At 47.5% G+C, this 70,231-nt stretch overlaps 3 protein-coding genes and 1 pseudogene across 3 annotated transcripts; all 4 read left to right on the top strand.

Moving 5' to 3' along the window:
• Positions 1 to 7,923: 7,923 nt before the first annotated feature.
• Positions 7,924 to 9,974, top strand: HOXB3 (homeobox B3). Its single transcript, XM_063110666.1, has 2 exons — positions 7,924 to 8,371; positions 9,154 to 9,974. Exons 1-2 carry the CDS (start codon positions 7,924 to 7,926, stop codon positions 9,972 to 9,974), a joined length of 1,269 nt encoding a protein of 422 aa, XP_062966736.1.
• A 5,355-nt stretch (positions 9,975 to 15,329) lies between these two features.
• Positions 15,330 to 17,145, top strand: HOXB2 (homeobox B2). The gene is made up of 2 exons (XM_063111398.1): positions 15,330 to 15,714; positions 16,439 to 17,145. Exons 1-2 carry the CDS (start codon positions 15,330 to 15,332, stop codon positions 17,116 to 17,118), a joined length of 1,065 nt encoding a protein of 354 aa, XP_062967468.1. The 3' UTR covers positions 17,119 to 17,145.
• A 9,646-nt stretch (positions 17,146 to 26,791) lies between these two features.
• HOXB1 (homeobox B1) lies at positions 26,792 to 28,161 on the top strand. The gene is made up of 2 exons (XM_063112411.1): positions 26,792 to 27,374; positions 27,833 to 28,161. Exons 1-2 carry the CDS (start codon positions 26,792 to 26,794, stop codon positions 28,159 to 28,161), a joined length of 912 nt encoding a protein of 303 aa, XP_062968481.1.
• Positions 28,162 to 64,984: 36,823 nt separating this feature from the next.
• LOC134389336 (ubiquitin-fold modifier 1-like) lies at positions 64,985 to 65,248 on the top strand (annotated as a pseudogene).
• The last annotated feature ends 4,983 nt before the right edge of the window (positions 65,249 to 70,231 follow it).

Raw genomic sequence — 70,231 nt, 5'->3', positions numbered from 1 at the left:
CTAGAAAGCTCCATCTCTGGCTAGATAATCCACTTCCTAAAGCCTCTCCCCAAACCATATTTTGGGAGAGAGCAAACCCAAAGGTCTGACAGGCCTAGATTCTTATGGCCCTGTCCCATTCAGATTTTGGAGTTTTATATTTGGAGGCAATTCGGAAGGCTTTTCGCTGATTGGTCATTAATCCAGTGAGTTATTGTCTGCTAAACAGAGGTCACTGGGAGGGACACATTCAATCTGTCAGAGAGACCCGCACAGCCGCTCACAGCGGACTGGGCCCCTGTTTCTCTCTCGCCTGCCTCTCCCTCTCTTCCCCAGCACCCCCCTCCCCAAGCTGCCCAAGATTTGAAGCCTCTCCCCCTCTGCCGTTTCCATTCAGCCCACCTTTGTGTGGACTCTTCCTGGGGGTGGGGTTTGCCAGGACAGGATTTTGCTTCCAGATGAGGCAGGACCCCTGATTCAGAACGGGAACATTCCCCACCAAGGAGCCCGCCTGCCCGTGGCTCCCGACTGAGCTCGCAGCACCAACCACCTCATGAGCCTGTTCAGGTGGCCTCCGTGGTCACCGAGTAGACTTTGCAGAACCTCGTGGCTGCCCCGTTTTTTCCTGCCTCTCCCTTGCAAGCTCGGCTGAGGAAAGGGCAGCGCCCCCACGCCTGAGGTGGGGGAAAAGTTCAGCTTGGATTTTTCTTCTCCCACCATGGCAGCCTTTTTTTCCCTTTTGATCCCTGCTACTGCTGAGCCAGGTCTATGCGGGCATCTGTGGAGGTGCCGAGATCTTCCCTGTGCCCCTTTGTTATCTCCCGCTCCGGCGAATTAGACAGCTGAGAACTGGGGGTCCAAATGCCAAATGCCATCTTCATCAGCAAGTCCCATTTTACAACCCCCGGTTTTGAAATCTTTATTAATGTTAAAGAGGAGATGGAGATTTGGGTGAGTGTGTGAATTTTACACCTCTCTGTGGCCGCCACAAAGCTGGGCGACAAAGCTGCAAAAGAGTGGAAAATAGTGTGGTAACCTGGACGGGGCCAGAAAGAAACCAATCGCCAACCCCCTGGCCCCAGGCTTCCAGGTCCCATGTCCCCAGCGAGCCAGGCGAATTTTGTGCTATTTGAGCTGGGGGCAGGATCCCTGGCCATCCCAAGGCTGAGATCAGAATTTGATTTTAAAGGAGCCAGCCAGCGTGCCCTTATTGAGAAATTTTTCGTTTGCTCTTTGAAATGGATTTTTTGGAGGGGGAAACAGACGTGATTCCACCAGGGTCCAGAAGGGTGGGCGGCCAGTGATTGTTTGAGGGGGTTTGAAGTGCCCCTTGTCTCCTGGTGCTGGTAAAGTGCCCCTAAGTAGGAACAGGGAAGGAGCGGGCCAGGGACAGCGCTCTGGCTCTTCAGAAACGAATGGAAGAGGAAAGGATGTCTTTGAAGGCGGAGGTTTTCTCTAATCTTTACCTTTATTATTAAGTTTTTGCCTTTATTAGTTTACACTAGTGTCTCTGTCTCTTAATCTTCGTCTCAATTTTTCTTTTGCAATTTCTCCCCCTTCCCCAAAGTTGCCCAAGTTTCCTTCCCTGAATCCAGAAAGAAATTGTTTCCTCTTCTTCTCTACCTCCAACCCTTCTCCCCACTCTTTTCTGAGACCCTAAAGTCTTTCCTCAGACCCCGTGGGCGTCCTCTGACACAGGTTCCCCGCCTAAGCTCCTCAGTGTTCCGCCTTTGTCCCCTAAAGTTTGAGAAGTTCCTACTGCAGCAGCACCTCAAACGAAATGGGCACCCTCGGAGCTGCCCGCTCTACCATCCACCCTCCAGCCTCCCAGCCCCAGTCAGGGGCAGTCAGCCTGCTAGCCAGAAACCTCTGAGAAAGAAAGAAAAAAAGGCAAGAAAGAAACCAAACTGGGATCTAATTACCTCCCAGCATTCCAAATGGATTCTGTTCTTCAGAATTAAGAAGCCCCACTCCATCTCCTGCCGCATCTGGGGGTGCGTGTCCTCTGAAATTTTCTCCAGGTTCGTTTTTCTTGCTCCCCAGTCTTCCTTTTTGCTTTCACCCCACTATGCCCCACTGCCTTCTGTAGCCAGAAAGGACCACAAGGGGTTGAGGAGGGAAGGGGTCCGCTGCTGTCTCTGGAACACTCCACCCCCAGCTCAGCTCCAGGCCCACTCCTCCCGCAGCCCATCTCCTCCATCTCCTCGCAGCCCGCAGCTGGCTGCCCTCGTTTTATTCCTTGAGGCAAAGCTGTGCGGTCTCACAAGCGAAATGGTCCTCCTCTTCTCTCAGTTTCACAATGATCTTCTCTCAGTGACAATAACAGCTAGGAGAGCCTGAGGGTCTGATGTACATTGCTGGTATTTTTATTTTGGGGAGGGAACAGATGCAAAGGTGCTGGTATCCTCAAGCCTCTGGAAACCTCCCTGTCCCAAGTCTCTGACCCACCAGGCCCTGTAGGTCTCTAACTACGATCTAGAGATCTCAGGACAGATTCCTTACAGCCACATCAGGCAGCCTTAACGGTCTCTTTGAGGGCCTGGCTTGAGCCCTAATACAGGGCCTGGCTTGGGCATTTTCTTTTCTTGATACTATCAATAAACACAGAAAAAATGGCTCCCACCCTCCATCCTCATCTTTTCTCCCCTTCCTCCAGCCACCAACTCTCTAGGCAGGAGGTAGGATCCTCAGGACATCACAGCCAGGAGACTCTGTATGTGGCTCCTGTTGCTAGAGGGTAGGGAGGCCACAGACGCCCCCTTCAGCGGGGTCCCAGGGAACCGGCTGCTCCAGCCCACCTGGCCTGACTTAGCAGGCCTGGAAGAAGTGCGGGCCTCTCCCTTTCTCATCCCAAATCAGATCCTGTGAGTGGGGAGTGAGAGGGTGTGAGGAAAGCTTTGCCAGACACAGCCACCCTCTCCTGAAGTGGGACAATAGCTGGAAATAATCTCTCACCTTTGTTTCCCCAGTCCCATTGCTTCTCCTGCTGCATCCAGATGGGAGAAGGCAAAAGCCAAGTAGTCTAACCAGGAAATCACAGGGTTGTGGCTGGCTCTGTGTACACGAAGTTAAGGGAACCAGTTTTCCAAGCTGCCTTTGTAGAAAATAGACTGTCTGCCTTCTGTTTTATCCCCTAAGCCCCGAGTCAGCAGTTAGGCAGAGTTGCAAACACTCCTGCTTTGGGAAATGTCCTGGCGCTCTTTTTGTCTTTCTCCCCCACTGGGAATGGCTCTTGCCACCCCCCCCCCGCCCCAAATCTGCAGACACCTACATTCTTGGCTCCTGTCTTCCTCCTACAGGCCTTCTCCTCGCCTTCCTGCTCTGCTCACCCACCCCCTAAGAAAACTTTAGCTTTTGTAGCCTTCCTCACTTGTGCCAAGAGTCATAAATCTTGCAGAGCATAGAGAAACAAACAGGTTTGTTCTGAGTAATAATAATAATAACCCTCCTCCTTCTCTTCTACCAGTGCGTTGAAAATTAAGACATTCTGCCAGTTCTCGCTTTCTTAGAAGTACAAATGTCCCTATCACCTCTTAGCCCCTTCTGCCTATCTGGAGGTGAGAATCTCAACAGAAACTTCTCCGTGAAGTTCTTACAGCCCCTCTACTGCCAGCCCTGTCTGAAGCTCAAGCTAAACACAGGGTCCTCCTTTTGTCACCCTCTTCTCAACCCCCTCCCCCTGCAAGATGTTCTGGGTTTTTTAAATCATCACTCACCGCTTGTTGTCTGTTCTCAAAAAAAAAAAAAAAAAAGAGGGGTTGTTAAAAAAAAAAAAAAAAAATCTGGCCTGTCCAGCTCCCTCTCTTAGAGACTGAGCCTGGAAATTGGGGTGGAGGGGGGAGGGAGAAAGAATAGAGAGCGCATGGAGGAGAGAAGCTGCAGAGACTGGGAGACTCAGAAGGAGGGAGCCAGAGCCCAGCCACCAGTCCTGGAAGAGTGAAACTACTTAAAAAAAAAAAAAAAAAGTCCTGGTGTTCCAACTGCGAATGAACAGAGGCACCCACACCCCCACCCCCAGGCGAGGCCAAGCCTTTGACTAGGCCTCCCAGTGCTCTCTCATATTAGCATAATGGGTCACTAGTGGGCTGTGGGGGGAGCTGTGAACTCCACCCATTTTCCTTGCCTTTGCTGTCCTCTTTCTCCCTGTCCCCCAATCTCAATTTAAAAAATTACCTGTTCTTTAAAAAAACAAAAACAAAAACAGAATGAAACAAAAAACCACCTACCTTCTTTCCTCCTCATTCTTTTTTTTTTGGGGGGGGCATATTTAAAAATGTCCCCCCTCCCCCATCACTACCGTCACCTTTCCTTCTTATCAGGCATCTAAGCTTGCTAGAGGGGGAGAGGTGGGGGGGTGTGGGCTTGTGTGTGAGTGAGTGAGTGTGTGTGTGTGTCTGTGTGGTTTTTTTCCCTGTGCAAAAGCAGAGGCCATTGTTACGGAGAGTAGGGCGTACCAGTCTTATAGGGCAAGCACACTGTGGCGGCCTGGCCGCGCCGGAGCCCGGAGCTGGATTCTCGGCCAGCTGAGCCGCCCCGGCACCTTTCGGTCTTCTTCTATTTTTTTCCCGCTCCCCCACCCCCTCCCTCCTGCGCACCCCCGCTCCTAAGCCGAGTGAATTGAAGCGGACGCCGCGCGGCTCCTCTGGCCGGTCTGCCCCTCGGGGTCCCCAGCCGGGGTGGCTTTGGAGGTGGGGGGGCGACGCAGCTTTAAACAGTGGTCTTTTTTTCCTTTGCCTTCAAGGAGGGGAGATTTCTCGCCTGCCGCTCGCGCTGGGGCTCGATGTGAATATATATTATGTCTGCCTGTTCTCCCCTCGTCGGTGGCTAAGGTAAGCTGGACTGAAATAGGCTATCAGTTTGTGAATGGCGGAGAGTGTGTCTCAATGATTTATGGCCCATATGACTCCAATCTCGGTTCAAGAAGAGTTCACAAGCTTTAAGCTGCCTTCCACGCAGCGGCTCTCCCTCCCTCCCGCCCTCTCCCTCTCGCTCTCTCCCCCTCTCTCTTCCTGCTTCTCTCCTTTTCTCCTCTCTTTTCTTGCAGCAGTCAGAGCCAGGCAGGGCTCAATTTCCCCCCCGGCTGCGGAGAAGAACCTCACCTTTCTCTCTCTTCCTTTCGTGTTCTTCTATTTTTCTTCCTTCCATTAATTTTTTTTACGTCCTGGAAGGTGCTCTATCTCCTCTCCTGGAGCTTCTCCAGCTATTGTTACCTTCTTCAACCCTCCCTGGCGTGCGCCTGGCAAGGTGGGGTTCTTGAGTGGGGGCCCACTTCCCTTCTGCAGCGAGACCCCGGGGGGAAGCCGGGAGCCATCGGCTCCCTCCCTCCCTCCCTCCGAGAAACCATATGGAGCCTGAATTTTTCCAACATGGAGGCAAGGGAAATAGACATGTTTGGCTTTAGTAGAGCTGCTCCCCACCCCCTCTTCTCCTGGATCCCAGATCTCGGATCCCTTCTGCACCTTTACCTCTTTCCACTGTCCCTTCAGCCAGGCCTTGGGGGCCCTCCAGTCCGGAGCCCGGCCAGGCAAAAAGTCCCGAAGTGGAGTTGCTAAGGCGCTTTTTTAATTCGGTTACCTCCAGCGCCCAAACTTGCTGCTGCCCGCGGGGCTCGGCCCTCGGCCGGTCCGGTCTGCTGGAAACCTGCTGCCGATAACCGTTTTCGTATCCCGATCGCTTTCTCTTCGCCTCCTTGGGCCAGCGTAGGCGGCTGGCAGCTCGTCGCCAGCCATCGCGGCAGCCGGCAGCATCGGGTGAGACAGCCCAGCGGCGGCCGGGGGCTACCCCCGTGCACAAACCTTCCTAGCCCTGTCTCACCGCCGGCGGAATCTCCATTCTTTCCTATCACGTATCTGGCTCCTTCACTTCTCACACTCACCTGGCCTTAGTCCTGCGATGGTTTGGGGTTTATTCAGGGGGAGCGACAGGAATTTCGGCTCCAGGCATCTAGTCAAATTATTGTTTTATTATTTTTATCATCATCATCATCATCATCATCATCATCATCATCATCATCATCATCATCACCATCATTGCTGTAAGAATTATTTAGACTAAATAAATCCAGGGCCCAGCCAGCCAACCCTCTCCAACGCTTTTATTTCATTCTCTTCTCTATTAATAACAAACTTAACTGATGCTTGTTAATTAATTCCCCCTTCAGCCAGGGCTGCTCAGAAGCTAATTTTGGTTAAATCATCAGAGGCTAATGGTAATAATAATAAAGGGATTGGGTCAGCCTGGTCAATTGAACTCCCGTTCTCCCTGGAAGGACCTGCTGCTTTGCAGACCCATGTGTATTTCCAGAAACAAATTCTTCCCAGAAACCAATCGGAACTCAGGGCTACACCAGCTCCCTTTGAGTACAAATCTGTGCCATTAAGAAGGGGATTTATGTGTGGGAGGGACTTCCTTCACCTGCACTCCTTTTATTTCCTTATTTTTAGTTTCTTTGGAGTTGACCAGCTAGGCTGAATGAGATTTTAGTTTTACAAACACATTTGTCAGAAGAGAGGGTCAGTCTGGAGGCCTTCTGAAAAGTGTTGAGGGGTTGGGGAAGATGAAAAAAAAAATGCAGTCAGAAGTTTCAGAATAAATACACAAAATTCTACAACAGCTTGAATCTTTATTTTTCTGCTACACTTTTAAAAGGCTATGTTAAAATAGTGATTGCATATATGTATGTATTTTTTGCCTCAGGGAACCTCAGTAAACAGGGAGTACTCTCTGTTTCCAACCCAGAGAATAATATTGTTCAAGTTGCTTTGTTGATTTTTTTCCTCTGGAATAATTTTCTCTTTTAGGAAGTACTTTTTCCGTCCCTGTAGAAAAGTCCAGCAGTTATACAATTTCTTTTTTACTTTTTACTTTTGGAGAAATCAAATAAAACCGATTGTCAAGGAAAGGGTGGGAAAATATCAGTGAAAAAAAAGAAAGAGGTGGGGGGAGAGACCTGAGCCAAATGGTCACAGCACCAACAGGCTGGGTCTGGGAAATCAAAACAATCCTGCTCCATTTGGGGGCCCAACAGGGGCCGCTGGTGGCCAGGTCCCGGGCTTGGCTGAGCAAAGACAGGAACTGGAGGTGGTGGTACCTGCAGCAGGGCCACAGATGGAGGGGGACTGGTTCCACTGGCTCTGGAGGTTAAAAATCTTCAAGAAGTTTCTAGGTCAGGCTGTTGTCTTCATGGGGGTGGTGGGAAGAGAGGATACCTCACAGGGGAAGGTTTCCTGCTGAACTTGCTTCTCCTTCCTGTTTCTTTCAAAGATCTTCTGGTGTTCATCCAGGCTATACTTTGGTTGGGTGAAAGAGCTCTACACAGACCTGAAGGGAAAGAAAGGAATGAGTCAGAGAGGCTTCTCAGCTCGGACGAGGGTGTTGATGATGCTTTTATTTTGGAGTCTCCTAGTGCCCCCTCCCTTGAGCCACCCTATCCCAGAGTTGTGGGGGAGGAGGTAAGGAGAAGGAGTAGGAGAGATCATGGGCTAATGCACAGGCAGGAGGAAAGCAATGACCCTTGTAGTAGTAGGCTTCTACACCTAGGCAGTCCCCAAAGGAGTGCAGTCCTTATTTTTTAAGTGGAAATGAAAACTAGTGGGCTTTTTTCTTTAAAATTAAAGCGTTGAGATAAGAAACATCCATTTCAGGTCAGGGACACAGCCTCAGCATCTGTTCTGGAAATGTTGGGGAGGGGAGAAGAAAAAACACTATTGATGTCAGTTCCCTTTTCAGTTCCTAAGATGGATTTGAGCCCCAGTCCTCTTCTCCCCCTTGTGTCTCTTCTCTCGCCCCGCAGGTCAGCCGCTCGGAACAGATCCGGGAGGAGGGGGGCAGAAAGGGGAGGGGGGGGGTCCGGCCTGTCACGTGACCCCCAGGGGTGCCAATGTCCGGTCGTGAGGGTACCAGGCCCTTGCAAGTTGCCACCCACTGCCCGGGCCTCGCCCAGCGATGCAGAAAGCCACCTACTACGACAACGCCACGGCTGCGCTCTTCGGAGGCTACTCCTCGTACCCTGGCAGCAATGGCTTTGGCTACGACGGCACCCCCCAACCCCCCTTTCAGGCCGCCACGCACCTGGAGGGCGACTACCAGCGTTCAGCGTGCTCGCTGCAGTCCCTGGGCAACGCCGCCCCGCATGCCAAGAGCAAGGAGCTCAACGGCAGCTGCATGAGGCCCGGCCTGGCCCCCGAGCCCCTGCCCGCCCCGCCCGGCTCGCCCCCGCCCAGCGCCGCACCTACCAGTTCCACTAGCAACAGCAATAACGGGGGCGGACCCAGCAAAAGCGGCCCCCCCAAGTGCGGGCCCGGCTCCAACTCCACCCTCACCAAACAGATATTCCCCTGGATGAAAGAGTCGAGGCAAACATCCAAGCTGAAAAACAGCTCCCCCGGCACAGGTACCAGCTCCCTTTTTCGTCGTCAGCTTTTGTGCAGGCCTGGAATGTCACTGTTATTCTAGCACCCAGCCCCTAGGCGCCCACGAGGCGGCCCAGGAACAATATTAGGTAGAGGCGGCACATTTTCGGTATCCCCCACCACCCGATGACCCCTGACCCTGCCAACACTCTTTCCCTCTAGCCACCCTCCACCTGAGCTTCTGAGAGCTCCAGAATATTGGGCGCTGCCGGGAGGACCCAGAGTCATCAACCACTGATTATTATTAAGTGTGATTACTGTGGGTATTAATCACAATCTCTCGGGTCATCTGGAGTCCCGGCCTCCAGCACGGCAGCCTCCTCGTGCCACATTTTGGGGTCCTGCCCATGAGTGTCCAAATTGCCCCCAAGGGTTCTCCTCAGTCATCCACCCTATCCACAGGACAGGGGTAGGGGGAATATCTTCCCAGACCTGGAAGTGGGATAAGGAGGAGAAAGCGCGCCCACAAATCCAGCCCTAAATAAATGGCCATGCTGCTCTGTCTGCGTGACATGATCAAATTTTCATAAGCTGGGGCAGCGAGAGGAGAACAGGTCTCTTAATAAATGCCACTATTATAGAGTGTCCGCTAATGCGACGGGCGGGGGGGGGGGGGAGGAGGCGGGGACACGAGGGGGAGGGCGGCGGGGGCTCAGAGTCCAGGCCTGGATTTATTAAGAAACGATGCATTCAATTTCGGCGTGTTCAGTAATTATCTTTTATTTCATTTTCTCCCCTTCCCACTCCTCCCCCTCGGATCCAGCAGAGGGCTGCGGCGGCGGCGGCGGCGGAGGAGGAGGCGGCGGCGGCGGCGGGGGAGGGGACAAGAGCCCCCCGGGGTCGGCAGCGTCCAAGCGGGCGCGGACGGCTTACACGAGCGCGCAGCTGGTGGAGCTGGAGAAGGAGTTCCACTTCAACCGCTACCTGTGCCGGCCGCGCCGCGTGGAGATGGCCAACCTGCTGAACCTCAGCGAGCGGCAGATCAAGATCTGGTTCCAGAACCGGCGCATGAAGTACAAGAAAGACCAGAAGGCCAAGGGGCTGGCCTCGTCGTCTGGAGGCCCCTCTCCCGCCGGCAGTCCCCCGCAGCCCATGCAGTCCACGGCCGGCTTCATGAACGCCTTACACTCCATGACCCCCAGCTACGAGAGCCCGTCCCCGCCCGCCTTTGGCAAAAGCCACCAGAATGCCTATGCGCTGCCCTCCAACTACCAGCCCCCTCTCAAAGGCTGCGGTGCTCCGCAGAAGTACCCCCCGACCCCGGCGCCCGATTACGAGCCCCACGTTCTCCAAGCCAACGGGGGCGCCTACGGGACGCCCACCATGCAGGGCAGCCCGGTGTACGTGGGCGGGGGCGGCTACGCGGATCCACTGCCGCCCCCTGCCGGCCCCTCCCTCTATGGCCTCAACCACCTCTCCCACCACCCCTCGGGGAACCTGGACTACAACGGGGCGCCCCCTATGGCCCCCAGCCAGCACCACGGACCCTGCGACCCACACCCCACCTACACAGACCTCTCCTCTCACCACGCGCCTCCTCCTCAGGGTAGAATCCAAGAAGCGCCCAAATTAACACACCTGTGATGGGAGAGGAAGGACGGAGGGGCGAGGTCAAGGGCGAGGGGTGGGAAGTGGGAGGCTGTGGAGCCCTGCGAGCATCCTGGGGGTCTGAAAGAGGGGGTAGGGAGGGTCGCCAGGCTTCCAGGACAGAAGAGGCCTGGAGCTCCTTCCCCTCCCCTCCCCTCCCCTCCCTCTTGCCTGAGAGGTTGCTTTTGAGTCCTCCACCCCTTGTTCCATCTGCTTGCCAACCCATCGGAAAGGAATCCACAGCAGATTGGAGATGACCCCATCAACCCGAGGGCTGCAGCACTACCAAGTTGGAATTCCACGCTGGGGAGTACGGTAGAGAAAGACAAGATAGGAAAGCAAGGCAGAGAAGCACATCAAAAAACAAACAAACAAACAAACAAAAAAACAACAGAAGAGATGGCTAGGCCATCAATAACCAACCAACCAACTTACCTTCCATCTCTGTGGGTAATTCCCCCACATCTTGATTTTTTTCCCCTTCAATTCTCCTTAAAACAAGAAGAAAACACATTTCAAATTCAAGGGCACAAAGCACCACCACTTCCCACTTCCTTGAAGCCTCAAATTTGCTCCCATCTATTTGAGGTTTATTAGGGCACCTCCTTCATTGCTAGCCCTATGTATTTTTGCACCACCCCCATCAATTACAGTTTTCAGAGGGCTCAGGAATAATAAGAGATCCTGAAAGAGCTACTTATATTATAAATATATATTTTTTTCTTTTAAGGAAAAGTTAGGAGGCTAGGGCAGGCAAGTTATCAGGACTGAAGATTGGCCCATTTTGTTGCTTCCCCTCTCAGCTCCATGTCCATCCCCTTCATTCCACAGAAATCAGTCGGTGACACGAGGTTCTACACTTTTCTTTTCTTCTGTTGCTCTCTTGACTTAACGTGAAAACAGGGTATATTTGAACAAACTGTCTGTCCCAGGCAGGGGCTGCAGCTGGGCCTGTATGCCTTGCTCAGCCTCCTGACAGGACACTTTTGTTGCACTTAGAGTTTACATTTTAATGGATATGAAAACAACTGTGAGAGATGCCTGGGCCTGCAGGAGTCCAGCATCGCTCAAAAAGCGTGTGTTCTAGTGAACATTTTCATATATATTTATTGGTTATAGCCTGTTAAAATATTTTCTTTTTTGTATTATTTATCCCCCTACATTATGTATTTATATGAGGGAAAAAAGAAAAAAAAATTGTACTTTTTTTGTATTTACTTGTTATAAAGGACATTGTGTTTCCTGTCATGTAAAACCAGCTATTTTAGTTATTATCGTACTCTAGAAAAGAGCTGTAGAGTTATGTTAAACTCGTACTTATGAGCAATTGTAATTAGTTCTAAAAGGCATGAACTCAGCTCCTAATCGTCACTGTATAGTCCTGAATTTGTAGAATTAGAATTAATTCCCTCTTGGAACTTTCTTTGTTCTTCTGTAGTTACTTTTTTTCCTTACTTAAAAGGGGTTGTCTGTCAAACAATTCTTGAATAAACTTTCTGTTATCCATTTTATCTTGTCCTGGTGGTCCAATTTAGATAGCAGAGCAACGCTGCTGACTGTCAAATTTCCCCCAAGGGAAAAAGAACATTGAAGACCCTTTCCTGGCCTTTTTGTCCACACTGTTCAGGCCCCTATTTCCCCCTCGATGTGTCTCAGGTTTAAATACAGTTTTTGTCACTCACAGGAGCCTGGGACATTCTGCCAACTTCTTTAGCCAAGGTTTAAGTAACAAGTTGCGGAGAGTGGGACTCTTGGGTGCTCTCCATACGTCTTTCTGTTTTGGTCTCTTTGCCTCTCAGTTTTTCTCATTCATTGACCTTTTGTCTGCTGGCTCCTTTGGACACAACCTCCGCGAACCTACGCCCCCCCCCCACCCCCCAACAACAACAAAATCTGGCCGATTACTGCTTCTTCCAAGCAGCCTAAACTTCACAGTCCTCTTCCGGAGCTACAAAGAAGTCGTCACGTGACCCGATGCCCAACCACCATTGGGCCTAAAATGAAAACAAAGGAAAATGATTAATCCGGTAAAAAAAAAAAAAAAAAAAAAAGGGCCTAGACTTCTCAGGTCAAACCTTAAAATTGCAGTGAAATTAAATCACTAAATAAAACTGGGGCGGAGGGAGAAGAGGCGCATTGATTTCCCCTGCCAGGGGAAGGGGAGAGGAAGGTGGGAGAAGCCGCCGGATCCAAGCGTAAATAAAATGGTCCCCAGGCTAATGTGTGGCTGTTTCCACGATCCTTGGGAAAACTTCATTTCTTAGTCGTGGTTCCATAAAAGTTTTATCACATTGGAGCGAGGATAGAGAGGGTCTGTCAAAGATGAAATGTCACCGCCGCGTCGCTGGAGCCGATAAGAGCGAGGAGACAGGGCGGCTGAAATATGGAGCTAATTCGTTGAAAGAGAAGCGATGGCTGCTTGCTGAAGAGTTGCATAATTCTAATTGTAAGCGATGCGCCCGCATTGCTTAATTAGGAGCATATATTTGGTGGGAGTGATGGGGGGTGGGGACTGAGAATCGTTCCAGGCCCTCGGCCTTAAAGCGAGGGCTGATTTTCATTTTTATGTTGCATCCTGGCAGTCCAAGGTTAGTAATTATCGTCTTTATGCAACAATAAATAACAATAAAAAAGCAACCTGAATTCTACACCGACACCCCCGCCCCCCACCAAGTGGGGTTTTAACTGGACTCGGCTCATCCAAGCAGCAAGCAATCTAGCATTGGGTCAGGCTATAATTTAAAGGCATAAGAGCGTGCAAAGTTTGATTGGGATCAAACAACGCTCAAGGGTCTTTATTTCTTTCTCTCTTCCTCTTCCCTGAATAACATTTTATGAATGATGTAACTAGATGAAGCGCCGAGTTTGGCTCTGGGGGTGGATGGATTGCTTATTTACGTAGAAGGAACGAGGCAGGCCAAGAGAGAAAATTTAGGTCGAATTTGAAAAACAGCTTTCGCTTGAAGCTGGAATTGTAAACAAGAAAAATAAAGGACAAGTTGATTTGGTGTTCTCTACCTTTCTCTCTGTGAGATTCCAGGCGCTCAGCTAAAGTAGCCAACAGACATGGGTAAAATATTTGCTGGAAGATTCGCAGCAGGACAAGGGGGGCGGGGGAGGGATGTCTCTGGGAAGGAGGGCTCTCTTGGTCCCTTTTAACACCTAAGTTTTCCGCTGTTCACTAATCTGGCCATAAAATCTGTCAGCGAGTTAGAGAGAGCTGTATTTCCTGCAGGGACATTCTCGGCCCGAGTGGTCGAGAGAAGTGCTCCATTCTGCAGTCAGCTGGAGAAGCTGTTACAAAACTTCCAGAGAGAACCCTCTCTCAGGCCTCACCGTGCAATTTCCAGACAGTTACTATTTGGATTCTTGCGCGTGCACCCCCCCACGCACATCTCCAAATGGCGAACATTGTTTTCTTTGGAGCCGCCTCTCGCACAGCCATCTCCGGCCAGTTTGCCCAGTTCGGAGCAGCAGTCTCGGTCCTGAGCCCTTCAGAGTCCACCACCCCCGCTCCGCGCTCCTCCGCCCCCACCCTTTCACTCAGACTTCTCTGCCCTTCTTTTTAAATACTCACCACCACCCACGCGGATGTTACATTGACAGAAAGTTTCTAGTTGCAGCTCGCGGCTGAGTTGCCATTTCTCTGCTAACCTTCCTCCTCCTCCTGGCTGGGCGGCAGAGACGAGGAGGGGGAGGGGAGGCCAGAGCCGTGGGAGTTCTCCAGGCAAACTTTCCACCCAACTTAGCGTCTTCCCTCTGTCCCCATTTCCCATCTGTTTCCCAGCTCTCCCAGAATCACCTTTCTCTTCTGCCACCCGCCCCCCCCCCTCTTTTTTAAGGGATGTGGAATTTCGGCTGTTCCCTCTGCTTTCCCAAAGAGCCAAATTCTTTGATGCAATCGGAGGGAGCTGTCAGGGGGCTAAGATTGATCGCCTCATCTCCTCTCTGTCCCTCTGACCCACTTATTTAAAAATCTCCCCCTCCCCATCGACTTTTCATTTTCTGCTTTGAGGCCTAGTTTCTCACCAATTGCCTGGGGCTCTGAGTCTTGTGCCCCCTCCCTCTAGGAAATCACAGCACTCCCTAAAGTTCAGACTATATCTTGGTCCCTTCAAAATAAAATAAATTTAAAAACAATTTTCCCCAGGGGCAGAAAGGGCATATCATCTCTGTGGTTGTTACTTCCACCCCCTCCATCTTCAGGGAATTCTTTATTTCCAGGGATTTTTTTTTTTTTTGACTAGCACAATGGCAAAAATGGGAGGAAGAGTCTCTTTGTCCTAAAGGGAAACTCTCCCGCTTCCTACCCCACAGTGAGCTGAGCTTCGGGAGCGCTCTAAGTTAAATCAGTGGCTACCTTGGTTCTCATCCTTGTCCCTGGATATAGACATAGATACAGGCTTGAGGCGGAAGTGGGTACCTATGTTTCTTGGACCCTGCCTCTTGGAGGAGGAGTGTCATGGAAGAGGATAGATGCCCTTAAGTGAGGAAAGCAGGCGGACATAAGGGGCAGGGGCAGTGCAAACACTGGGCAGGGAAGGAAACCCAGGCCACGTGGCTATGGAGGCCACAGGCCCCAAGCGCCCCTCACCACCTGCCTCACTCCTCTGTGCCAGCGTGGGAGTGCTGCCATTTTCCAAGATTTAGCTGTTGCTTTTGAAGGGTGGGATGGGGATAGTGGTGCTGATGATTGCAAGTCTCTTTTCCTTATTTGCACCTTAACACTGACCTTTCTTCCTCCCACATTTAGATCCTCACCCGTCTTTCTTCGGCGGGGAGAGGGGAAGAGAATGCTGGTGGCCGTGTAAAGAAAAGCATTAATTTACTCTAATAAATAAATTTGGGAAAGAGGAAGTTGTCTCCCTTGGATTTTCTGTTTCCCGGGCTCCCATAACCTCCCATCCTCTGAAGGGATTGAGGAAGAGGTTGCTCTAGGTTTTCTGGAGAAAGGGAGGCACTGGGGAGAAAGAATGTGAGGCACGGGTGTAGGAGTGGGGGGCTCATGGTGTCCAGGTCGTGGTCCTCTGGAGTTTTTGAATCAATTAAAGCAAATAATGCTCTCTGTTTTCCACCAGGCCCAGACGAGTGATTGGCCAAGGCCGGTCCCGTGACCACGAATTCCCTGCAATTTCGCCGGAGTCCTGGGTTTAATAGAGAGAGTCCCCATACGGTTGTATTTATCAGCAATATACAATTATAAAAGCCCAAAATTTAAAAAAAAGAGAGAGCGAAACCCCCTCCCAAAATCGCTCCATCACATAAACCTGGGGGGGGCAGGAGGGGGGGTCCCTTCCGATCCTCCCTCCTGACGCCCCCCCCAGCAGGCCCCCTCCCCCACCATTGAAAGCCATGAATTTTGAATTTGAGAGGGAGATTGGGTTTATAAACAGCCAGCCATCGCTCGCCGAGTGTCTGACTTCCTTCCCCGCTGTCTTGGAGACATTTCAAACTTCATCAATCAAGGAGTCGACATTAATTCCTCCTCCTCCTCCTTTCGAGCAAACCTTCCCCAGCCTGCAGCTCGGCGCCTCCACCCTTCAGAGACCCGGGAGCCAAGAGCAAGCCGAACATGGGCCTGCCCTGCAGCCGCTGCCGCCGCTCCCCGCCGCCCCCCCAGCCCCCGAGTTCCCCTGGATGAAAGAGAAGAAGCCGGCCAAGAAACCCAGCCAATCCGCCACGTCTCCTTCCCCGGCCGCCTCCTCCGTCGCGGCCTCCGGGGTCGGATCGCCTGCAGGTCGGTAAGCGCGGTGGGGGTGGGGTGAGGGGCCGCTGAAAGAGAGGGGGAGAGAGAGCCATAGGGGAGGTAAGAGGGTGGCGAGCCTGTCGGGATTCCTTGCCCCGTCCATTCTCGGCATGGGGAACCAGAATAGCCCGCTGGGCGTCAGGCCTGGCCGCTGCCAGCATTTTTTTTTTTTTTTTTCTACAACAGATTTTGGAAGCTGGCTGGGGAGCATCTTTTTAGATTGAGGTTTTCGCCCGTATCTGTGTAGGGGAATGAGTGTGTTGCTGTTGGGTTGAATCTGGGGGCAGAGAACGATGCGACCCTCCCTCCCCTAACCCTAGGAGAAGAGGAATTTGAGGAAGGAAAAGGGGCGAAGAGCAATCTTTATGAACCCTCTCCCCGGGTGGAGTTGGAAAGGTCTGAATCGAGGGGTCCACTAAAAGGACTTGGGAGGGGAGCTGTGAGGTTCTGGGCGCAAAAGGGAACCGCTCCCCGCCGCCTGCGTGGCCCGTGGGCGGCTTTGACAGCTTTGCGCCGACCCGGGCCGGCTCTGCCAGCGAGGGAGGGAGCGGAAAGAGCCGAAGAGCATTGAGGACCGGTCGCTCTCGGAGGGCGAGGGGAGGACGGGGAGACCGCTGATACTGTGTTTGGCCGGTGGGGTAGTCTTTCTCTCAGCTGGACTGAGGCTGGGCTGAGGGCACGGCCGGCTGTGACGCCAAGTCTGCTTTCCCTACAGACGGTCGGGGACTGCCGGAGGGCGGCGGCGGGGCGCGCAGGCTGCGCACGGCTTACACCAACACGCAGCTGCTGGAGCTGGAGAAGGAATTCCATTTTAACAAGTACCTGTGCCGACCGCGGCGCGTCGAGATCGCGGCCTTGCTGGACCTCACCGAGAGGCAGGTCAAAGTCTGGTTCCAGAACCGGCGCATGAAGCACAAGCGGCAGACTCAGCACCGAGAGCCGCCGGACGGGGAGCCAGCCTGCCCGGGCGCCTTGGAGGACACCGGCGACCCCGCCGAGGAGCCCGCGCCCAGCCCAGGCGGCCCCTCCGCCTCGCGGGCGGCGCGGGAAGCCTGCTGTCACCTGCGCGAGGTCGCGCCGGGGCTCCCGAGCGCCCCGGGCGCACGGCCGTTGGCTTCTCGCTTGGAGGGGGCGGGCGCGCCGAGCCCTGGCTGCGCGCTGCGCGGGGCCGGCGGGCTGGAGCCTGAGCCATGGTCAGATGACGCCTTCCCGGAGCCGCAGGGTTCGCCTTTCCTGCCCGACCTCAACTTCTTCGCGGCCGATTCCTGTCTCCAGCTCTCCGGAGGCCTCTCCCCCAGCCTGCAGAGCTCGCTCGACAGCCCGGTCCCCTTTTCCGAGGAAGAGCTGGACTTCTTCACCAGCACGCTCTGTGCCATCGACCTGCAGTTCCCCTAACCCGCTTTCTCCTCCCGGCCCTTTCGACCCCTGCCCTCCTTGGTCTTCTGCGGGAAAAATCGAGCGTCCCCCACCGCCCAGTCGCAAAGAATTCTTCACGTGTTTTGCTAAAATTCAAATATTAATGAATTAGTGTTTAATCCACTACCTTTCTTTTTTCTCTAAAATATCGGACACTCGGCGTCTTTTTAAAATCACTCAGAAAAATTCCGTTTGGTAGACTCTTTCCAACGAAATCTCAGGAATAATTAAATTCTAGGGGGCTTTCTTAAAAAGAACTAGAGGGACCTATTTCCTTTTTTTTTTTTTTTTTTTAAGTTTTAGACTGTAGACTATTTATTAAAATTCTTTAATAATAGGAAAGGGGAAAGTATTTATTGTACATTATTTTCATAGATTAAATAAATGTCTTTATAATACTAAAACGAGTGTTTGTGTTGGGACCCAGCCCCTTTTCCCGCGTCCCGGAGGCCGGTCTTCACTCGTCCAGGACTGGTGCGAGGTTGGACGTGTTTAGCGGCGATGTGGTGGCAAAAGACCCCTGGGCTGGCGAAGTCCGGGTGGTACAAAGGTGGCCCCGTTTGGTGACCGTTTCTCTGCCCGGGGATCCCGGAAGAGTCGGGGGATTGCTGCAAGCTCAGTCGCCTCCCCGCTCCCCCAACAGACGGCCTTTGGCCCTGAGCGGGTGTTCCCCGGGCCGCTTAGAAATAAAGGTGGGCGCGTGGAGGGAGAGGGTGCGCCGCAAGCAAGGAGGTGCAAGGACAGGAGGCCTGAGGACAGACTTCAGGGTGGCGGCGGGGACGCAGGGGTTTAGCTGAAGTGCCCTCGGGCTTCCCAAGCTTCTCGCTTCAGTGCCCGAAGCCGGGTGCGGGGGCTTTCTCGGCGGAGCTCAGGAAGCCTGGGGACGCGGGGCCTGGGGCGTGGGCCCGGCCTCCTTGGAGCTGTAGGCGCCTAAGGGGTGGGCTGGGGCCGGGGGTTTTCTCTGCAAGCAGGGCCCCGTGCCCAGGGATGATAACTGGCCTCCAAGTGGGCAAGAAAAGAGGCTGGCCGAGAAAGGTGGCGCGGCCGTGCACAGATGTTCTTCGGGGCCCGCAGTCACCCCGGGGCTCCTGGCGTTGGGAGAACATCCGAGGAGCAGCAGCAGGGAGACAAGCCCAGAAAGGCTCAGGCGGCGTCGGGAGGCCCTCGGCCTACGTGCAGAGAAGGAGGTCGAGGGGAGCGGGAGCGAGCGAGCCGTGGAAGCAAGCAGGACGCTCAAAATGGCGCTGGGGCCGGGCGGCCGGGAGGACGAGCGAAGACACTGCGGCCGCCATGACGGCCGCTCCGGGATGCGCCGGGCGCCCCGGGGATCCGCGCCCGCCCTCCACTTCTCCCTGCGCCGGCTTCCAGACGCGCGGCAGGGAAGGGAGCCCGGGAGTCTTCATGCTTTGGGGTGGGGTGGGGTTGTTTGTTTGCTTTTGTTTTTTCCTGGCCTGTTTGTTATTTTTAAAATGAGCCTTAAGGAAGCCGCGGGGGCGAGATGGAAGGAGAGTCCGCGTGGGGGCGGGGCGGGCCGGGCCGACTCTCACTCGAGACCCTTCGCTCTGGCTCTGGGATCTGAAGCCCGGCCGGAGCTTTCTGCACGCGCAGACCCACCTGTCTTTGCCAACAACTTCATTTTCCGTCTCAGCAGCGTGTGCTACCCCCCACCGCACCCTGCCCGGCTCCTTGTAAAGCTGGTAAGCGGGAAGCGAGGATGGTTCTCCCCCCATCCGCCTCCTGGTTTGTTCTCGGGAACGTGGAGATTTAAAGGGCCCTGGAAAGCCATCCATCCTCCTTAGGTTTATTTAATATTTCTCCCGCTTAGAAACAGACACCGCGGGGTTACCTCCCTGGCAGATGCTGCCATTCTCTAAAAGCGGTTTATTTCCTGGGCCTCCCAGACTTTCCCCCAGACCAACAGACGGGGACCTGGAGTGCCAGGCACCGAGAGGCAGCAACTATCATGATAAGCCAGGAGCCAGCATAGGTTGTGACATACAGGACTAGACAGGGCCATTGCTTCTTTAACTGGTCCCTCAGTATGAGAACTACAGGCATTTTTTTTCAGCTGGAACTTAATCCCTCAAACTGTCTTAATATAGCACTCATCTCTTGCATTAAATAATCTTATGTCATGTTAAATTGCACTTATTTCTCTCATAAATAAATTAATATAGAACAATTAGATGTGTTATTATAATAATATCATGTACCTTATTAGTTTATTTTCCCTCATAAAATATATAGGTGTGAAATAAATTCAATATATTAAAGTAATAATACACAGCTTATTGGTTTGTGTGTTTATTTTCCTCATAAATAAGTGAATATACAATATATTAAAATCACACTATACATCTCATTGGGCTGTGTGTTTATTTCTCCATAAAATATGCCCACAGGCAGTGTTTAACATCTTAAAAATCACAGCACACAAGCCATCTCTACACTAGCAAAATGAAAGAGACATTTCAGCTGGGGCTTTGATTTCTACAGGCAACCAAACTAGATAATTTGGTCTAATTAAAAATGCTCTTGCAGCTATAGCAGGTTGTTAAGAAGATCAAGACTACCAGAAGTATCTTACTAATTGCCCACCTTTCAGCTTTCTTTGGTCAAAAGTAGAGCACCCTTCATCAATGCCAAAAAAATGCAGGATCTGCTCTGCTGGAGAGAATTCCCTTCCTGGGATCATGGTCTGCAATAGTCAGGGGCCTCTGAGGCTCCAGTTCTCTCCAGCCTGGCTTCTCCATGGGCCAGCAGCATCAGCATTGTCTGTGAGCTAGTTAGAAATGCAGAATCTTAGGCCCCACTCCAGACCTACTGAATGAGAATTTGCAATTTAACAGATCCCCAAGTGATTTATATGCACATTAAAGTTTGAGAAGTACTGCTAAATTACAGTGCCACCTTGTTTCCTGTCTTCCTCCATGCTTAAGAATGTTTGACCCATTTTACCAGGCCACTTCCTTCCAACACTCCCAGGCTGAACCAGTGGCTGAAAGGGCAGGGAATCTCAGCTCCTGCCTGAGGCTGCATCAGCTCCGATACCTCCCTGCCAAAGTGAATGAAAAGCCAGGAGCATCCAGCCAAAGGCTCAATCTACCTGTTTAGATTCAGGTACTTTGGTATCCTGGGCATAAGAAGATCCTAATCCAGAGAATCAAGAGGTTCAGCATTTCCCTTGGCTGATTATTGGACAGGAGTTGGAACTCTTTTTACAGGAAACACACAAGCCTTTTTGTCTCTCCTTTCCCAAAGTCACAAAACACCATCTCTGATGACACCACAGCAGAACAAAGAGGCGGTGCATGTCTGGAAGGAAATAACTCCCATCTTCAATCTTTCCACCCAAGTCCAAGTTGAAGGGAATGCCTGGCAATTTAGGATTCAATAAGGATTGGGATTCAGGATGTCTGTGTTCCAAATTAGCTCCTTTTGCTACTTTCATCCCTGGGGGTCATCCTCTTTAGTCAGAGTTCTCCCAGTTGTCTACAGAGAAGGAAAGGTAAGAGGAGTGTTCCCAGGTGGGGCAGCAGACCCTCCCAAACCCCAGTGGTGGGAGATTAGAGGGCAGTACCAGGCAGATGAGATCACCTATCCCATCCTGATTGGGGCAAGGCTCCTCTTGGGTCAGAACTGCAGCACACACTGGTTATAAATTGGCTGTGGTTGGAGTGCGAAGGTTTTACTGCAGCCCAGAAAGCTGCTGGTCAGTCTGCCCTGCTCTTGGTGAATCATTCTTTTAAGAAGAATGGCCCATTAATATTACGGTGAAAGCAAAGGGCCATTAGATTGAGGAATTGCTTACAATCCTGATAACCCTGAGTCATTAAAAAAAAAAAAAAAAAGTTAACTTATGCCTGGGCAAGTCCCTTCACCTTTCTGGACCTCAGTTTCTCTATCTGTGAAATAAATGGAAGAATTAAATACCTCTAATGTACTCTGTGTTAATATGTGCCAAAAGTATATTTGTAAGTCTTTGAAAACAATGTACTACACATTTATATGGCCAGTGTCATGTACTCTTAAGTGACTATTAGTGTTTGACAATAAACCATCTCCCATGTATCTGGTGGAGCCATTTTAACAAATTTTAACTTGAATTTTTACACCAACAATCATGCCCCAATCATTATTTCAGTGAGTAGGGAGAGAAATCTTTCCAATAAGCATGTAATTGGGTGCAGAGCTGTGTGCCAGGTGCTAGGTATTCAATAAATATGAGTATTAAGCAGTGTTCTAGCCAAAGGGCTGGCAGGTTATCTCAGTTGGTTAGAACACCAAGGTCAAGGGTTCTGATCCCCATACAGGCCATCTGAAAAAAAAAGTGTCCTAACCAAGTTTTCCTCTGGCTTTCATCCTCTGCCACCTCCCCCAACATTTGGTTATGTTTACTCTTGTCTAAAAAAAGAGTTGGCCAATTAATATAAGAGCCACAAATCTTCTTCTTTTACATGATGTACTAGACTTTAAAAGTCGCCTTTAGTCAGGTTTTATCTGGTTGCTGGGGGATCAGAGCATAACAGGCACAATTCTGAGTCTCCCTAAAAAGCCCTGCTGAATTCTCCTATCCATCTCTCCCCCAAGTCAAGTCTCTGATGAGCACTTATAGGCCCCACTGCACATATTCCTGAAATACGCTGTGTGTCTAAGGGTGTCCTCAGTTTGAAGGTGGCCTCTAGAGCCCCACTTCATCCCCTTTGCCTGCTGGGGCTGGTAGAGCCCAGATCGTCCACTGACCTCTCCAGCCTAGCTCTGCCTGCCCCTCTTCTGCCCCCAGCCCCCATCCCTCTCTCAGCATCAGTGGTGAGATTTAGTACCTGAAGGAGGAACTAACAACCCTCTTAAAGCCTTCTTTAATTCTCAATCACTGCAGAAAAATCAGTCTTGGACAGTCATTCAGATCCAATTTCAGCCAGATCAGTGTTTGATAAAGGTTTCAAAGTGGATATTTTAGCCAAAATTATTGCTATATAAGAATAATATTATTATATTATATTATAAATTATATTATATTATATTATAAATATATTTATATATTTTGCTTATAATATATTGCTATATAAAAATATTATTATATTATATTATAAATATAATAATAATTTAAGTAGAAAATTATTTCAATTCTTCATGTTACTCTAACCTTTCCTTTTAGAAAGATCCCAATCATTGTTCAATCATGCCCCCAATCATTCACTCCAGATGAAAGTTTACATCCTGTTGATCTGTCTAGATCCTAGAAGTCTGGTTCAATCCCTTTCCCCTCTGGGAAGGACAGTTTCTAAGCTAAATCCCTTAAGGAAGGAGAAATAACATCTTCTTTAGAAAACTTTCCCCAAATATTTGGAAAACCAGGAAGTTCTTTCTCATATCCAACCTAAAGTCTTTATGCTGTATTTTTAATCATTTGGGTTCCTTATAGATACAAAATGTTAAGCTTTAGTTTCAAAAGACCCTTCAGCATAGAAGAAAATCCTTTGCTTAAACAGAGCCAAACTTCTCAATTCTCAATGAAATTTTCATATAATAAAGCACATATTATATAATATATGGTGATATGTTACATGAAAATATAGCTCATATGCTATTCTCCTATCACATATTTCCATATTTTAAGAAGCTAGTTATATTAAAAACAGAAAACTGACTCATACTGTTTTCAAATGTGCATGTAATGTTAATATCATACATTTATAGAGTTCTCTAAAACTAATATTTTCTTGTTTGCTTTAATCTTACTCACAATGCAGTGAAGTAAGTACTGTTAAACCCATTCTTCTTCTCTAAGGCCGAGGCTCAAAAAAGTCAATCAAGGGTTGTAATGCTAAGAAATGGCTAAGCAAGCACTTGAACCCAAGTATTCTGGCCCCAAACCCAGTACTCATCCCATTACAATACGCTCCGCCCAATCTCAGCCAGATTCATGGTGGTTCAATTAGCTTAAAAGAAACAACACTGAATTCAGATTCTATCCTTCCCCCAACAGCAGCAAGGAGCCATCTCTTATAATGAAAAAATTATATCCCTAAATATTCTTTTAGTTCTTAAGCTCCAATCTTTGATATTGGGTTTGGCCTCCCAAGATTTGAACTGGGGATAGAAGATAGAGAAATTCAAGGTCTAACAAAAGAAGTGTTAAATCATACCTGTTAAGCCCAGCCCAAGCAGCTTCCTCCACAGAAAGGACTAGAATCTGAGGTGTAAACTTCTAATATATCCCCTTTCTGGTTAGAATGGTTCCCCTGCCTGCTTTCTCATGTGATAAGGACCAACAACCCTCAAAGTTAATTTTAGTTCTAATCCAGCTTATATTCTCTCTGTTCTCCTACATTGTCTAAGCAGATCACGTACTAGGAAGTCAACTTTATTTCACTTTGGTGTTGGGTCCACGACTCTCTCTGGTGAATCTAATTTTGTTAATCAGAAAATTATATAGTCCAGAGGTTACTCCCGCTGGCGTAACTTCTTTTAAGGAGGAGGAGACTTGGGAACCAAGGTGCTTGGTTCTCCCAGTCCTTTCTGCTGGGGCTGGGAGAGCTGAAAGAAATTTTGGAAAGTTTTAATGTACCTCCTACACAAGGGAAGATGGTAAGACTCAGTGCAGATGTATTAGTCCATTTCTGTTGCTTATAACAAAATACCCAGAACTGGGTAATTCATAAGAAAACAAAATTTATTGTTTACAGTTTCAGAGGCTGGGAAGTCTAAAGTCTAGGGAACATATCTGGTGGTGACACAGGGGTATCACATTGCGAGATGGTGGAAGCAGAGAGAGAGACTCTCACATGCTCTCCTTTTAAAGCCCTCAGAACCACACCCATGACCACCATTATTAATCCATTTATTAGCACATGTTCCTAAGAATCTAATCACCTCATCAATGACCCATCTTTCAATTATCATAATAGGATTTCCCACTCTCAACAGTTAAAATGGGGATTGTGCTTCTGAAACATAAGACTTGGGGCTACAGTTCAATCCATATCAGGAGAGCATAGTGAAGTTGGAGAACTGAGGCCAAAGCAATCACTGCAATTGGCAGTATAAGTTGTGGTGCAGTATAACTTACCCCAGCCTTTTCTTCCTGTCATTAATAATAGACTATTGGTAACTTCAGCTGTTATAGGGAAAATGCATTTCCCTGGCTCCCAGACCGATGTGTGCTATTTTATTAAACTAATTTAGAATGTACTTCTTCCTTTACACCTCAAATTGTTTCCTTAATGGGGTGAGAATGTTCTCCCTTGCATGAGGAAAAGGTGGAAAGTAAAATCTTGAGTTTCTCAGAAGCAGGACAATCAGGTCAGATATAGCCTAGCTCAGATATGGGGTTAGAAGACAAAACCTAGTTACCTATACACAAAGGTCTTCTCCAAAGTTCTCAGCCTCTGTAAGAAGGACATCTTAAAATGAGAGGAAAATGTTGGAAGCATCTACAACCCCCCTCCACTCCAAATGGTGAAATAGAAAGACATATGCTCGCTCCCCCCCCCAGTAATTCTTTCCTCTTCAATCCCTCTGCTGCATCTCCACCACCCCCTGTGCCCCCCCCAAGTTCTCCTGTCCTTTGTCTGCTCTCATTCCTTTGGCAAGTGGACATTCCCTCTCCCTCCCCCACTGCATCTCTCTTAAAGAAGTTACCAGCTGGTCCCCCTCCCAGCAACTTGTCTGGATCTGAAGCAGGGTCCAAAGCAGAGTATATGCAAGGAGTGAAAGGAGACAGGTGTTCTGTGAAATGCTTTGAGCTCTTTTGTGGTTTGGGGTTAAGCAAAACTCACAGTTACTAGAGAAGAGAAAGGCAGTGTGATTCTCATGGTACAGAATAGAAAGCAGAAGAGGCGACTACAGAGAAGGACAAGCAAAACTAGGGGGAGGCAGAAAGATGGAGAGACACAAAGACTAAGAGACAATTTTGAGGTTCATTGCAGAGGGATAAGTACTCACTTAGCCCTTTTTGGGGGTAGGGAAAACTAAGTCTTAAGGCCCTCCCTGGACCTGTCCCACCTGCTTCTCCTTCCTCTCCTGAGCTCAATTGTTTACAGAGATGCCTCCCTGAACTCTTGCCCTCCTGGACTTGCCCTAGCTCTGGCCCCAGGCCTCCGGCCAGGCAGACACCCTGACAGGTTACAAATGAGTGTGGGTGTTGGATTGCACCAAGCTCTTGTGCTCGGAGTCTGGAGGAAGAGAATCAGTGGGCTCTACCTAAAAGCTTCTCTTCTAGCCCCATCCGGGGTCTGAGCCAGTGAGAAGGGCACTTCCTGCTTCCCTCCCTTCCAGCTCTAACCCAACAGACTCCACTCCTGAGCCTTAGAATTCAGAGCCTTGGGGCCTCCACACTTATTCTCCCATTCTCTAAGCAAACTTCCTTTATCTATTCTAGAAAATATATTGAAAATTTGAGTAGCCTCTAAGGCTTAAATGGTATTGAATTTATCAAGTTGAGGCTTGGGACTTTTTTTATTTGGGGGGAAGGAGGTGCAGGGTGATGAAGGAGAGAGGGGTAGGAGAGAACCAGAAGAACACAGGGGCTCCACTAGTTTTAAACACTTCAGAAAGAGAATAAAAATTCCCCTCCTCTTCACCCCCTGTAAACATCACCTAGCTCTGCTCATTGTGGCTCTCAGGAGAGATGTAGGGAGTTATTTAGGTCTGAGTGAGTGAGCCAGCCATAGCTATGGATGGCTAGAGAGAGGAGAAATACATCCAGAGAGATGAGCTGATGGATAGGGAGGCAGCGAATATAAATATGGAGAAAGATGGACGAACAGAGAGATGGATTGAGACAGAGAGAATATAAAGAGAGGCTGAGGGAGAGAAATGGATGTGTGAATGAGGAGAGAGCGTTTATGCAGAGATGGAGAGAGGAATGGGGTGTTTCTCAGCCTCGTCTCTGCATTTCTGTAGTCCTGTCTTGCTTCCTGAACTGCCATTTCCCCACTCGTCGCTTAATGAATTCTTCCTCTAGATTTTAGACCCAGCCTCACACTCTTAGGTGTTTTTACACCCCCACCCCCACAGTCATCCATTTGGCTGAAGATAACATACCTCACCCAGCTGTCCTAACCCATCACTCCAAGAAAAATTGGGAGAAAGAAACACAGAATGGGAGTTCTGGCCAAAGTAAGGAGGCTAAATTTCCTGTCTCCAGGTCTACAGCCTTGGGGGGAAGGCTATTTTGAGGGGTGGGAAGAGTAAGAGGCAGCTGGGTTAAATTTGTCCAAATCTAATAACCCAGGAGCGGAGTGAAGGCCTTGGGGGTTGGGAGCGAAGGAAAGCCTTGAATATTCTTCTAACTCTCCCCCCATCCCTTCTTTCCAAAAGTCTTTGAAGAAAGATGTTTTTGAGCTTCCATGTCGTTCTCAGATGGATGGGCTGCGGGTGATTGAAGTGTCTTTGTCATGCTAATGCTTGGGGGGTGATGGATGGGCGCTAGGGCTGCCAAACTCTGGCCCGCTTAGCCCATTGGCCTGGGAGAGATCACATGCGCCCCCCCACCCCCACTCCCTACCCCCTTCCTAGGGAAGCGCTGGCCCAGGCGAGCTGGGCCAGGCCATGGACGCGAGCCTCAGCGTTGTGACATACTGCCGAAAGGTTGTAGGGCAAGAGGGTGTCTCCCCCAAACGGGCCGACCCTCCTGCGTCCTCGACGCATGGACTATAATAGGATGAACTCCTTCTTAGAGTACCCACTCTGTAACCGGGGACCCAGCGCCTACAGCGCCCACGGCGCCCATAGCGCCCCAACCTCCTTCCCCCACAACTCGGCTCCGGCCGTTGACAGCTACGCAGGCGAGGGCCGCTATGGCGGGGGGCTGCCCAGCCCCGCGCTCCAGCAGAACTACCCCGCCCCGCAGCCGCCTTCGGCGCTGGGGGTACCCTTCCCCAGCTCCGCGCCCTCGGGGTACGCCCCGGCGGCCTGCAGCCCCAGCTACGGGCCTTCTTCTCAGTACTATCCTCTGGGTCAATCGGAAGCAGACGGAGGCTATTTTCATCCCTCGAGCTACGGGGCTCAGCTAGGGGGCTTGTCCGACGGCTACGGAGCGGGTGGAGCGGGCCCGGGGCCGTACCCTCCGCCGCAGCCCCCTTACGGGAACGAGCAGACGTCGAGCTTTGCACCGGCCTACGCTGATCTCCTCGCCGAGGACAAGGAATCGTCCTGCCCGTCAGAACCCAGCACCCCTACGGCCCAGACCTTCGACTGGATGAAGGTTAAAAGAAACCCACCCAAGACAGGTAGGGCTCAGATGTGGCCACCTCCCCTCCGGGGCCCCAAGCAGCTCTGCTGCCCCTGCACTGACGTGTCCGGGGCCTGGGCTGGGTTGTTCTCTTTCAGCCGCCCTGGCTGAGGCAGGTGAGAGCACTCTGCCCCTTCTCAGTTCAAGTGAGGTCTCCTCACCCACTAAGTGCCTGGTGACCCCCAAGAGTAAGTTTCCATACACATCCCACTTCCTGATCTGCGCGCCCAGCACTGGCCCAGGACCTGCTGTGCGTCTGGGTGGGGAACGGAAGTAGGGGGGAGGTTGCTCCAGATGTGGAGATCGCCATGGGGGTGCTTGATGATCCGTGGGAACTTAGAGAACTGAAGCTGGATAGAAAGGTGGATGGGGGAGCAGAGCTGTCCCGGGAGGAGGGAAGGGGAAGGAGGAAGAGGCGAGAGAACTGACGTGGCCTTTCTCCCCGCCCCGCCCTAGCCAAGGTGTCTGAGCTGAGCCTGGGCGCACCCAGCGGCCTCCGCACCAACTTCACCACGCGGCAGCTGACCGAGCTGGAAAAGGAGTTCCATTTCAACAAGTACCTGAGCCGGGCCCGGAGGGTGGAGATCGCTGCCACCCTGGAGCTCAATGAAACGCAGGTCAAGATCTGGTTCCAGAACCGACGCATGAAGCAGAAGAAACGCGAGCGAGAGGGAACCCGGGTGCCTCCAGCCCCCCCGGGCTGCCCCAACGAGGTGGCTGGAGATGCCTCGGACCAGTCAACATGCACCTCTCCGGAAGCCTCGCCCAGCTCCATCACCTCCTGAACTCAACCTTCCAACCCAACCGAAGGGGCTTCCTGACACGGAGCACCCCAGTCTGGCCTGTCCCCAACCCCTGGCCTCGGATTCACTGCCCTGGTGATCCTCTCCAAGGCTGGGGCGCCAGTTTAGAGCTGTGGGGAAGCCATATGGGGAGACATTTTTCTCAGATCTTAGCAGGGCACTGATGCCTGGAGCCCTACAGGACCAGAGGCCTGGGAGACACCAAACCTGTCAGATGTGGAGGGAAGGGCTTCTGCCTTTGATCTGGGGATAAGCTCACCGTCAGTAGTGAGTGGGGGTGGGAGCCAGCCACATCCTCCTGGATTCTCGTTTCCCTTCCACCTTGTGGTTATTCAGTTCAGTGCCTTTACGCCGTGAGGACTCTCCTCATGCTCTTATCCTAACTCCCCCTTCTGGGCCCTAGACAGAGAAGGTCTCGACTTTTCTTGTGTGGGAGATGTTTGGGTGCAGGCACATTATTACCAATCTTTAATCTTAATCCTTAATCCACAGACTTTACAATAGCACCAGCTGCCTTGTGACAGACCAAATGCACCCCCGCGCCCCCAACCCAACCCTATTAACCCTCTCCTGGTACATTTGTATTGCACTAACACAGCCTCCAGGGGTTGTTTCCTGAGACCTGCCTCCTTCCACCAGCGACTTTATCACTAAGTCACTAAGCTGTTTTGGAACTTGATACTCCAGAGACTTTTGGAATGCCATGCAGTCCTGCCCCCAGCAAGCCTAATCCAGAAAGGCATAGGCACCCCCCCACACACACTAGTTCCTCCCCTATTTATTGCCTCCTGGAAAACCCCAGACCCTCTTCTCCATATTCACCCTGCTCCTGGGGACAGCCCAGGGAGGCCCAGGTACAGTGAGGGCTCCCAGCAGTGCAAGCATTTCTCTGGACCTTGGAGACAGTGGAGGCGCCATCTGCGTTTCTGGAAACGAGCCACAAGCAAGCCAGGTTTTCTCTGTACCTCCAACTACCTCATTTCAATAAAGTCTGTTTTCCCCTCTTCCAGTCTGCTTCTGCTCCTCCATCTAGGGGTAGAGGAGCCCTCATAACCCATGAGCCCTGGGCAAGAGGTGAGGAAAGAGTTGGCACTGGCTGGTTGGGCTGGAAAGAGCTGAGCTTTAAGATTGCAGCTGGATGACAAGGACTTCCTGGGTGCAGGCCTAAGCAGAATCGGGCCCCAGGCACACAGGCTTGACAGTGGTCAGTGCATGGGTCATTGGAAGAACCGAGAAAGACATGGAGGAAGAAGACCTTGGGGTGACAGTTCCGAGAGGGTCTTGAGAGGAAGGCAGGAAAGGAGAGAAACAGATCTATTAGGAGGAGAGGACAGAAAGAGTGTGTAAAAAGAGGAGAAAGTGTGGGGGGAAGAAAGCAAACTCTACGCCTTTCCTTTCCCCTTAACTCCCTGCCACCCGTCTCCCCAGAGCAGCCTGGCATGAGTGGGCGCTCAGCAAGAAGTTGCTGAAGCAGTGAAGCGGCGAGGGGTGGGGCTGGGTAACACCCCGCCCCTCAGTCTTGCTCCAAGAAAGTCAGAGGATGGGTCGCTGACAAACTCCAGATTGGCGCCCGGTTAAACCTCCTTCCCCCTCCCCCCACCCCAGCGCCCTTCCAGCCGGCGACCCAACGGGAACAGAGTCCGAGTGGCAGCAGCCTGCCCGCCTCCAAAATGCCCTTCCTCCGGGGCTCAAGGTGAACGCCCTCGGTCTCGGGGCGCTGGGCGGCAGGAAGGAGGTGGCCGCGGAAGGGCCGAGTGGGGGTGGGGTGCGGGTGAAGGGGAGGGCAGCCCGAGAAGGGCAGGGAGGCGTTAGGGGCGGGGGGCGTCGGAGGACCGTCGGGGGCCTGGGGGTGGGCGCAGGAGGCCGAGGTAAACCCGCACCCCGCGCTGACCTTTTTACCTCGAAGCGCCTCCGGGCTTCCCAAACAAGCCGACAGCGCGCCCGCGGGGACAGCTATTGTCTCCGGGCCGGTCCCACTGGCAAACCTTTGGTCGGCGGAGGCGGGGGGCCGGGGCTCAGGAAGCTCCGTGGCGGCCACCAAACCGCCATCGCTCACTCGCCCTGCGGTGTCGTCGAGATGACGCGGGCCTCCGGGCTCCGGCCCTGTTTATTGATTCCGGTTACCCCGGGAGTCCAAATGCCCTGGGGCCACAACAGCCCGGGAGGGGGTGACAGCGGCGATCAAGGCGGGGCGTCTTATCCGCGCCCCCCCCCCGCCCCCAATCTATTTAATTCGCGACCTTTCAAAGGAAGAGAGGCACCGAAAAGGACCAGGAGTGTATGTAAGAAACGCTGAGCCCTTGCTTCCTAATGAAATTGGTGCCATTACACGAGAGGCCGGCGACGTTATCAATAACTGCACAGCCCAGCTGGAAAGGAAGAGAAGTGTGTGGCAGGAGGAAACCTAGCTTTCCCAGAGGCTGTTGTCTTGCCTTCTGTCTTAAAAAAAAAAATCTATTAACTGAATTTTTTGCGTTTAATTGAAATTGCCACCAAGCTTGGCTTCCCCAAAGGGGTCATCTTGACAGAGGGCACAGAGCGAGTATCTGTGGAAACAAAATTCCCCTTGCTTGGAGCCATTCCATGTGAGCTGGTAGAGCTTTGCATTTGGGGTGTTTGTGGATCCTCCAACTTTTGGCCAAGTGAGCAGGACAGCATGGGGAGGGGAGAGGAGCAGTGGTTGGAGCAAAGAGAGACAGTAAGGATGGTGGGGCCTCAGACTGGGACTGACAGGTCCTGGGGGAGGGGTGCTGGAGGGGCCAGGAGGAGAGGGGAAGGCTGCCCGTTTGGTTGTTGGTCCTGGCAGAAGGAAGCATCAGATTCCCCCAGGGAAGGGTGAGGAGCAAATCAATTCTCTGTTAACACTGGGGCAGGCTCAAAATAATCCACGATGAATCTGAGCCTCCATCTCCTTAGATACAAAGATCCTGACCCCTTTCCCATTTAGTGCTCTCCTGCTTGACTCCCGTTTCCAATGTGAAGCTCCAAACAGGTCTTCATGGAAGACATTTATTTGGAGAAAGTAGAGATCACCGTGTACTTTCCTATCATAAATGGTAAACAAACAAACAAAAACACATTTTGCTCCCATTGAACTAAATTGATCTCCGTTGTTAAACTTTGCAGAATAGATGCCAAACTTCTTCACTCAGACTCCCCCATGCCTTTTAGATAGCTGATTGTTTCACAGCCCTGGAGATGGGGGCTGGGGGGAGTTACATTCATCAGAAAATTTGAAAGTTGTTTTTTTTTTTTTTGCAAAATTTGAAAGCCCTGTACCCCCCACACCTCCTCCATTTACCAGATCTCAAAAAATATCTTCAGTTTTGAAATAAAAATCTTGAGATTTTGGGGGTCTTGATTCTTCACGGGAGGGAGAATTCTCAGCGCTGGTTGAAAGTTTGCCAAGGTTTCTGAGGAGCACCCTCACCACACACACCCGGCTGGCGAGTTGGGGGGCAGTCAAGTCTCACTCCACCCAGCCCTCTGTGCCATCTGTTTCTCAGCCCAAGTGTGAACTTTTCCTCTTTCATTTGCCTTTTCCCTCAGTGTTTGTTCTCCCAAAGTGAGGCTCTTTGATCTCTTGGACAAGAGAGAAAGAAGCAGAGATTTCTAAAACACCCTGAAGTTCTCCTTACTTTTAATGTGGATTTCTTTGTTATGAACATCCTTGAACCAGTACCACTGGGCTGCTGGGAAGATGTTGGTGGGACAGGGCTTGGAAGAGGGTGTAGGGGGGCGAGGGAATCTCCTGATGACTGAGAGGAGGAAGAACAAGATGAACCAGAGAGGAGGGCACAAAAGTTGGTGACAATGTCCAGGACATCTGGGTTCAAATCCAAGCCCTGCCTCTCATTAGCCCTGTGGCCTTGGGCAAGTTGCCTAAGTCCCCGTGCCCAGTTTCCTTATGTACAAAATGGGGATAACGATAGTATCTATTTCGTAGGGTTGATGTTAGGGTTAAATGTGTTGATATGTGTAAAATGCTTGGAACAGTCCCTAATAAATAAATAAATAAGAGCTATCACAATTATCATCATCATCATTATTTTTTCTTTTTTGGGTACTTTTGGTCTTTTATGCTGTAAAAACAGTATTATCTTTTTAAAAAGGGACACATGTTCTCCCCTTTCCATAGCCCCAATCTATTCCAGGGCATATCTTGAATATATCCACTTCTCACACTCGTATCTTGTTTGATCCCTGACAGGTGTATGAGGCTAGAGACAGGTGGAAACCTTTCACTCTCTTTCCCTCTCTTCTCTATTATGGGAAGATGGGCAAGAAGTCTTGAAGGCAGATACTTTAGGTTCCCAATTTAGAGTGATGGAGCGTGAGGCTTCTGGAGTACAACTTAGTTTTCAGTGTTGTCCCCTCTTATTAATTGGGTGAGCTTATGCCAGTTATTCAATGTCCCTGTGCTTCTTTTTCTTCAGATGTACAGTGGAGGATGCTGAGGAATAAATGATGCATATGAGAAGTGCTTAAAACACTGCCCAGCACACACTAAGTGTTCAAGTAGAGTTGCTATGTTACGCTTTCACATAAGGCATTTTTCTATTATTTTTTCACACTGCATTGTTCTTGGTCTTGGCGTGATGGAAGCAGACATGCCCCAGTCTTGGTCACCCTGCACTGCATCAGCAGACCCACCTGGCACCATAACCACGGGACTTGCTGCTACTGAATAAAATATTGATGAATGAGAGGGTTCAGGGAAGTCCCACAGAATACTGGCTTACAGTAAATAAATATCATAATGAGGGATGCTGTTGACGGGACAGCCTTTTTGCATACCTCTGGGAGCACATTTTGGCTGTAGTCCATGAGATTGGCACCCCCTGCAGTTGTACCAAAATTTTTTTCTGGTGACTCCGTCCAGTCTAACTTCCTTGCATGACCTCCCTTGCATGAGTCAACCACAGTATTTCTGATGCTTCAGTTTTTGCTATTTCCCTGCTTCTCGAAATGCTTTATATAATCAGAGAGTGCTCTGGGAGGGATAGGAGTTGAAGATGCAAAGTATTTAATGTCCATTTCTGGGAGGACAGGAAGGCTCAAGCGGCTTCAGACTTTAGCTCAGAGGCTGACCTCCTGGCCCTCCCCCACTGTCGTTCTCTTCATCTGGAAAGAAACGGATCAGATATTTCAGAGAAAAAAGCATTTTGTAGGAAGTCAGGAGACCCAAGTTTACACTACCAAGGGCCTCCTTTGTGTCCTTGGGCAAGTCACTTAACCTCTCTGGACCCACTTTCCTAGTCTTGAAGACGAGGTTCTTCAAAAAGTTTGTGGAAAAGCAGAATTGAAAGATGATACAAATCTTCCCATGAACTTTTGGAAGTACCCTCGTATGAGTTGAATTACCCCACTGCGGCTGGACTCATCCCTTCCTCTGAGGATAGAAGAAGACGTAGGTAAGAAAGAATGTAAACTTGGTGGGGGACAGTGGGGTGGGAGGGTAGAGTAGGGACGCATCCTGTTGGATATATTCTACTGGCCTAATTAGAGCTAATTAAAATCACTTTTTTTCCTAGCCCACGCCACCCCCTCCACTTCCTTCAGGCTCTCAAGATCACTGACCTGGGTCCAGACAATTTCAAGCCCTGCAGCCCTTTCTGCCTGGAGGGGAACTGAGGAGGGAGGGAGCCCCACAAAGCATGCGCCCTCTGCTCCTTAGAGGCCCGACGCTCCCTTCAGTTTACTCTGGCCTGACAGCTCCATTTCAACCCCCACCCTGGAGATGAGGCAGCTCAATATTTACTCAGCCAGAGAGGTTTGCCCAGAAGCCTCGCCTCCCCAGCCTACCCCTGCTGGCTCTGCTCTGTCACCCCCACCCTCTTCCCTTCTCGGTTCATGGAGAGTTCAGCCCTGAAATGGTTGCAGCCCCCCACTCCCCAGCCCTGGCGGAGCCGCCTGTCCAGGAGATTGCTGAGGCAAGAAGGGCGGGGGAAGGGCCCCAGTCGTAGGGTCATGCCCTGGTCTCTCCACTCTTGCTGGACCAGCAGCCTGAGTCTCCGGGAGGACAGATAGCTCAGCAAATGATTGTCTTTTGGGGAAAGAATACATGGAGATTGGCTAAAATGAACCGTCCGGTTGAGAAGGTGATCCATCCAGGGCTGCAAAGGGGGGCAGGTATCTGCCTGTTATTAGTATTATAAACCATGTCTTAAGGTAGAGAAACTTGGTAAATCTGTAACAGTTTGGACTCTCTTTTGAAGGACACTAAAAGAACTAATACAATAGAGAAGTGATACTCATGTTCCCAGCAAACATATATAAAAATCAATTTCTCATCCCCTAACATTCTAGAATGTAAGGTACATGAAGGCAGGGATTTTTGTCTGTTTTGTTCATTGCTCTATTTCTAGTGCCTAGAACAATGCCCAGCTCATAGCCAATGCTCAGTAAATATCTGTTGAATAAATGAATATCACAGCAAAAGTCTCCTGTCTAGAAGACAGACATCTCGAAGATGGTGTTCTGAAGTGATGTTACCTTCAGATGTCAGAAGAGTTGAATAGTATTATCACAATCAATGTATTCATATGAAGACAATGAAAATAGGGCTAGAGATGAAAGGGGACTTGGGGGTATTTTCTTCATCTCCTACCTTCCCATTAGAGGTATCTGTTTTGAGCAAATGACAGAGAGTTACTGTCTTGCTTCAGGGCTTGTCTGATCCAAGTGTTGTCCCACAGAGTTTCTGTTGTTGGTTTTGTTCCAGCTTCCTATACATTAGCAAATGTAAAACCAAGGCTCAACTTTGGAAATGTAAAGGATTTGAAGTCCCAGCTGCAGGTTTATATCGATAGAAAATGGACAGAGAGGCCATCCTGCAGGGACACCCAAGAGACCTGAGCCTGTCTGGAAAAGCCCTCCTCCCCTCTCCGTCTTCCAACTTCCCACAGTGGCTAGTGTTCAGGCTCCCTTTTACACCAATGTACCAAGGTTTCATTTTATCTTTTCTAAACACGTTTGGGTTGTCTTCCTCCTTCTAGGGTCAATAAGGTGAATTCACACAAGACTGTGCATGATGCTTGTTTGAGGTCAGAAATGGGACAGTGAGGGGAAGTATTATTTCCAATGCTTAATAAAATTTGAGGGCAAGGATGGCCACCTGTTGGAAGTTTCACAGAGCTCTCAGGAAGATCGTCCAGTCTGGTGTGGTTAGTTATCATCGCTGAAAATTGTTGGGAATTGATGACATCCTCTTGCTTCCTCTTCCAAAAGGTCTACACACATGGATCCTGACACCACAGAGACAGGACCTGCAACCTGACTTGAATCAAGCAGAGGGAAGGGGGAAACTGTCAAGGAAAATGAAAAAGAAAGGTAACCTGTTCTTCCCCTGCTCCATGCTGGGGTTAGATTTCCACATCAGGGGTCCCTCAGGGAGGACGAAGCTAGGGGAGGGAGTTTCTCAGCAGAGACTTGAAGGAAAGCAAAGGTTCAAGGGGCCAGCACATGGATCTATCCGTTTTGGCCAGAGTTCTCTGATTCCCCATTTTAGACCAGCCTGAAGCCTCTGCCAGGTGCTGTCACTTTTCCAGATGGGGAGTCCAAAGAGGAGAAATTTGAACAATAAGCTGTGCAGGGAAAAAGCTTTCGAGGTGTATGTGTCTGGAAACACAGGCTCCCCGATTATGAGAAGAGCTATCCCACAGTCTTCTCCCGCCTGGAACTGCCTTTCCTCCATCACCTCCAGTTACTCCACTATCTCTCTTATTTACACGCAGTCTTCTTCCAGAACTCAATTTTCAATCCCCACATTCCTTGGCAGGAGAGACCCTATCCAAGTTGTAAAGCTGACTGGAAAGAGCCAGAGGAAGGCAGAAAGACACCATCTGCTCTGGAGGATGGGTGGAGTGGGATGGGGCAAGGCCTGAATCCAGCATGGGGTCTCTATCCAGAACATTCAAATTCAGTAATTTGGATGCATTTGGGAATTGCCAAAATGACTTTGAAAGGGTCGGTGTGCTTGCAGGCTCCCACCTACAGCGCGAACATTTCAAAACCCATTGCAATCCACACCTTGACACATCCCCGCAGACATGCTGGCCTCTCTCACATGTTTGCAGACCTATCTGTAAACAAGCACAGTTCCTTGTGTTCCCAACTGGAAAACAAAGTGACCTTGTGCGCAGCTTTCCAAACAGCCAGAGAAAGCGGGCCAGGGAAACAGGTATTGTTACCTGTGTGGAAAGGTAACAACACCTTTCTCTCTCTTCTACTCTTTGGATTTTATATTTTGACTGCATAGGTTGCAAAACAAAACCTCAGAGACATATGAGTGGAAACCAGAATAATTTTTGGAATAGAAGTGAAAAAGAAAAGGGCCTTTTGCTAAACATGCCTCGATCGAATCTATCTTTACGAGAGTCCCACATGGATATGAAAAGGAAAAGAGATAAGAAATTAGCTCTCCAAGTTCAGTGGTGTGTGGCTAAGCACTCAGAGGAGAAGCAAAAAATTCAAATAAAGCAAGATAAAAACAAAAATTCCGAACATGCCTAGTCTCCTACATTTTCTTCGCAGAATACCAAAGATCCAGATCGCGGATTTCCCTCATCCTGGTTTTCATTTGAACCCCAAATTTAGTAGGATTTAACCGAATCCTCCTGCCTTGAGTAGAAAAAAGAAAAAGAGCCTGTCTTTATCCATACCATTTAATGATAAAGAACAAATGTACAAGTACAAAAAAAATAAAGAAATAAAAGCATCCAGTTAGTGCCTAATACCAATCCTAACTTTGGGTTTGTCAACATCCTAACCTATTTTGAAAAAAATTTCAAATTTGTGTTAAATATGTCTACCTAAAATTATCTTTGAGTGTCTTCCAAAATCCTCTCCTTCTGAAAAACTCCCTCTATTTTACTAGAGAAATTTTGTTTAAAAAAAAAAATACCTCTCTTTGAATAAAAAGAGGAGTTTCTCTGCAACAGAGAAGGGTCTTCCTTCTGTCTCTTTACCCTTTCTCAGTCTTAGGGATATGGGAGACTGGGAAAAAGTTCAATGCAAATTTTGCTTTATTTTTTTTCTCCTCCAGCCCTCTTGTATACACATCTTTGGACAAAAACAGGGTCCTACGTTTGAATCTATTTATTTATTGACATATTTATTATTTTGGCTGCTGGCTGGTTTGGGGATCTGAACCCTAGGTTTGAATTTAATTTAACAGGTATTACAAACCTCCTGCTCAGTAAGTCCTCCTCCATTACGAAACAAAAAAATACCTGGTTCCTTTTTTTTTTTTTTCTTCTTCCCAGAAACTTTAAATTTAATTCTCAATTTTATTTTTGGTGACAAGTGTAAATGTTTGCCTAGTAGCTGAGAAATAACTCAGATTCTTGTCTCGGGTCACACAGGAGCCTGGAGGAACCCTCTTCCAGCCTCTGCTTTCAACTGAGGCAGCTTTCAAGACTCAGACAGTGTTCTTGTAGTCACAGGGTGTCTAGCTCAGCACCCTGGGTGCCCCTTCCCACTCTGGCCTGGAACTGGGAGCAGTCTGCTGAATCACAGGGTCTACTCTCCAGAGAGGTCTGAAGCCCTCCATTAGTAATGGAGTGAGGCAAGAGAAAATCTCATAGGTTCCTGATAATAGGTACCTTCAGTAGAAGGTCTTTCTACACTAGGTGTGTCTGGAAAGAAAGAACATTCCCTTCCTCCCAAAACACACACACACACACACACACACACACACACACACACACACACACACACACACACACACACACACACACACCACAACCTGAAGGCTTATTAGAGGAGTTTTGTTGTCTAGTGAAATGGAAACAGAAGAGGGGTAAATTACTTGTAAATCTGCTTTCAGCAACAGGGACAGGTAGATCTGGAGAGAAACTCCTGCCCCTGAATGAGATGCCAACCTGTCTTCCAGATCGACATTGCTTTTGGATATCTTTGATCACCATCTAGCTGCTTCTTAGCTCATAGAGACAGCAGAGAAAGCTGCATAGTTGGACTCTCGTCTGTTCCCTTCCTCCTTTCCCCATACACCCCCAGAACACAGTCCAAAAGCGTTTGATTTCTCCTTCAGGTGAATGAATTTCCCAAGACATATCAGTCAAGTTCACGTGGACAGTTGCTGGGAATTTCTCACTTTTCTCAACCTCACCAATGCCCAACTGAGATGGAGTTAGAGGATGGGGGAGGGGGTTGTGGTGGCAAATCCAAGCAAAAGAACAATTGAAAACTTGGGTATGGGAGGGATATAAATCTTATCCTCTATACCCTTACCCAATCTTTATTGCAACACCCTCCAGCAATGGGGAGGTCACCACTTAGAAGGAAGATTCCTCTAACGTTGGGCTGCTCTAATGACAGAAAATAGCTCTTTATAGGAACTAGGAGTTTGCTTTCTTGGGACTTGCACCTATTGATCCTACTTCTTTGTTGACTTCTGGAGCCAACACAATAACTCTTAATTCCTTTTTCACATGCTACCTCTCCAAATATTTGTAGAGATCTGTCATGTGTGCCCCAAGATCTTTCCTTCTCAAGAGTAATACACATTCCCAATTCCTTCATTTGTTTCTCCTGAGACCTGATTTCCGGACCTTTCCCATTAACATTTTTTTGTAAAGTGAGGTGTCCAGAGCTGAACAGAAAATAAAAAGTGTGATTAGATCCGTTCTAAGTAAGGTGGGGACGTTATATCCCTTGATCTAGGTACTGTATTTCTACTGACACAGGCAGGATAGCCTGAGCAGGCAAGGACTGGGGGCAGGCTGGTGGTGAGAAATTAAAGGAATTCTCTTTCTCTTGCAAATTGTGTCCATCTACTTGACCTCTAGGGCTGCCCCTGTTACTGATACCGTAATCCATACAAATCCCCAAGCTCAGGAAGAGAGCTGCCACATAGGCAGTCATTTGTAGGGAGCAAACATTGCTGAGCACAGTGTATAATTTGTAAGGAGGGAAAGAAGCATTAGTGTAGAAGAATGACACACAATGTGGACAAGCGAGAAGGAGAGGTCCTTTTATCTCCAGGGAAGGAAGTGCAGATGACCCGGGCTAGGGCAGTTCCACTCCTCCTCCTCACTGCCATCCAAGCAGTCCTACTTCTTTCACAATGCTTTATCCTGACCTCCCTTCTTGGTAGCAACTGCGTTTATTTTTTATCATTGTAGTTGTTATTGACATTTGTACAGCTCTTTGCTATTAGCCCTTATTTCTCACTACGTCTCTGGGAGGTTAGTATGATCATTATTCTCAGTTTACATATGAGGAGCCCAAGGCTCAGAGAAAATAAATAATGTACCCAAGATCACATATCCAAAAAGCAACATATCATTTTCATTTTCTGCCTCTGGTCCTCAAGAATTTATATAAATCCACACATGTGGATTATGCAGTACATTTAGGATGATGGCCTCTCTTCCCCCCTTACTCTACCCTCAACCCCACTCCTAGGTATCATGCCATCAGGCATTGTTCAGGGTCTTAGGTTGCTGTATTAGTCAGGGTTCTCCAGAGGGACAGAATCAATAGGATATGTTATAATTATACGAGAGGGATTTATTAGGGGAATTAGCTCACATGGCTATGAAGAAAAGTCCCACGATAGGCCGTCTATAAACTGGATGCTGTAGCATGGCTCAGTCCAAGTCCAAAGGCCTCAGAACCAGGGAAGCTGATAGTGTCCTTGTGTAAGTTCTGGAACCCAAAAGCTGAAGAGTCTCAAGCTCTGATGTCCACAGACAGGAGAGAAGAGTGTGTCCCAGCTCCAGCAGATCGAGAGAGAGCTTCACCTCTTTCTTCTGTCTTTTGTTCTCTCTGGACCCCCAGTGGATTGAATGGTTCCCACCTACACAGAGGGTGGGTCTTTCACACCCAGGCCACTCAGACTCTCATGCTAATCCCTGCTGGAAACACCTGCAAGGACACACCTGAAAAGATTGCTTTACCAGGTTTCTCAGCATTCCTTCATCTAACCAAGTTGACATCTAGAATTAACCTTCACAGTCACTGCCTTCTCTTTTTCCTTTCAGAAAAGAGAAATTGAGCAGACTTATCTGAATAGCCAAGATCACCAGGTTCAACAAAGGAAAACATCTTTTTGTGTAACCCTTCAGTCTTGAGAATTTCTGCAAATAGAGTCCAACTCAGATATTTGCTGACTCACAGATTTTATGAAAACCTACAATGGTCCAGGGTTTGGCCATGATAGGAGGGTTTGCTTTAGAGATCTAGTTAGGGTGGTCTTTTCCATGTTGGGAAAGATGTAGACACTTTGAACATGACTGACTGATCTTGAAGTTGAAAGGCTCAGGTTTATATATTACAGCAAGCCTAGGAACATGCAAATGGGGCTATTAAAGTGAGTTTGGGAAGCATTCTCTTTGAGGACATCTACTTCCAAATTCTTCTGATGGGCATGGGGATTCTATGACTTCCCAGGTAGTGGGAGTCATGATATGGAGAAGGATAATAAGTGAGGTCTTTCAGCCTCATGGTTAGAGACCACAGCACTGCCCAGTGCCTTCTCTCACATAAATCATCCTGCCTCGACATCCCTTTCCTCCTTCCCCACCTTGTTGGAGACCCCCATAATGATAGACATATAGGTCAGAACTTTGAAGACTTTGGGGAATAAGCAGATCAAAAATCCAAGTCTCCAACTCCTTCCACCAAAGTCCCCATCATTGGTCTGTAGAGCCAGGTGCAAGGCAGATGGAAGGCAGAAACTACGAGGCCACAGCAGCTTTCCATCCATAACTCAGTCCAGGTCCTGGGGATTTGCAGAGGGCCCCATCATTAGTGTGATGAGGAGTCTGGGAAGGAGACAGAATGGAGAGAGGGGAGGGATATAGAACCAGATTAGGAGCAGTAGATCACTTGGGTCTGACATCTGCTCTCCCGCTTTATGCAAATATTGCTTTAGCCCCAAAGAAGCCACATTGTGGGACTAGCTTGTTGTTTATTTAAAAATACACAGACTTTGCAACCTGTCTGGAAAGCTCTGTAGGGACTTCTGATAAGGGCAGCTCGTCATATCCCAGCAGCAGAGCAGTAAATCGAGAATATGCAGAAACATCAAAAAAGCTCTTCCTTGATCAGATGTAAAGAATTTGCCAAGTCTGCAGATAAGGAGATCACTGGAGAGAGTGCCTGTGTGAGTTCCTCAGAGAAAGCCCATTTATTTTCTCAGCCCATTTATTTTCTCCTTCCCTTCACCTCCTGTTCTCTAGATGTGCAAGGCATGCACAAGAAGGGGGAGGTGGCTGAGTCACTACTTGTTAGGCCATGCAATCCACGTCACATACAGCCTCTCCTCACGGAGTGCTCCAAGAGAGCAATGTGGGAGGATCTTGCCTTTCCTTATCAGTTTTGAAATACAAGGCACAGAGACTCAGTGGCTGCCAAGGTAAAAGGCTATCACAGAGCAAATACCTGAATGGGGGAGACATAGTTGAGAAAGAACAGATAACATTTTCAACATATTTAGAGATCCCAGCCCTCGTCCAGCTTCAGTATCTCTTCACCTGAGCTCTTACTGGTAAGAGGTGTCAAACCGATTAAATAGTTTATGGAAAGGCATGAACCAGGCATCATGGGTTGGAGCCAGCCTGAAGACAAACACGCTGAAATAATGGGACTTGGTAATTTCACCAGCTGAGGGACTCCAAGTACGTCAGATTTCACGTTCTTTGTAGATAGTCACTCAGCCCCCTGACCAAAGGGAATATCTTTTTTTTTTTTTTTTTTTTTTTTTTTTTTGCTGAGAATCAGTAAAAATCATTAAAAAACAGTGAGAGTATAAGGGGGTAGGATGCGATTTAGAGGAGTTCCTTTTCATAAGGCCAGGTTAGAGCTTCATGAATCTTCTTCTCCACTCTCACTTTCAGCCCTGCCATCATCAGCCCTGATTGTTAGCTAAAGAAATGGAAGCCAATGGAATTTCAATTAACTAGAGGTGATATTGGAGGAACCCAAGAACTCTCTACACATGACAAGCTTTCAAGGAGTGTCGTAGTGGCAGACCCAGGACAAGCCCATCAGAGGGTAGTTTGTTAGGTAGGATATTTTTTGAGGGGTCAAATGATCTGAAATCTACAGAATTAGAAATCTTCCAGAATATGAAATCTACCAAGAGGAGACCAATTCTAGGTCGCTTCTGAATGAGCTCCTTATCCCTTCAGGTGTTAAAGCATCAGTGTGAGGCTACTCATCAGGGGTATCGTAGGGGAAATTCTTGGGTAGGAGCTTGGACCAGATGACTCTGAGGTCTCCCCATGACTCCTTTTGGGTTTTCCCTATACTTTGTCATGTGAACATTTGCATTCTGGATTTCACCACAACCGTCACCAAAACTGGGCATTATCTCTTTGCAGAGAAGTGGATAGCATCTTGCTCCTAGAAGCAAATAAAGGGAACAACTCTGAAGTGGAAAAAATAAAGACTGGTTCTCACCAGGAAACCTATTTCTTCCAATGATGGAACCAGGGATGAAGATCTTCAAAATTCAAAGGTATGACCAAATGGGAATAAATGGAACAGTTGCATATGGGACAGGTCCGAGGGGACTGCTGAGCAAGATTTCCCATCTGCTGGCCATATCCTTCTCCTGGAACCACTTCAAAAACTTGGCCCTGGATTCTTTCTGAGGAAAAGGAAAAGTCAGAAACCTGGAGAGTCAGAGTGGGAACCAAATTCTTAGAACATAACCCAATTGTCAACTGCTCTTTATGCTCCTCTGACAGCATGAAGTCAAGGGCTTCCAGGAGATTGGCCCTGACTGTTCAGTGCAGCGGTGAGCCCCTGAGAGGAATCAGTTCTGAGGAACATTGATGTCTGCACCTTCAGAATTTAATAATCCAGACGCATATTGTCCTTGCTCTTTTGTGAACCCTGACCTTCCTTTCAAGTCTCTGGCCTCCATGTTCATTAAAAACTTGGATCACCAGTGACCTGGGCCCTAGTACACTGACACTGCCTCCATCCTTTCATTTCTGCTCTTGCCCTGACATGCTCCAGGGAAGCAAAACAGCTGGGGCTCAGTGATGAGAAAATCACTGGCTGGAGAAATCTATCTTCAGCGGGGACCTCCCTCAGTGTGGAGCTAGGAGATGGGAAAAGGACAGCTGGAAATAGGAGGTCTTGCCCTGCTGAGCAGGACAATATTGTTTTCATGGGCCACCAGGAGGCAGAGGTTGGGGCAAAGATGAAATTCCGAAATTTTCTTCTCTCTAAGGGAGGAAAAACAAGAAAGAAGAAACATCTATCCTGCTGCAGACAAAATAGGTTTAGGGACAACATTTGGGTCAGGCATCCCCTTATGGTGTCCTCTTGCAGCTTTAAAATCTGTGTCTAAGACTTATCTCCAAATACTTTTTGAAAGAGTGATTTGGGTCATGTTCACAACAGCTTCCTTTTCAAAATGTAATTTTGAGGTCTTGCCCACTGATTCTGTAATTCTCACTTTGAACCTAATGGAGATGTAGGACTGGAGACTTTTGACATGATTTGACAGTTTCCAGGCCTTGACACTGAACAAGAACATGTGGCATGAGAAGTGATTCTCTTGGTCCAATAGGATGTTCATACTGGGTTGAGATGTAATGAATACTCTATCTCTTTGGTCTAGGTGACTTAGTGACCACATTTGCAATGTGACCAACTAGGTTCAGGATACAATCTAAGATTAAAGAGGAAGGGTTTTTTGTTTGTTTGTTTGTTTGTTTTTGCATTATCTAGTACTTAACAACCTCAATAAATATTTGTTGTGCACATAGTTGGTGCCACACATGGTGGGAGGTGGGGCCATAACCTCATGCACTCCCTTTTTGAGGCCCTTTTACAGACATCTCACTTCCTGTACACAAGTGCCTTGTGAGGTATGTATGGCAAGTATTATTATTATCAACTTCACTTTACAGGTGAAGAAACTGAGAATCAAAAGAATTAAGTGACCTGCCCAACGTCATATAGCTAATCAAGGTGAAACACGTTTTCAGACTCTAAATCCCATAGTCCCTCTCCTATAAGAAAATACTTACACTTGTGGCTGATGTGACTAGCTTAAAACATATTAAACCTGTCTATGGGTGTATAAATGATATATAAATATAAAATTGGCCTTGATTGATAATTTTTTTTTTTTTTTAAAGATGACCGGTAAGGGGATCTTAACCCTTGACTCGGTGTTGTCAGCACCACGCTCAGCCAGTGAGCGAACGGGCCATCCCTATATAGGGATCCGAACCCGGGTCCTTGGTGTTATCAGCACCACACTCTCTCGAGTGAGCCACGGGCCAGCCCTTGATTGATAATTTTTGAAGCTGGATATTGTTAGGTATGGGAAACTCATTATATTCTAATTCTCTACAATGAAAAATTAAAAAAAAAAAAAGAAAAGAAAAAAAGAATAAATCTGTATTCTGTGCTGAAATCCTGCCCCCTTGGAACTTTCTTAGATAAATCCTGCTCCCAAGTTTTATTTTAATGGTTGAGATCTCATTTTTATTTCTTTTTTTTTTTTAAAGATGACCATTAAGGGGATCTTAACCCTTGACTTGATGTTGTCAGCACCACGCTCTCCCAAGTGAGCCAACCGGCCATCCCTATGTAGGGATCTGAACCCGTGGCCTTGGTGTTTTCAGCACCACACTCTCCCAAGTGAGCCACGGGCCGGCCCCTGAGATCTCATTTTTCTTGTCTCCAAGTTCTGTTTTAATGGTTGAGATCTCATTATTGACAATGGCTGCTATTTACTAAGTGTTTATTGTATCGAGCACTCTGATAAATGCTTTCTTTATGTGTCTTACTCTTTAATCTTCACAACCTCCCCATGACTAGGTACTACTGTCTCCGTTCTGCAGATAAGGAAAATGAAGCTTAGAGATGTCACGTAACTTGCCCAAGATCAACCCCTTGGTAAATATTGGAACTGAGACTTGAACTCAGGTCTGTCTGGCCCCAAAGCCCCATCTTTAATTATTTCTACTGCCTCGCTATCTTATAACCAGAGCGGGAACATCCTTCTCTTGGAGGCAATATTGTCTGAAATGTGCTTTTATTCTCCTATCTTAGAAGAAGCTTGGAGCATGGAATTGGAGACATGCTCATCCCCACTGCTGGAAAAACACAACTTGTAAACAGAATAGCTTTCCTTCACCCAGGCCTTGTCTGTTCCCACCTCCCTGAGGGGATTCAAGCACTTAACTTTGTTTTGTAATCTCAGGTTGACAGAACTGGCATCCATCTACCATTTAAGCACAAGGGTCATAGTTATTTTTTCAGTTCCTGCCAGCAAAACTTCTATCAAAGAACAGGGGAGGCAGGTGGAGGCAGGTGTAGTGGGGTAGGGAGAGGGGAACTGTATTTGAAAGGGATTTAGGTTCCATTTCTCTTCATGGATTTATAGAGGACCAAACTTTGGCAGGCAAGTTCTTTGCCCCTAATTGGGATGTCCAAGATTAAAGGATACCAGAAATTTGAGGTGGGGGCATCCGGTGGGGGCTGGGATGCCCCCACCTCGAGTCCTGTCTGATTTCAGCCAAGGCCAGCGCTAGGTAAGCTTCTCTCTTCTCTAGCAGCAGCCTTCTTGAACTAGTGGGAAGGGCTGTGGGCTGTTATCTGATGTGGTATCAAATATTTAGGTGGAGAACTTTCAGAGCGCTTCAGGGACGCAGAAAAATGTTTAGATATCAGATTCTCTCCTGCCAGGTCAAGCGAACCCCCTGGTGACGAATGGTCATGTTTCGTCAAGCATCTTTCCCAGCAGCGAGCTATCTTGCATGCCCTTTAACTCTCTGTCCAGCTGAGAGGCCCCAGGCCTGCAGAAGCTGTTCTTCTAATCCTCGTCTCAGGCTCAAGCTGCTGCAGTGTGCGATGGAAGATTGTTTACAGAAGATGAAGGCTCACTGCCTTGCACCTGGTTTGTGTCTGGCCCACGCTGATGGGGATGAAGGATACTTCATTTATCTCAGCCTCTCTTCTCAGGCAGCTCCTGCTGTCATGGCAAGCTTGGGCCAGTGTTTCATTCCCTGATAAGCAGCTTTCTGAAGAGCTGGGGAGAGCCACTTACAGGCTTTACATACCTCTCTGGAGTCCCCCTACCCCAGTTGCCAGGGGCAGCAGGGCTGGATGGGGCAGGGGCTGCTGAGGGTTTATATCAAGAGGTCAAGTGGGCCTTGCATTCCAGCTATCTGGTGGGCAGGGCATTTTGCTCTTTCTCTATTTACAGATTTTTGAAACTGGTAGTCAAATAACTCATCTATCATTTTTCCCTCTAGGGAAGTAAGAGAGAAAGGGCATTTGCTGGGCAAACTGCATCAGAGACAAACCTTGTTCTGCGAAGGAGGGGGACGGACAGACAGAGAAGAGAAAGGCACGCTGGGACAGATAGGACTCTGGAAGAATGGAGTTGGGAGTGGAAAGTGAGAAACCCCCCTCCCTAAAATCCCTGAAAGATAAAGAGATAATGATAACTAACATTTATGGGGGACTTGCCGAGCACCCAAGCCCTGTGCTAAGCACTTGATCTCATTTAATCCCAAGAGGTAAATACTCTTATTACATCTATTTAACATATGAGGAAATAGAGGCTTAGAAAGATTAAGTATACAGCTAGTAAAAAGAAGGGCTGAGACCTAGACGTAGGATAGCTTCACTCCAGGGCCCTGAGCCTTTAACCATGCTGTAGGAGAGAGACATACCATGGGCAGCCGAGTCTGAGGGTACTGAGTTGCTGGGCACTGATGTGTTTAGAGTTGGCCCGTGAACTGAATGTCAGGTTGTGTCTTGCCCTTCCTTGTGCGGTCTCACAACATCTGACCCTGCAGCCTGCAGAGCTCTGGCATCCCCACACATCCACATTCTCCTCTTTCTATCCTCCAAGGGGCAAATAACTGTGAGTTTCAGGCAAGGGACCCTTACCCTGTGATGGAGGCTTACTTAGCTTCTCCTAAAATTTCCTTATCGTTGAGTTAGTGACAAATAAACATTGATAACATCTCCAGTCAGGAAACCCAAAAGTGTAGTGACCTCCTCACAGGCTCACCCTTCCTAGGTCTTTGCCACTGCAGCCTTTGAGTCCAGCTGCCTCCTGGCCAAATTGAATTCTCCCTTGGCCACAACTCGACCGTCCATTCTAGGCACACACACTCGTGGTTGGTTTCTCTACTGGGGAAAAAAAGGGTTTCAGGATCTCGGAGACCTGTGTGAGATTTCTCAGGAATATTGGTGCCTGGCTTTACTTGGTGACAACCCTGATACTTGAACCCGGAGAGAGGCAGCAAGTCTAGGCAGTGGGTTAGGGAAGCAGATAGCAAAGGGTAAGAGTGAACTGACCCCTCAGAAAAGCTGAAATTGAAGGTGGGCAGGAAACCTTAGGGCCCCTGATAGTTTTGGGGGTTTTGAAGAGACAGATTTCCATTAAAACAACCATTTCCCCTTTATTTGGAGAAACTCACTTGCTGCTTCTCATCTTCCTGGGAAAAATCAGTAATCCTTGGGAAATGAATTCTGATAGTAGCTATGGTGGTGGCACTCTCTGGATACAGTAGGAAGCTGACAATCTCAGTTTCTGGAGTCTTCTCCAAATAGTTGAATGATACACTGACACTCTAGGAAGGTGTCTTCTCCCCCCTGGGACAGGTGTTTTGAATCATTTGGACAGGTCACTGCCCTCCACTGCCCTGGAGGAGCATTGAGTCTGTCCAGAAAAAGACCTTCCCCCTGTCCACTGGCTGAGCCTTTAAGTCCACGCAGACACACCTGTTGGGCCAATGATCCTGGAGAACCAGGCAGGACAGCACGGACGGTGCAGTGCAATACATCCTGGCTCTCAGACAATCCTGTTGAGGAGTCTGGAACATTTTTACTCTTAAAGCAGAAATGTAACAATGGCAGCTGAGGGAAGAAGGATGGCTGGTCCAGGATTCAGGAGGTCTGTGTTCCATTCCTGATTCTTTCACTGAGTTGCTGGGGGGTATTAAGGAAGAGGTTTAACATCCCTGGTCCTCCCCTCCTGGAATACAGAAGTTAACCCTATTCACCATTATGAGAATGTGACATGGACAAGGACAAATGGGACCACTTAAAATAAGTGTTACCTACATTCGAGGCAAGGTGGCTTTGATAAAGGTAAGTCCACTCCTCTTCTCCCTCGACCTCCCTCCACTGAGCTCTGGGCTTCTTTATTGGAGCAGTCAAATCAACCCACTGTCTGCGGGGCAGAAAGCATTGACAGAAGGGCTTCACGCTTCTTTCCTACAATTGCAGCTCCTATCTGACCCCTTGAGGACAGACAGTTGGAGACAAGGGGAGACAGAGGTGGGGGAAGGGAGAGGACACTCTGTTTCACACCCTTCCAACCTGACGCCGCCAGGACTGGGATGGTGACAGGGTCTGGACTCAGCGTTTGGAGCAGCTGACTCTGTGGACAAGAAGCAGATAAACTGCACCAGGCCTCTTAATGAACCCAGCGCCAGCTTCAGATAAACTGTCGCCACTTACTCCCCCCTGCCCTCCTTTCTGCAGGAAAGACTCTCCGTTCTGCATCAGCAGTGAGCTTGGAGCAGGAGCTGGGGCCCCAGTGCCAGGTGCTCTCCAGGGAAGTTCTGGAGGGAGCAGAGACTCTAGGGCACCCTTTAGAACCTGGTTTGATTCCTCTTAATTCCAGCTGAACCCAACTCTCCAGGACCAAAGAGAAGCAGGAAACTAGCAACTGTCTGAAAAATACAAGGATGCTTCAAAAGTTTGCAGGAAAATAAAATTAAAAGAATTATAAATAAATAAAATAAAATATAAATAAAATAAAAATTTTAAAATTATATGAATCTTTCCGTGAACATTTTGAAGTACGCTTTGTACAGGTGAAAATCACTGGGGCAATGTTAATGTAAAAATCAATGTGTTTTGCTTTCTTGCTTTTCCTACTCTTCTTCTCTTCTTATTGCCTTTGAATCATACATTCTACCCACAGGCAAAGTATGGACATCAAAAGCAGGTAAATTTTGTTTAACGATGTGGAGAGCCCTATTCCAGTAGGACAATGGCAAACATAAGACTAAAGTCTGGGAGTCCTGCTTTCCACCCAGAAATATTTCCCCCTCCCATTTATCTCAATAATTGCCTCAATTTTATGCTTTATTTTGGTCCTTGGCGGCCTGGCCAATGCAGGTTCAAAAAAAAAACGATCAATTTCTTTGCTGGTAGCTGGGACAAGTAGGTTCAAGCTTGTGTCTTTCTAGGTTGCACACTGCTAGAACAACCCCATGAGCTTGTAAAAGTTACATGAATATTAGCTAATAAATATTCCTAAGGGTGTGAGCAAGCAGTCATTTTCATTAGGGAAGTGAAGAAACTTTCTGAGGGCATTTTAGAGAGAGGGAGATAATTCTCCTCTGGGGCAATGTAACCTCCAAGGGTCTTCAAAAACATAAGGCCTAGACTAGGGGAGGATATAAGGTCTCCACCCTCAAGCATATCTGTTCCAACATTTTTAAGATTCCCAGAGAATGTGGCAGGAGACAGTTACAATGTGCTGGATATGATCTAGCAGGATCAAGGAGCTTCCGATTTTATCTCAGTGTTTTACATCCAGGGTAAATGTTTTTAACTGAAGGAGATAGGAAAATTCCAAATTTGTATTTTATTTTTTAACCTAGCTGTGTTTGGATGGATTAGTATTATTCTGTAATGATTTCATCTAAGTAAGCAAAGACTGTGCCATAATATTTTTCTATTGGCCGCACGGTGACTGTCTAACACAGCTCTGATCTCTTAGCAGGGCTCTGCTGGATTTTGAATGAGTTTTGGATGTTTACGTAGCTGGTGATGCTCCTCGGTACCATCATCCTTCCCATTTGACTAGTAAACAGTCCACAGACTCTAGTCAAAGTACGATCCAAGGACTGTCCTCAGCAGCGTCACCTGGCATCTTGTCAGAAGTGCAGAATCTCAGGCCCACCCAGACCTGACTCAGAGTCTGCAATTTACCAACAGCCTCAGGTCATGTGCATACGAAAGCCTGAGAAGCACTGGTCTGTATCACATTATCTCATTTGATTCTCTCTTCTACATATGAGGTAGTCAGAGCGAGTGTTATTATTTCCATTTCATATCAGTGGAAACTGAGTCTCCGAGGTTGGGTGATTCACCCAAGCTCACACAACTAAGTGGAGGAATTGGAATTTGAACCCAAGTCTTTTGACTCCTAATCCCAAGCTCTGTCAACTATGTCATGATTGAGAAGGAGAGACAAGCAGTTGACTCAATGCAATGAGTTTTCAGGAGACATGACCCCTTTGTGCTTCTGACTGTCCTTCCCCCCTGGAGACTGGGCGAAATGCTCCCTGAAAGAGGGCGAGCTGTGACAATGAGCTCAGTTCTTCCCTCAGTCCTTTTTTCACAGTCACCTAACAGCCAACTACTTCACAAGGGCAGGCTGTTAGCAATAATTGCCAGCACCTGTCACCGTGCCTGGCATTTAGTAGGCACTGAACAAATGTTGGTTGAGCCAAAAAGAATTACCTAGCATTAGTACAAGCTCTCAGCTGTTGATTACCAAGGCACACTGGTAAAGAAGTGTTCTGGGTCTTTGTGACTCCTTTCTCTAGTCCTAGAGAAATATCCAAATTACAAGTCCTTGAGACAAGAATTAGTGACATCATCTTCTTAACCTACAGGGCAGATTTTTAAAACGAATTCCATTGTCTATGTCTATCTGTGTCCTGAGTAGGGCCCAAGCCAGGAGCTGCAAAAGCCTGAAGCTGATGAGTGTGGAATTTACATGCTTACCCTGGTAAACAGACTCTGCTGCATTTTCTTTGGCTGGAAGCAAAGAGTGTGGGAAAAGTCAAGAGCATTGACTGAGCCAAATTTGAAGCCAGGGGTCAGCAGAAGGAGATTACTGGGTGACAGTAACTGGGATCTGCCTGCAAACCTTGGCTAAGGCTTGGGGCTTTCTCTGAGATGGCTGACAATGGGAAAAACCTGAAATTAACCAGGCAGGGGGATTTCAGTGCATCTAAATGGACACATGGCTGAATAGGAAATGCTTAGGGTTTCTTTGCTTGCTTCCCCAGGAGAGCAGAAATGAAGCAAAGCACCAAAGAGAGTAAAATAATTATGCTACAAGAAGTATTCTTAAGATCTGGGCTATGAAGATGGATCCCATTAGTAAATTTGACAGCTACTCCACTCCTCCTTGAATTTTAGCATCTCACACCAAAATATAAATGAAAGGAATATGTTATCTTTTCCAAGAAAGCTGTCAACCCTCATCCTCTCTGAGCAGGCACATATTTGGGGTTTCTTCTACTTGGGTAAGGCTGGTGGTGCTGCTTTACCCACATGTTCTCATCCAGTCTTCTTTGTGTCTGCTGAAATCTGGGAGCCAGAGAAACCTATAACTTTTCTTCCTTTGTGTGTGTGAGGTCCTACGCTATAGAGCAAGTGAGCCCCATTAGCGACAGATGCAATGTAGCTTTTGATCATAAAAAGATTGGAAAGGCTTGGTTCATCCTTGTCCAACTTCTTCAAAAGCCAGGAGAATGACTGCTTTCCTTCCGCATAACAATCCAGGGAGGCGGGATTCAGGTCTTCTGATATGGGTGGAAGAAAGCCCTCCCTTTGCCTCTACCCTGCTTAACTTGCTTTAGCCAGGAAATCTGTAGCCTTGGGATTTTCTGACAGCGAGATCAGAAAGACAGACAGCACCAGCTTCAGGGGGTTGTTTGCAAGGATGTATAATCCCATTCCTATTTCAATTCCGTTGGTTTGCTTGTCTCATAGCATTATTGGCGGGTAGTAGGTTTCTTTCCCTTCCTATTATTTCCCTTCCTCGGATCTTATACTTCAGGCTATTTGCTGGTTCATTCATTCATCCAACACATATAGAACACCAATAGTGTGTAGAGCACTGTGTAGGCATGGGAGAGAACCAACCACTCCCTCCTTGCCACCCCAGTGTCCCCTACGTGGACTCCTGTCACAGCACTAACAGCGTTTTATTGCATTTATTTGATATGTTTTCATATATCTCCCTTTAAAAGACAATAAACATTCTGAGGAGAGTAGTCATACTAGTATTTGTTTTTATTCTAAGTATCTAGCCATGGTGTCTGGCACGTGGGAGATATTCAGTATATGCTGCCTAAATGGAATGAACAAGGAAGGTTGAGAGGAAAAAGACAGAACAGCAGATCTAAGTTCTTCTGAGTAGCCTTGGCCTGGGGCAAATTTCCAAAATGTTCCTGGGTTTAGAGCTTTGGCCTCTTTAACCTTGACGTTGCGACAGCCTCAGTGTGGTTGCTGTGCTGTCAATAGTATCACAAAGATACTTGTCAGGACTGAGGACAGTTGAGGTGTCATCATTTTGAGTACAACATAGGACATTTGTCAGTGATAGGGCACTGCTTAGAAACTGTTGCAACAATGCATTTTGTTAACTGATTTGTAAAATTATTAATATACATATCAGTGCTCATATTTTTGTGTACATTAAAAAAATACTTTATTGAGGTATGATTGACATAAAAAGCTGTACATATTTAATATACATGATGAGTTTGGAGATAAGTATACAGCTGTGAAACCATCACCACAATCAATGCCATAAACATATCCATGCCTCCAAAAATTTGTGTGCATTCTTGAACAGAATCATAAAATGTCAAAAGTGAAAATACTGTAGAAGAAAGTTTGCCTCCTTTTTACAGATGAGGAACTGAAGCCTGAGCAATGACATGTTATCAGCTAATGGAAGAGCTGGGATTAGAACCAAAGGCTCCCGATTCACAATCAAGTGCTTACAAACTATGAAGAAGATGGCAGTAGCCGGGCGAGAGTTACGGCTCTCCTGTTATGGCGACCCAAGCAGTTTTTTCTCTCTCCTTCCTGCTGAAATATACAGAGAGGCTTTTCCTCTCTCCTTTCGTTTCTTGCAATTGCTAACATTTATTGAATACTTACTGTGTTCCAGGCACTTTGGTAAGAGTTTATGTGCATGGGCTGACCCGTGGCTCACTTGGGAGAGCGTGGTGCCGACAACACCAAGTCAAGTGTTAAGATCCCCTTACCTGTTATCTTTAAAGAAAAAAAAAGAGTTTATGTGCATTCTCTCATTTAATCTTCACAACAACCCTATGAGGTAAGCATAATAATAATAACAACAACAACAACAACAGTTATTATTTCTGTTTTACAGAAGAGGCACAGGGAAATTAAACAACTTGCCCAAGATCACACAATTAGTAAATGGCAGATTGGAATTCAAACCCAGATATGTCTCATCGCAGAGTCCATGCTCTTAACTATGGCTCTGTAGTGTTTTTTACAGCTTTACTCAGATTGTAGCAAAACCTTACTAGGGAGAACTGGGCTCCCTTGCTGACAATGGAATCACCCTTGCCAAGTGGGTACCAGGCTCCATCCTATTTTGTACACATCTCCACCGCAGCTGCTTGTAAGTTTTTTTTTTTTTTTTTTTTTTTACGTCTCTTAGACAAGAGTAGAAGCCGAAGGGACAGTGTCTTTTATTATTTTATTTCCAACACCTAGCACAGTGCCTGGCACAGAGAAGGTGCTTAATAAATGCTAAATAAATGAATAGATGCACAAAACTCTGATGCAGCTCACAGGGTTATATAACACTAACATAAGTACCAGGGGTTCTGGAATTGGGGACTTGATCCACTACATCTTTTTTCTTTGCTTGGTTTTCTTGTGAGTGAAAAACAGCTTCTTTTGTGCACTACAAAATACTCATGCAAATGTTGGTACATAATCTTCCAATCTCTGAAGCCTAGTGTCTGGCCCGTTTTCTCCTTTGCTGGAAGCATCCTGGCCTTCTAGGCAGGGCATCGAGTGTCGTATCTGCAGAAACCAGCAGCTGTGGTGCCTGAGAAGATGGCTCTGTTCTCTGTGCTGTAATGCAGATCCCTCTGGCAGATCCCCCCTGCGAGGGGGCTGCGGGTGGGCAGTGGTGGTGTGGTGCCTCTTCACACTTCAGCAGTACTTTCATGTCTGCAGCCAGGAATCTCTTCCTCTCCTTGGTGGCTTGGCTGGACCTCCCCAAACCATGAATGACCTAGGCTGGCAGCATGGCCTCTTAAGAGGATTGTTATAGGGCTTATTGCCTGCTGAAGGCTAACTCGCTATTTTTACAGGAGACCAATTTCCCCAAATCCATGTTTACAAACTGGGAGAAGGTCCATGCCACTGACCCTGATGTCTGACCTGAGTCCTCGTGGTGCCGGCTCTGACTCGAAACCTCTGCATGGGAAGGTGCTTCATCCAGAGCCGTGCTGGCTTCCCTGTTGGGTCTGTCGCCTCTGTCTGTTGCACGCTTCTAGTCAAAGCCTGATGCGCCCTATGCTTGATCCCCTACATCCTGCTCAGTTTTCCTGCTAAGGGAACTGATCTGACCCAGGCCTGGCTTGGAAGGGTGGGTTGCCAGCCAGGTCTTTGCCCTTCCTAATGGGCAGGGAGTTCCAAGCTCCCGTTGGAAGACCAGCCTGCTGTCCACAACCCCTCTCCAAGAATGTACTGTCCCACGAGAAAGGCCAGGGACCCTTCCACCCTGAGCCCCCAAGAAAGGCACAGACAGTCATAGGAGGGGGAAGAAAGGTCCCCTGTCCTATAAATATTTCTCAAATGTCTTCGGTAAATCTCCAGATGTGTCAGTGAGGCACAGGGAAGAGAGTTTGAATTACAGCCGATTAGAGACCCTATTCTCCCAGAGGAGGGCACGCCTGCCCGTCAACCGCGCCCCACTTGGCCGCGGGGACCACCTCGGGAGGAAGCGATTCTTGACAGCTTTCCCGACAGCTGTCCCGTACCCATTCCACCCATTCCGGGGCACTGCGAGCTTTGGAAAGGACAGACACCATTGCTCCTTTGCCCTCCTGTCCTTTGTGGCGAGAGCTCCTGAGTCGTCCCTGGGCGTGGTGCCCTCTTCCGAGGTGAGTGGGGGGACAGGGAGGGTGCGGAGGGAGAACCGAGACATGGCAGAAGCAAACCGCCGGGGCCGGTGGGTGATTTATGAAGTGCTGAAAAGCATCTTCGAAGCTGTCATTTATCTTACAGCTCTCAGCCTAAATAAACACCGAATCCGCCTAATTATAGCTCCAGTGGAAACACAACACCGAACCTCATGGCCGTCGCTACCAGCCCGTCTCGCGCGCGGCCCGCCCCGGCTGCGCCTCCCGCATCGGCCCACAGCTGCACCCTAGCGGCTGCCAGCGCAGGCTCGCCCTGCTTCTCTCCACGCGCCCCTTCTGTCCCCTCTCCCTGCTCCCTCTCGTGATCCCACGCAGGTACAACCCTGCAAATAATCTCAGTCAAGAGCAGAGGCACCGTCTCCATCCTGCTGGGAAATCGCACCTGCTGCGTCCGTCCAGCTGCAGCAGAGGCTGCAGAGGACCCTTGGCCTGGATGCTGCCACTCTTCCCCTGTCCCTGCAGCTTCCTTGGGTTGTGGTCACCTGGTCCAGCCTAGCTCAGGAGACTCCTGCGAGGCCAAGGGAACTCTCTCCCTGTGGTTGGCCAGGTCAGGAAAGGCAGGGGATAGTCTTGGGGGTCACCTACGTTAGAGAAAGGAGAACTTTCTTGTCGTTCCTGGATGATTTTGTGTCCTCCCAAGAAGGAGGGAAAGGCTCTTCCTGCTTGATGACCCCTCCTTTCTCTATTCCTGTTCCTGGGCTTGAACTTGGAAACTCCCTTCTTCTTTGGCATAGGGGAGGTCTCCTGCCTTTGTAGACTCTTCTATCTCACATTCAAAAGCAGAGAGGGAGACGCTGCAAAAGCAACCAGGACAGTGATGTGCCAGGGTGGGTCTGGATGAAGCCTTTATCCACTTGGGCACCCTCCTCCCACTTAGTCTTTGTCCTGGGGAGGTGCCGCTTAGGGCCAGGGCTGTGTTTGACACAGCAAAGGGAGCCAGTTACTCTGGCAACCAAGGGAATCAGCCCCATGGCTGATGGAATCATGGTCCCTTCTACTCTACAGAAGCTAGTTCCCTAAACATGAGAATTTCAGAGCCCAACGTAGTGCATCAACTGGGGCGGTTCTTCATTTCATCCATGCGGTGTTAAGTTACACACGAGCATGTACGTTACACCAGACGTATAACTCACTGCTAATTTACTGCTGTCTTTCTGCGTGTGCAGAGGCTTGTTCTTGTAGACAAACTCGGGGATCCAATAACAAAGTGAAGGAAGGATTCCTCAAAGGCAGGTGTAATCCGAGAAGGCCCCCTGGGGGATGTGGGTTTTGGAAAAGGGTATAAAGAAAGAAACGATTGCTGCCTCCAAATTGAATGGGAATGGAGGAGACCTTGAAGGAAGAGAAACTGGGAGTGAGCCCGTGAGACTGAAGAGGAAGTAACTCTCCTGGCTTGTTAAGAGCACAAACTGGGAGTTCTTCATCCTGACTTTGCTTCCTCACTCAGCCCTGAGTTGTTCGATCAGAGGGTTATGGAATGCAGCCCCTCCCCCTCAGACCCAGCATTGAACCCAAGCCAGAGCAGCCGTACCGTGCATGGGCCGCATAGATGTGAGGGCTTTGGGCAGCTGGGTACAGGGGAGAGGCTCATGATTCAAGTTTTTTGATGACAGCAGCAGCCTCCCTGCCAGTCTGTGGGTCCCTTTCCTCTCCCAAGATCAGGATCCCCCCCTCTCCCCAAATCTAGTCTGCTTAGCTTAGTCTCCAAATCCTGCTCAGAGGAAAAAGGCAGGGCCTTTTCCATAGTACGCAGAGGAGTGTAACAAAGGAAGGATCCACTTTTTTTTTTTTTTTTTTACTAGTTATGCTACTGCTTATCCATTAAAGGAAGATAAAAATACCTGTTCCCTGCCTGGCTCCCAGAGCACCAATTCATATGAATGAGGATGTAAAAGCTCATGGTAAGAAAATCTCTCCCTCGGTAGTTCCAGATGAAAGAACAGCTCTTTAGCACTTCTAGTGAGTTAGACAATGAGGCCTCTCCTTATAGCTGGCTGGGGTAATCTCTGAATTTTTTTTTCTATTAAATAAGAGGAAGGCATAAAGCCTCAGTACAGTTGAGTGACTTTCCTGAAGTCACACAGTAAGTCACTCTTGAAGACTTAATTCTTTGTTTATCGAGTCACAAATAAGTTTAAGAATATTTGGTTTTTATTAAGTCTTTGAAGATCAAGGCAGAAGAAAAGCACATTTTAAAATGGTATACCTACAGGTGGATGAGAAAACACGTTCTTAATAGAAAAGGGAGAAAAACTCTCCTGAAGTTCTGATTTGTTAGATTTTGTAGGTCTCTCTGCCTTTCCTGTTTTCCCCTCTCCCACTTTCTTCCCTTGCTTTGATTTTCCCTTTTCTTCCCTCCTGTTTCTTAACAGTCCAGTCAGCAGCTTTGTCCCCAGCACGCTTTGCTTTTTTTTTTTTTGCTGCCAGCCCTTTCCTGCCAGCTGCCAGGGCCTCTCCTCCCTCCTGACTTCCTCAGTTGATCCTGTGCAGAAGTCGATAGCTTATCTCAATGCAGCAACAAGAAAGTGAGATAGTGGCCTCGGAAGCCAGCAACCCCGGAGCATCTTGGGAAACAGACTGTCTTTGTGAATAGTCCTGTCCCCCCACCGCACCCCCAAGCAAAGATCACCCATAGATACTTCTCGCCTCTCTCTCTGACCTAGTCTGTGATTCTGCAATCAGAGGGAGGGTTCACTGGATTAGGAAAGGCAAAGAAAAAGGGCCTGGACAGCTGAGGGGTACCATGTCCCCTTGTCTTTCATATGTTTGACTCAAAGGGGGTTCAAGTCCTGGTTTTGTCTTTGATGTGTCATGCAACATCAGAAGGGTCACTCAGTCCCTTTGGGCTCCAGTTTCTGCAGGCAGGTAGGATCCAACCAGAGTAGACCTTTATGTATTTGACTCCAGGTTTAGAGCACTGCCAGGTCCTATCTGAGTGGAGAGAAATTGCCATTTCCAGTAACTTCTGATCGGGCATGTCCACACAATCCACCCCTTCCTTCGTTCTGTGCTGTACCCCAGTGATCTGATGTGGAAATTTTGTCCCAGGTGGGGTTTTTCTCACCTGGAGTGCTCCCAGTTTCAATTCTGAGAAACCCCAGGGGGTTTCTCATTCATTCTTACTCATTCATTCTTAATCTGATAATATTCAACTTCTCCTCTACTAAATAAATATTTTCCATTCCCACAAGGCTATAAGAAGTAGAGAAATTGCTGTGTCTTTTGCCTCAATCTAAGTCTGATTTTCAGCTGGGAGTAATTTTCCCTTTCCCCTTACCTTATTTTGTATTATCTGGAGACAGTTTTGGTTGTCACAACTGGGAAGAGGTTGCTACTGGCATCTAGTGGGTAGAGGCCCAGGATGCTGCTAAACTTCCTATAATTCACAGGACAGCCCTTCATTTTAAAGAATTAACTGTCCCAGAATGTCAATAATGCCAAGAGTGAGAAACCATGGTCTTAGTCATTATTAAGCAAGGTCCTTGATGAAGAGGGGGCTCACAGAACATGGAGGTGGCATGGACTTGCCCTCAGACAGCTCCCATATAATAGGGAAGTATGGTCTCAGGGTTAGGAGGCATCTTGGCTGAGGGGAGAGACATAGTTCTTAACCTGTGCTTGGGGAGTCTATAGTCTAAAGAGAATTGTATAGGAATATAATACATCAAGCTATATTTTTTCCATTCAATGTGTGTTTATTGAGCTCCTACTGTATCCTAGGTCCTATGTAAGGTACTCTGGATGCCCAAATGAGTTCCCAGTCCATGCACCTGGAGAGAGTTTCCCTTCCCCTCAGTCCTGATTCCAGTCACCACTGTGGGCAAGTTTTGACCTGCATACATGTGAATGAGAAGGACATTCCAGAAAAAGAAAAGGCACTATCAACAGGTTCTAGAGGGCTGAGTAGCTACAACACTGGTGTGTTATGGACAGTGCTTAGAAAAGTACAAGCCAAACTTGTGAGCAGAAAAAAAGACTTAGGTTTTATTGGAAGAGCAGGTAAGCCTCCTGGGGCCAAGAAGGCAGGCACAGAATGAAGATGTTGCTGGGAGGTGAGACCTGGTAACTGCTCTCACACCTGGGCCAGATGATTGAAATGCTCTGAGTTGCATGGACTCTGAGTTGCAGGACTCAATATGGACAGCCCCGCTTTGTGATACACCTTGGAGCTCATATTAAGTGTTCTGTGAAATGGCAGAAAGAGAGAAAGCCTAGCAAGCCCAGTGCAGCCTGGAAGTGCTCTGCTTACTTTCACGTGGAGATCTTCCTTCTTCCCACCACTTGTGCAATGGAATTCATTTGCCACGGGTGAAGGGAGAAGAGGGTTGCTAGAAAGTGGGAGTTCTCCTCAGCATGGGCATGAGTGGCAGTGGACCAAATACCTGATTCTGAATTGTCATTCCAGGAACTTTAGAGACAAGAGCAAATTCCTTTTCTCACAAAGTGTGATGCAGAAGAAATAGGCCTTATATAGGAAATATTACATGCATTCATTTAACAAACATTTATTGAGCACCTACGATATGCAGGAATTATTCTAGGTACTTCGAACATGCCAGGTTGTGTTTGTTTATTATTCATTCATTCACTAACAGTCGTATATTGAACACCTGCTATGTGTCTGGCACCATGCTAAGTGCTTGGGGTACAGAAATGAAACATAGCCCCTCTCTTCAAGAGTTCATAGGAGACAATCATTTCTTAAATTTCTAGCATGTACTAGGCATTGAGCCAAGAGCTTTAAGTACAGGATTTCTTTAATACTCTCAACAACCTTGAGCCTATTCTACAGATGAGGAAAATAAAGGCCCCAAAGTTTAAGCCAACAGTACGGCAGTTCACCCAAAACTTAAAAATAGAATTAGCATAGGATCCAGCAATTCCACTTCTGGGTATATACTCAGAATAATTATAAGCTGGGTCTCAAAAAGATATTTGTACACCCATGTTCGTAGCAGCTTAATCACAATAGCCAAAAAGGAAAAGCAACTAAAGCATCCGTTAATGAATGAATGAATAAATAAAATGTGATATAACCATAGGATGAAATATTACTCAGCCTTCTAAAGGAAAGAAGTTCTTACATGTACTGCAACATGGATGACCCTTGAGGACATTATGCTAAATGAGATAAGCCAGTCACAAAAAGACAGGTGCTGTGTGGTTCTGCTTGTATAAATGGTCAAGTTCAGAGAGACAGAAGGTAGAATGGTGGTTGTCAGGGACTGGGCGAGTGAGGAGTGGCGAGTTGTTGTTAAGTGGGCATAGAGTTTCACTTTTTCAAGATAAAAAGAGTTCTGGAGATTGGTTACACTTGTGAATATACTTAACACTTCTAAAATATACACTTAAAAATGCTTAAGATGTTGGTTAGAGCACGGTGCTGACAACACAAGGTTCAGATTCCCTTCCTGGCCAGCCACCAAAAAAAAAAAAAAAAGGTTAAGATGGTAAATTTTATGTTATGTGTATTTTACCACAATTTAAAAAAATTTTTTTTTAAAGTTTAAGCCACATAACTCAGGTCTGATTCTAAGGTCCCACTTTTTTTTCCATTACAAAAATAACTATAAGATAAGGGGGAAAGGAATGCGATGTTAGAGAAGCATAGGCAAGGAATAATTAACTAGTGTGTCATCCTCTGCATCCAGAGACAACAGCATTACTGGTTTTCTTTGGGCAACTGTGGCTAGAAGGAGAGGTGAAAGCCAACAGCCTCGAAGTCAAGATTTGACATTGTTTGCAGAGTCTGATGCAGTTGAGGAGCCGGGCTTCTCCTCCTCTCTGTCTTTGGTCAGGAGGATCTTCACCCCGTCTCCCTGCTCACGCACCCCCCTTTCTGTCCACTCGTGCTGCTTCACAGCTGCTCACAACCAAGAACTGAGGTTCACTCAGGGTGGAACCAAATATTCTGAAGGTGGAAAGCGACGGCCCCTGGCAAACTTGTGAAACAGGCCAGGTTTATCTTTCAGGCCTCGGACGTTTGCTTTCTGCAACTCGCACTAAGAGTTAGGACACCTGAGTTCTAGTTTCTGCTACTAACTTGCTGTGTGATACTGTGAAAGACGCTCTTCTCTGGGCATTGGTGTCCTCATCTGCAGCACGCGGGGTCTCTTCCACACGATCTCTTAGGCTTCCCCTCCAGCGCTAACCCTGTAGGCGTTTGGAACCTTTTGGCCCCTGAACTCCACTGCCTCGCAGTGGCTCTTTCCCACCTACTCTTTCAGCAAAACTGCTCTGAACAGGTTCTGATCAATTCATTCACACCCAGACACATTTTCTCCCAAAGGTATTTTCGTTTCCGCTTGGATCCAGATGAAAGGGAATGAGGCTCTGACTTGAGAATGTCTTTTGACTCAATGAGCAAGGGGGTTTTTGAAGGGGTAGGGTGGATGTGGGGGGGAGGGACTCACCACAAGCTGTCAAGAGCGAAGCAGGCCCTGGCCCAGGGTTCAGCCCCTGGATGGAGTCTTTACACAGGTCTCCACGTGTGGCCCAGGCGTAAACCCACCATGCAGCCTCCCCTCCTTCCGGGGACTCTGCAGGGATGCTAGCAGCCCCTCTGTCTTTGGAGAAGTGAGTTCCAGCTCAGATACCGATGAAGTCATCATGATTCCCTGTCTGGAATCTGGCATGAGGGTGCAGGGGGGTGGCTGTTTGTGGTTTCTCTTTCCCTCTGAAGGAAAGCCTGAGCAGATGATCTCCTAGGTGCTGCCTGTTTCCATGTGAGGCAGAAGCAGGATTTGGCGCCGGATCAGTGGAACTGGGAGGGGGTGGGGGTGGGGCAGTTGGCAAGGAAAGTCTGGGGCAACACATAAGTGACATATTTCATGAAATGAAAGATCCTAACCTCTCTCAGATAACTTCCTCTAATCTGCTTTTGTTCTTGGAAAACCTCATTTTTTCCCTAATATTTATTCATGAGGATTTTTGGTTTTGGAGACTTTGAGGAGCAGCTGCTTTGGGTCTGAGGGAATTCACTGCACTGCGAAGGCAGCTTTTTATCTACTCCGTGCTTTAGGCTCCTCCTCAGAAAATCCAGCGGGATTAATGTGAAGTCATGGAGGATGCTCCCAGGGTCCTACACTCCTCGCTAGGCAGCCCTGGGGCCTGGGGACAGAGCAGGGCAGGGGCTGTTTCCCAAATATGGAGGGGGGGCATGTGACAGGACAGACATCTCTGCCTGGAGACCTCATGGAGCCTCCTTAGCCAGCAAAGCACTATACTGGATTCAGATGTTCAGAGGGAGGGCAGAATTAGAAAAAGAGGTGCACAGGGTGGTTTTTGTTTAAATTTTATTTTTAAAAAAATTCTTTTTTGGCAGCTGTGCAATTGAACCCTGTACCTTGTTATCAGTAGTATGCTCTGATTAGCTGACCTAACTGGTCAGCCCCTGAGTGGTTTTGACTGAGCAAGTCAAGAATTGTAGAATGTCAAGGTTGAGAAGGACTTTGGGTACTGGCCCAACTCTCTTATTTTCCAGATGGAGAAAAAGTGGGAAGTGATTTGTTTAAAGTTTGCAGCGAAAATGAGATCTAGCCCAGTGCTCGTTCTTCTACATTTCATGTCTAAATGTCTGGTTTGCCCAATGTTCAAGATTCGGGAACTTTATGACTTCCCTATCAGCCCCACCTCATGCATACCCCTTCCCTACTCCCCTTACTTCACTGCTTTCTTTCTCGTTTTTTTATTTTTTTGGCGATTGGCTAGTGTGGGGATCCGAACCCTTGACCTTGGTGTTACAAACACTGCACTCTAACAAACTGAGCTAACTGGCCAGCTGCCACTGCTTTCTTTTTAAATACCCATTTGAGCAAACTCCACTCTGTCACAGGCCTCTGTAGTGCTTGTGGGACTGTGAATGTACGGCTCCAGGTTCCACATAAATAAGAAACATCTTGGGAATGTTTTTGCTGAAAAGTGGGGCACTGACCTTCTCTAAGGAAAGATGTAGGGAAATCAGGACTGTGCTTAGTTCTTCCTAAGGCTATGGATGAGTTCCTCTTATTGTCCACTGTCAGCTCTTCAACCTGACACCAAGTTCCATCCTCCAGAGTTTTCACTTGGTCTTGACTACCTGGTTACCTCTCTCCATCTACCACCCCCACCCGCATTCAAGGACTGAAGCTTTTTAAAAGTGTTTGCCACTGAGCACTTGGGCACTTGGATGAATCCTCCTCATTCTACACTTGTTACTGGCTCTGCTTCTCCTTTTCAAACTCGACACAGTCCTGATGTCATTTCAAATTCTGAAAAAATGTTGAGGCTTCTTGGATATCTGCACTAAATGGGAGATATAGGAGATAATAGCAACTGAGATCACAGGCAGAAGATAGGCTATGAATCAAGTCAGCTGGCTACACTCTTCTGCTACCCTGCTGCGTGGTCTTGGGCAAAGCCTTTAACACATCTGTGCCTTAGCATCTCATTTATCAGGTGAGGCTAATACTGCCTGACTTATCACCATTTAAGATACATTCAAGATCAACTGGGAGGCTAGCCGATGGGTTCGGTTGATTGGAGTGTGGTGTTGATAACACCAAGGTCAAGGGTTTGGATCCCCCTACTGGCCAGTTGCCACCCCGCCACCCCCCACCTCCCGCTCCACCAATTCAAGTGGGAGAGCAAATTTAAACTATTTCTTAATTTAAAAAATAGTATTGCTACATATATATCTATATATTACCCTTCTTCACCAGTGTCCTCTGAGATATATCAGTAAGCAGGTAATTGCTAAACCAAATCTGAATTTTATCTCCCTTAATATCTTCTCTTCTGGGAAAAGGGAGCTGATAAGTAGCGCCATAATGGAGGTTTGGAGAAACTGAGGACCTACACAATCCAGAAAGGTCTGACCGGTCACACATCCCTTGTGAAGAAAAAACAAGAGAAATAACAATAGGACAAGGTTTTGGGCTCATTCTTCTCAACTTAACAACCCTCAGCCATCTGTATGTTGTTAGGGTTTGGTTCAGATTAGGTTTAATTTATAATTAAGGTCTAGGTTAGGATAAGCATTGGGGTTCTGGTTAGATTTAGATTTTGAATTGAGATTCAGATTTAGATTAGGGCTAGTTTAGAGTTAGAGTTGAGAAATTGGGTTTAGGTTTATTTTTAAAGTTAGGGTTAGTATTATTTAATTAATTTTTTAAAATTTATTTTTATTAGCATATTCATTGTTACAAATCATACTTATCCTTTATGCCTCTTATCCAATCCCCTCTCCCCTTACCCCTGCCCCTGCCCCTCCCCCTGCCCCTCTAATAACCATAAATTTGTTCCTCATCCCCCTCCCCCCTCTAATAGCCATAGATTTGTTCTCTCCATCTGATAGATTAACTGTTCCTCTGCTGGTTTGTTGCCTAGATGATCTGTCCAGTACTGAGACAGGTGTGATTAAGTCCTCCCCCATTACCGTAGATTGGATGCTTCTTCTGTTACTCCAGAATGTGCTTTGTGGAGAGAGAGGACCTCTTCTTTTTTTTTTCTTTTTTTTTTCCAGGCTCTGCTAGTGCCTCTCTTTGTGTCAATGCAGTTGAGAGTCTGGTGTGCCATCTGCACGGTGGCTGTGACTGCTGCTATAGAGACTAGCCACTTTTTCAGCAGCCATGGCAATTTCAGTGGCTGTGGTGGGCTACCCATATGGAAATGGTATTTTTGGTGTGCTCTTTACCTGGGCGTGGCTGGGTTTGGCTTCCCCTGGCTCCAAACCTCAGGCCCCCAGCGGGACCCCCAGGGGTGGAATAGTAGTTTAATTTAGAATTAGGAGTAGGTTAAGGTTAAAACAGTATATCTAGAGGAACTGCTGTGGGGTGTCTGTCCAGGCCGGCTCCACCATGTTGAAGGTTTACTTTAAGATCATGCTGACATCAGACCCGTGACTGCCGTACAAAGTACTCAGTGTTCCTGAAAGTATACCTTTCACAGCAGTCTTAAAGTTTGCAGCAGAAGAATTTAAAGTTCCTGCAGCAACAAGTGCAATTATTACCAATGATGGAATAGGAATAAATCCTGCACAGACTGCTGGAAATGTTTTTCTAAAGCATGGTTCAGAACTGCGAATTATTCCTACAGACCGTGTTGGAAGTTGTTAATATCTGCTACTTGGAACATTTGATTACCTTTCAGAATAAATATAGATAATATTTCTAAATAGCATTCAGGAAGAGATTATTGTTGCAAAGAAGATCTGAAGTTCACAAGAAAGCTCAAGGAAATGCTGATGAGTTATTGAAGACCCAAATTTTAAGGATGTGCTAAGATTCCAGGTGAATAAGAAGCTGAGAAGGGAAGATGGGGACCAGGCTTCTGGTAAAGAGGAAAGCAACACAGAACAAGAACAAAGGGTAATAGAAAGCTGTAGCAAAGTATCACAGAAAAATCCATCTGGATGGACAAAACTGCAGAGGATATATTGGGAAAAACAGAAAGGGAAAACAAAATACAACATAGTCATAAGTAGCAGAAGGCAATTAGAGAAAGCAAAGCATAGTCCTTGTCAACATACAGATTTCAAAATGCCCCTCCTGAGAATGCAAAGACTGATATGCATACGAAAAGATTTTATTTTCCCTTCCAGAGGAAATCAGTATCTGTGCAAATCTTTGAAAGATGAAATAAAGATTCATCGTGATTCAGAATCAGTTTTTCTCCTGCTGTATTCTAAACGGTGAGCTCTCTGGAGGCAGGGCATGTGTCTGTTGGGTTCTATCTGAGCCAGAAATATAAAAAGCCTTCAAAAAATACTTGCTGAATTCCTCGTGAATAGTCTCTAAGACCAGTTTTTATTTTAGGATGTTTCAGAAGCTTCCCTCCTTTAGGCCCTCGGTGCATAAATGGATGCAAGATTCTGAATTATCAAAGGAAAAAAATCTTCGCCGAGGTGGAGATGTATACTGCTGATGTTTGAGGAAGTTTTTATTTTTATAAAGAGAATATGGTGCTCAAAGATTTGTATTATAAAATTAAGCCTCAATTATTCAGAAATGTATGAATACTCATTCTCTGAATTTTTGGTTTAATTTAGATTTTCCTCCATTCTGTTTCTAGCACAAAAATCTGCCTGTTGTGTGGCATAAATACATTTATGGTGCCATGTTCCATAAAGTGATTTATTTAATATTTTTGTTCTTTGGTTTTGAAAATTATATTGTAGTAAGTTTTTCAAAACGTTCTACTAAACATCTAGATATTTTGTTATTAAATGTGATCTGTAAGTTCTTTGTGCAGAATGTTTTGAAATATTATATTTAGTTTAAATGTGTTATTAATCCATAATTAATATCTTATGAAAATACATTTTGTTATACTGTAAAAAAAAACACCAGTATATCTAATTCTTGGCAACATTAACACATTTTAGGCTGGATAGTTCTGTTGTGTCTGTGTGTGGGGGGGTGCTCTGTGCATTTTAGAATGTATAGCAACATCCCTGGCCTTTATTCACCAGATTCCAACATCATCTGACCTCTCTTTGCATTGTAGGAGCCAAAAATATCTCCAGTATTGCCAAGCATTCCCTGGGACATAAAATCACCACTGGTTGAGAACCACTGAGTTAAAATAAGGATTATGGTAGTTTTAGGATTACGTTGCAGTTAGGATTAGGGTCTGGGATCAGGTTATGTTTAGATTTTGAGCTGGGTTCAAGTTTAGAGTTAGTTTAGAGTTAGGGTTGGGAAACTATTTAGATTTAGCATTAAGAATAAGGTTAAGGCTCTGATTCAGGTCCAGGCTAGATCTAGAGTTTTTACTTTGGTTAGGTTTAGGTTTGCACCTTACAGAGACAAATGTACTGCAGAAATATTAAACCGTGTATTTCAGATCTAAATAGGAACTGTTGTGGGGCTGCCACACCATTGTTTCTCTTTATTAGCACTATTGGGAAGTGGCTGTAGTATCTCACTACCAAACACAAGAAATTACCCTGCACAGGGGAGCTTCCCATAGAACCCTGCTGAGTCTGCTGTGGAGAGAGACTTCATAATGACCTTCAAGTCTAAGAAAGGTGATGATTTGGGGTTGTTTCTTATCTCTGCTCTCTGTGTGACTTAAAGACTGCTGGAAACCAGCCCGTGTGCACATACATGCATGTGCATAAATACTCTTTGTGCCAAGTGATGACTTGCATCTCATTTTACATCCCTATTTGCATGCTGCAGCCACAAAGGCCCTCTTGCTAAAGGTTAGGAAACCAATGCATACGTGAGGGCTCTCGTCGAGTAGTGCAGGCACAAGGAAGCAAACCTGGGGGAAGAAAAAGGATAGCAAGGTGACCCAAGGACTCCAGCAATGAGAAGCTCTTAGACCTGGAAGTCAGGACACCAATTTATTCTCATCTTTATTGTCCTACTGTGTGTGGAATTGCAGGCAAGTTCATCTCCTTGCCTTAGTTTTCTCATCTATAAAATAACCAGAATAAACTTAACCTGAAACCCTCCATCCATCCCCGGTTCAACTGGGGATATAGTTCATTTTCATAAGCTCTTGAAGTATTTGAGAAGGAAGATGTTCGGTTGACCCAAAATATTTTTATTATTCTATTTCCATAAGAAGGGGCATACAATGACTCTTTAGCATGGCACCCATCTGCCCATGTTCGAGAATACAGGAGGAGTGGTATGCCAGAGGCAGATGTAACAGAGAGGGAGCTATGCTTCACCAGCTTGTCAACATGTCATTAGGGTGTTCCTGTGGGAACCAAGAGCAGAGGCAGGAGGCAGGAGACAAGAGAGGGAGGGAGGAGGGAGGAAGAGAGAGAAATGGAAGAGATGAAGGGGTCCAAGCCAGTGCCACATTCATCCCTGTCATGAGCAGAGCTCTATCAAACCAAAGCCAGGCCTATAAATCAGGCCATAATTAGTTGCAAAGAGAAAGCTTTAACATCCTCATCAAATTGATTAATACATCTTGCAGCTCAGGACAGGTTAGCCCTGCTTTGGAAAAACTGCAAGCTCGCCCAGCTAGGTGGGAATACAATGGGGAGAAGAAACAGCTCTGACCATGGCAGCACGGGGCCAGCAGGGCTCTGCCCCTTTGTTTGCTCACTTGAAGAAGGCTCTGACAGGTGGCAGATGGGACCAGCTCTTAGTCCAGGAGGTCATGATGGGCCTGGAGCCTGAAGAATCAAATGAATATGTTGGTTTTGCCAGGAATTGAGCCCGACACTGGTGGCAAGTTATTTTTTTTCACTCTGGGTCTCAGTTTCACCATCTGTGAAAGGGACATGTTGGACCAGAGGAGTTTAAAGTTTTCTTCTAGTTCTAACATCATAAATGTCTATGAGGCCAATGAACAAGGATTTTTGGGGGTCATGGCCAGTGAAGATCTGACTACAGGATCAATTTCTAGGACGTCCAATGGGAGGTCAGGAGTTTGGGAGAAGCTTAAATAATTTGTTCCTGCCTCAGGCTTGAGATTACCAAGCATTGCCTATGTGTCCTTTCCTGAAGCCTAAGCAGCAGATATCCTTCATTGTTCGAGGCAGCACAGAGAGAAGCAGACCAGCTTGTTCATATCCTGGCTCAACCACTTACTAGCTGTGTGTTTGGGAAAAGTTATCTAACCTCTTCAGCTTCCTCCTCTGCGAGATAGGTATAATAATGCCTATCTTGCTGGGTGATTCTCAGGAATAGATAAAATATATACAAGTATAGAGTACACAGCTCAGTGCCCGGCACATAGTAGGTAGTCAACAAACAATAACCAATGTTACTATTGTGCACATGACTCTTGGTGTCTTAATAATGGCATCTAAATCACATGGAGAATGAAAAAGTAAAGTCAAGTAAAAAAATAAAGTCCTGATTTCTTATGGGATGTCCAACTAGTCACCCTCCCAGGATATAAAATGAAGAGGCAGCATTTTGTTTTGTAAAAAGCACTGAAAAAAAGCACTGAACTTGAACTTGAAAGTCTTGGGTTCAGATCCCACTTTGCAACTTATAAGTTGTGTGACTTTGTGCAAGACTCTTTACCTCTTTGAGCCTTGCTTTCCCTAATGAGGAATAGTTTCAGTATGCAATCAGATAATGTGCAAAAATGATTCTTTAAAAATATAAAGTTATTAAAACACAAAGCATTTTATAAGCAATGTTCTGAGTATCAGTCACTCTTGTTTTACACTGCTGACTGCCCCTGAAGTCTCCTGTCTGGGAGAACAAATGAAACAGGTTATTTTCAATCGCTTGGGACATGCTCTGCTACTCAAAGAGATCCCATTCCTTATGTTGTATATGGATCGCACTTTTCCTGTTTCTTGCTTTTGCAAAAATTCTGACCTAACTGCTTATAATAGATGAAGATCCTCTACTTGGTGGTGCTTGGGTCACAAGCAACTACAAGGTTAATGTAATGACACTATTCGAAAATCCATTCTTTCCTTGTTCTATAATAATTGAACTGCTAGGCATATGGCTGCTCATATATATATATTCGCCAGCCTCCCTTGCAGTTAGGAATGGCCATGTGACTAAGTTCTTGGTAATGGAATGTAAGCAAAAGTGATGTGGGCCATTTATGGGCTGGGGACTTAAGAAATGGGTGTGTCTCATCCACACTTTTTATTCTTGAGACCCAGAATATGGATGTACCTGCAATCTTGCTTGGACTATGCAGAAAAAGGCTGCACCCTAAGGGAAGGTGGAAGAGCAAGACAAAAGGTCGCTGGATGACAGCATGGAGGAGAGCACCCTGCCAACCTAGAACTCAGGGTGTTCTGTGAGAGAAAGTAAAACAAAAACTTCTATCTTGAATTTTGGGACATCTTATTAGAATCATTGAATTTGGGGACATCTTTATTAGAGGAGTTTGATCTTTCATTCCAACTAATTATTTATTTGCATTGAGTGTCACTCAGGACTCTAGAAGTTTCCTGACCCATCCTACTATCTTTAGGCAACAGCACCAATGCATACCAAATGTGTAAGACATTCTCTACTTTTAAAGATGTGTTAGGAGATCCCACTGTCCTGTTGTACTTGAAGACTGTGTTTGCATCTAGCCCAGAATCGTTTTCTGCTACTAATTTTATTAAGAAGCTGTCTATTCATATAAACTCAAAACTACCTCCTAAAAGTAATCAG

Source organism: Cynocephalus volans, chromosome 10, assembly GCF_027409185.1.
Source record: "Cynocephalus volans isolate mCynVol1 chromosome 10, mCynVol1.pri, whole genome shotgun sequence".
In the NCBI taxonomy this organism is placed as follows: Eukaryota; Metazoa; Chordata; class Mammalia; order Dermoptera; family Cynocephalidae; genus Cynocephalus; species Cynocephalus volans.
This window is presented reverse-complemented; position numbering and strand designations above follow the sequence as displayed.

Excerpts from the sequence above, each read along its gene's own strand:
- HOXB3 (XM_063110666.1), top strand. The coding sequence starts at position 7,924 with ATGCAGAAAGCCACCTACTACGACAACGCCACGGCTGCGCTCTTCGGA. Across the intron at positions 8,372-9,153 it reads AAACAGCTCCCCCGGCACAG|CAGAGGGCTGCGGCGGCGGC; the intron begins GTACCAGCTCCC and ends CCTCGGATCCAG.
- HOXB2 (XM_063111398.1), top strand. The coding sequence starts at position 15,330 with ATGAATTTTGAATTTGAGAGGGAGATTGGGTTTATAAACAGCCAGCCA. Across the intron at positions 15,715-16,438 it reads CGGGGTCGGATCGCCTGCAG|ACGGTCGGGGACTGCCGGAG; the intron begins GTCGGTAAGCGC and ends CTTTCCCTACAG.
- HOXB1 (XM_063112411.1), top strand. The coding sequence starts at position 26,792 with ATGGACTATAATAGGATGAACTCCTTCTTAGAGTACCCACTCTGTAAC. Across the intron at positions 27,375-27,832 it reads AAGAAACCCACCCAAGACAG|CCAAGGTGTCTGAGCTGAGC; the intron begins GTAGGGCTCAGA and ends GCCCCGCCCTAG.